General features: G+C 49.7%; 2 protein-coding genes and 1 non-coding gene across 4 annotated transcripts in view; 1 reads left to right on the top strand and 2 right to left on the bottom strand.

Moving 5' to 3' along the window:
• Positions 1 to 6,775: 6,775 nt before the first annotated feature.
• LOC125996696 (U6 spliceosomal RNA) lies at positions 6,776 to 6,882 on the bottom strand. The gene has a single exon (XR_007491377.1). It is a non-coding gene; the product is annotated as a U6 spliceosomal RNA (small nuclear RNA).
• A 2,961-nt stretch (positions 6,883 to 9,843) lies between these two features.
• TAF8 (TATA-box binding protein associated factor 8) lies at positions 9,844 to 32,227 on the bottom strand. Of its 2 annotated transcripts, XM_049764926.1 has the most exons (9): positions 32,183 to 32,227; positions 29,991 to 30,147; positions 23,955 to 24,053; positions 23,312 to 23,374; positions 21,942 to 22,066; positions 19,167 to 19,314; positions 17,483 to 17,625; positions 11,009 to 11,148; positions 9,844 to 10,328 (listed from the first exon to the last, which is right to left on the bottom strand). In XM_049764926.1, exons 1-9 carry the CDS (start codon positions 32,225 to 32,227, stop codon positions 10,316 to 10,318), a joined length of 933 nt encoding a protein of 310 aa, XP_049620883.1. In that variant the 3' UTR covers positions 9,844 to 10,315. The 2 variants fall into 2 exon arrangements, with proteins under 2 accessions (XP_049620883.1, XP_049620884.1); XM_049764927.1 differs by lacking the exon at positions 9,844 to 10,328 and having other exon boundaries at positions 11,005 to 11,148.
• Positions 32,228 to 33,738: 1,511 nt separating this feature from the next.
• The window catches only part of CCND3 (cyclin D3), a 140,309-nt gene continuing 111,221 nt past the window's right edge, over positions 33,739 to 62,826 (top strand). Inside the window, exon 1 of the mRNA XM_049764929.1 lies at positions 33,739 to 33,818. The gene's annotated coding sequence lies outside the window, so the exon portion shown is untranslated. The remainder of the gene's footprint in view (positions 33,819 to 62,826) is intronic.

The raw sequence follows: 62,826 nt of genomic DNA, 5'->3' as shown, positions 1-62,826 counted from the left end.
GCAGGGCTAAGTTGGCCCTCGTTTGAGGGTCAGGCTGTTTGACCTCCTGAATGAATCATGTTTGCCAAAGGCCAGACTACAGAAAACGAAGTAAAGAGAAATAGTCCCTCGGCCTCCTTGCAGCCAGCATGCCAGAGCAGTGGAGATGGCTCGGCCAGGTAGCCCCTGGCTTCTTGAACCCACTTCCTGGGACCAACACCTTATCCACCATGCTGGGCCCTGGTTGGCTGGTCTTCACTGCCTGTGGCTTCCAGAGGATAGAGGGGAGAACCAAGAGTTCTGCTTCCTGCCCTGCGGGAAGGCCTCAGGCTGGATCCCTGTGACCACAGCCTCTGCTCTTGACCAAGGCTCCCCCAGGCGTCTCCTTAGGTTCTGGCACTGGCTTGCTGCACCTCACTTTCTCTCCCCCGGCTGCCAACCCTTTCTCCCCACCCCCATGCCTGGCCCACATCTCTGAAGACAAAGTGTTTCCAGGCCATTCTCAAGGGACCAAGAATCCGTACAGGGGCGAGGCACTTGCCTTGAACCTGGCCAACCAGCTTGATCCCCAGTAGCCCATATGGTCCTTGGAGCTCCACCAGGAGTGGTCCCTGAGCACTAGCCAGGAGTGCTGAGCACCAGCAGGTGTGGTTCCTAAACCCAAAGCACATACGTGTAGCACATACATAGCAAGGCCTTTTTCACATGACCCCCCTTGGTTACACTGTTGTTCTCCCTCCAAGATCCCAATTCATCCCCCTGAAATCGCTGGTTTGCGGGAGCTTCCTCTTCCCTCATCCTTCTATACCTGACTCTCCAAGGCCTCCTCATGCCTGGGCCAATGCCTGTTATCTGCTGAAAGAGCAAAGGAGGAAGGAAGGGAAGGAGGAAAGAGGAAGTGGCGCATTTGCTGGAGAGGGCTTGGAGGCTGGAAGGACAGAAGTTTCTGAGGAGTCACTCCAGCGCTGGCAACTGAGAGGCCTTCGAAGCCCCAGGCGCAAGGAGGCAAGACAAAGAGCAGTAGCCTTGGCACCTGGGATGGTTTCAGTTTGGAACTCTGGATCTTCCCAGTGGAAAGCACTCGCCAGAGGCAAGTGCTATGCCCGTCTTGTTCGCTAGGGTAGTCTCAGAGCTTGGCACAGGGCTTGGCAGACACAGAAGGCAGAGGCCACTGCTACTGATTTTTGGAGCCACATCTGGTGGTACTCAGGGCCTATCCCTGGTTCTGCACTCAGGACTCATTCCTGATAGGGCCGGGGGAGGGGCAGATGGGTCGCTGTGGATTGAGCTGGGCTTGACAGTATGCAAGGCAAGCATGCTACCTGCAGTTCTCTCTCCCTGGCTCCCCAAGGGCTGTAATTACAACCACGAAAGACAGTTTGTCCAAAAGAAACGAGTTGGCAGAGGACCTCAAAGGTTGGATAGAGGGGGGAAAATGTTTATTAAAAAAAAAGGCTCAAGAGTTTGCAGGAAGGATGCAAACTTGCTTGGATCCATCCTTGCTTGGTACCACATGGTCCTGCAACGAAGGAGCAGAGGCAACCTCTGCTGCCTGTCGCCCCAAAACAAAAAGGAGAACAAGCCAGGTGGGGCAGTGTGGGTCTGAGGGGGGAGAGAGGGAGAAGCTGTGGGTCCTGCCATAGAGGAAGATAGTGGCCAACTGACCAATCGACCGGCTGGGTTTTTGGAACAGGGACACTGGCTGGGGAGGGTCAGGAAGATTGACAGCATCTAATAGGCCAGAAAGGAAGAAGCTGCAGAGCTGGTTACTAGGATGCACCTACCCAGACCTTCTAGAAGGCTCAGCTTCCTGTCCAAAGCCACTCTTTGGGCTTTGCTTTTTGTTGTGTTGTGTTGTGTTGTGTTGTGAGCAACACCCAGAGGTCCTCAGGGTTTACTTTCGGCTCTGTGCTCATGAATCACTTCCGGGACTGCAGCAAGCAACCTGCCTGCTGTACTATCTCTCCAGCCCTATTTGGGGGACTTTTTGTTAGAGCAGTGCAATTCAAATCCAGACATACCATACTCTGAAGAGTTCAAGACAAGCGCCTTAATCCATGACTCTCTCTCTCTCTCTCACTCTCTCTCTCTCTCTTTCCCTCTCTCTCTCTCTCTCTCTCTCTCTCTCTCTCTCTCTCTCACATTAGTCTGTATATGTAATTTTATAACACACAGAAAGATCTGGTGGTGGGATAACGTTGTAATTTATAAAGCAGGGGCGGACTCTCATGCCTCTAGATGAGGGAATTCTAATTATCCCATTTTGTAGAAACTGGTTTGGTTGGTGCTGGGAGATGGGCCACAGGGTGAGAGTATATGTGTGGAGTCCCAGCTTCCGTCCCTGCACTATAAGGACACCCGACTCCTGCCTCAAGCACCACATGGTATGGCCCCAAAACCAGAAAGAGAAAGAGATGGTTTGGCTTTCTTTGTTTTTTGTTTTGTTTTGTTGTGTGTTTTGGGTCACACCCTGCAGCGCTCAGGGGTTACTCCTGGCTCTATGCTCAGAAAACGCCCCTGGCAGGCACCGAGGACCATATGGGATGCCAGGATTCGAACCACCGTCCTTCTGCATGAAAGGCAAAGCCTTAACTCCATGCTATCTCTCCGGCCCCAGGTTGGCTTTCTTTTTGTTTGGGGCTGGAGTACTACCTGGCTTAGAAGACTTTGAGATGAATCAAACCTGGGCTCTTGGGCCAGAAGATAGTCCAGTGGGTGGGGAATTTGCCCTGCATTGGCTGACCTTCGTTTAATCCCCAGCATCCCAGATGGTCTCTCTAACACCTCCAGGAGTGATTCCTAAGTGCAGAGTCAGGTGTAACCCCAAACATAACTGAGTATGGTCCAAAAAGAAGGGGGAAAAAAAGCTCCTGGGGACGGAGCAGTGGCGCAAGTGATAAGGCGTCTGCCTTGTGCACGCTAGCCTAGGACGGACCGTGGTTTGATCCCCTGGTGTCCCCCCCACCCCCGGTATAGTCCCCCAAGCCAGGAGTGATTTCTGAGCGCATAGCCAGTAGTAACCCCTGAGCGTCACAGGGTGTGGGCCAAAAAACAAAAAATAAAACAACAAAAAATAAGATCCTGGATTGGAGAGAAAGTTCAGGGGTTAAGGAGCTTGCTTTGCACCTGTCCAATCTAGGTTTGATTCCTGTTAGCATATATGATCTCTGGAGAACTTCCAGGAGAGATCCCTGAGCACATAGCCAGGAGTAAGCTTTGAGCACCACTGGGTATTCCCCCCTAAAATAAAAAGTCCAAAGTGATAGCACAGCAGTAGGACTTTTGCCTTGCACGCTGCCAAGCCAGGACAGATCCGGGTTCGATCTCTGGCATCTCATAAGGTCCTCTGAGCCTGCCAGGAGCAATTTCTGAGTACAGAGCCACCACCAGGTGTGACCCAAAAACCAAAATAATAATAATGATAGGGGCCGAAGAGATAGCATGAAGGTAAGACATTTGCCTTGCATGCAGAAGGATGGTAGTTCGAATCCCGGCACCCCATATGGTCCCTCGAGCTTGCCAGGAGCAATTTCTGAGCGTAGAGCCAGGAGGAACCCCTGAGCACTGCCGGCTGTGACCCAAAAACCAAAGTAATAATAATAATAATAATAATAATAATAATAATAACCCCACTGGGAAAAAAACCTACATTTTGCTAGATCTTGCATACAGAATAGATAGCCCTTTGAACTATCTCCTGGGTCCCTAGAAACTGGTTTGAAAGTTTCATATTGCCCCAGAGATCTCACAGCTGGAAATCTGTGGTTCAGAAGTACTAATGTCACCAATCTGTGATTTAATGCAGAATGTGGCCTCCAAAAGAGTCATTTCAGAATCCAAAAAGACAAAGTTCGGGGTCCAGTGTCTCTAAAGCTGGTCATCACACACACACACCCCTGTAAATCAGGTCACTTTTGTTGTCTTTGTCTGTTTGTTTGGGGGCCACACCCTGATTTACTTAGAGGTCACTCCTGGCTCTGTGTTTAGACATATGGTGCTTAGGGGACCATATGGAATGCTGAGGATCGAACCCCAGAAGCTATGTGCAAGACAAGAGTGCTGCCCACTGTACTATCGTTCTAGCCAATCAGGCCACTTGGTAACAGGTTTTGCAGCTAAATGTACTGATCACCCTTTAACTGTCAGAAAGTCAAGACGGGGTTGTGGATCTTCTCCTCAAGAGCAGGTTGGGGAAGGGCAAGCTCATCAGGACACAGACACCAAAGACCTTTATACTGGGAGGACACGTGAAAAGAGGGCCAAGTGCAGGTCTGATTTTGATCCTTTCCAAATAAGCCAAGTGCTCACAATGAACATTTTTTTTTGGGGGGTTTTGGGGCCACGCCCAGTGGTGTTTAGGAATGACTCCTGGCTCTGCACTCAGAAATCGCTCCTGGCAGGCTCGGGGAACCATATGGGATGCTGAGATTTGAACCATAGACCTTCTGTATGCAAAGCAAACTGCTTACCTCCATGCTATCTCTCCAGCCCCGGGTTTTATTCTTGACTCTGTACTCAACGGTCACTCCTAGTAGGTTTGGGGGACCAGAGAACTAAACCCAGATCAGTTAGTTGCATGCTAGGCAAACACTATCTACTGAATTATCTCTCTGGCTCCAAATGAACACATTTGGAGGGGGGGGGGGTCATACCGGGCAGTGCTCAGGTGTTACTCCTGGCTCTATGCTCAGAAATCGCTCCTGGCAGGCTCGGGGGACCATATGGGATGTGGGATTTGAACCACCGTCCTTCTGCATTCGAGGCAATTGCCCCGCCTCCATGCCCCATGAACACATTTTTTTTTTTTTTTTTTTTTTTTTTTTTTTTTTTTTGTGGTTTTTGGGCCACACCCTGTGACGCTCAGGGGTTACTCCTGGCTATGAGCTCAGAAGTTGCTCCTGGCTTCTTGGGGGACCATATGGGACGCCGGGGGATCGAACCGCGGTCCGTCCTAGGCTAGCGCAGGCAAGGCAGGCACCTTACCTCCAGCGCCACCGCCCGGCCCCATGAACACATTTTTAAGACTAGACAAAGCTAAATATGAAGTGGCATTAGATATTTGTTCACTTGTTTATAATACTATTTTCAGGCTATGTACTAACATATCACATATATGTGATACTGATCATGTGAAAAAAATGTATCACACAAATATGTCCACCAATAAACCTAACTTTTCACAAAGGTATACAATTCAGTGGAGGAAGGGAGGCTTTTTCTACAAAATAGAGCTGAAGTAATTAGACATCCACAAGAAACAAACCTAAACTAGGTCTCTAGCCATAAAACACATTCAAAATAGAATATTTAAAAATGGGGGGCCGGAGAGATAGCATGGAGGTAAGGTGTTTGCCTTTCATGCTGGAGGTCATCGGTTCAAATCCCGGAGCCCCATATGGTCCCCCGTGCCGGCCAGGAGCAATTTCTGAGCCTGGAGCCAGGAATAACCCCTGAGCACTGCCAGGTGTGACCCAAAAACCACAAAAAAAAAAAAAAAAAAGAATATTTAAAAATGTATGTTTGTGTCACACCCAGTTGTGTTCAGGGATTACTTATGGCTCTGTCCTCCCGGATCACTCCTGGCATTGCTCAGGGAGCCAGATAGGGTGCCAGGAATCAAAGAAGGGTTGGTCGTGTGCAAGGCAAGCAAGCACCTTACACCCTGTGCTGTCTGTCTGGCCCCCAAAGTCTGAAATATTTAAAAAATCTACAGCAACGTTACAAAATATATAGCAAAAATCTCCTTTAAGACTTGAAAAAGGGGCTGGGCGGTGGCGCAAGAGGTAAGGTGCCTGCCTTGCCTGCGCTGGCCTTGGACGGACCGCGGTTCGATCCCCCGGCGTCCCATATGGTCCCCCAAGCCAGGAGCAACTTCTGAGCGCATAGCCAGGAGTAACCCCTGAGCGTTACCGGGTGTGGCCCAAAAACCAAAAAAAAAAAAAAAGACTTGAAAAAATTTTCAATGTGAAACTAAAATCACAATCTATAAGAGAAAGCAAAAACAGGAATTACTCTTTTTTGTTTGTCTTGGGAACACACCCAGAGGTTCTCAGGGGTCACCTCTTGGCTCTGTACTTAGGAGAGGCTGGAGAGACCATATGGAATGCCAGGGATCTGACCAGGGTTGGTTGCAAGCAAGGCAAACACCCTACCCACTGTGCTATCATCCCCAACAGGAATACATTTTAGGAAAGAAAAAAAAAAAAAAAAACTTCATCCAAATTCAACCCTTTAGCCTTGCAAAAGATACTGTAAGGAAGATGAAAACAGCATGGGCGAAAGAGTTCCAAATCACACATCTGGGGCTGGAGTGATAGCATAGCGGTAGGGTGTTTGCCTTGTACATAGCTGACCTGGGTTCAATTCCTGGCATCCCATATGGTCCCCCAAGCTTTCCAGGAGCTATTTCTGCACAAAGAGCCAGGAGTAATACCTGAGCGCGGCCTAGTATGGTCCCCAAACGAAGTCAAAACACGCATCCTACAAAGTTCTTTTTTTCGTTTGTTTCTTTTGGGTCACGCCTGGTGGCGCTGAGGATACTCCTGGCTCTGCACTCAGAAATTACGCCTGACAGGCTTGAGGAACCATATAGGATTTTGTATTCCCCCCCTATTTTTTAACCTTATTTATCTGGTTTTTGGGTCACACCCGGCAGTGTCCAGGCATTACTCCTGGCTCTACACTCAGAAATCGCTCCTGGCAGGCTCAGGGACGCAGGGATTCGAACTACTGACTTCTACATGAAGGGCAAATGCCTTACCTCCATATCGCTCCAGCCCCCATTTTTTTTATTTTTTTAAATATGGAATGCTTCACGAATTTGAGTGTCATCCTTGCGCAGGGACCATGCTAATCTTCTCTGTATCACTCCAATTTTAGTATATGTGCTGCCAAAGCGAGCACTAATTTTTTTTTTAATTTAAAAACTGAGGGGAGGACGGGAGCACAGTGGATAGGGCGTTTGCTTTGCACACACTGACCTAGTTTTGATCCGCAGCATGCCATATGGTCCTGAGTCTGCCAGGAGTGATTTCTAAGTGCAGAGCCAGGAGTACCCACTGTGGGCACTGGGTGTGGCCCAAAAACAAAACAAAACAATTTTTTTTTGTTTTTAGACCCACCTGGTAATACTTAGGGGCCAGTCCTAGTAGTGCTCAGGAACCTTATGGGTCACTGGGAATTGAACCCAGGTCAGCCACATTCAAGGCCCACCATTTAAAATTTTTTTTAAATTTTGTCAGTTTCTTCTATTATTTGGGAGTCCTGTTTTTTGAGGAGGTTGGGGTCCACAACTGGCTACGCTCAGAGGTTACTCCTGGCTCTGCACTCAAAAATCACTCCTGGCTCGGGCAACCATATAGGATGCCGGGGATTGAACCCATTAGTCCTGGGTCAGCTGCATGCAAGGCAAACAGCCTACCACTGTGCTACCACTCCAGGCCCAGGAGTTCTATTATTTGGGGCACGCTGAGTAATGCTAGGGGAGGGGCTGTGCAGTGGTAGGGACTGAACCCAGGGCCTCACACAGCAGACCTTGTGTTCTACCTCTGTTGTCTTTTTTCCTGGGGAGGGGGCTATACATGGCTGTGCTTGGAGGTTACTTCTGCTCAGAGGACCCTGTGGTGCCAGGACTGGAACATGGGCCTCCTGTATGCAAAGTGTGTGTTCCATCTAGTCCTTACTTGTCTCATGGGCCACAGCTGGCTCTACTTAAAAGCTATTCCTGGTATTTAGCTTCTGGGTCTTTCCTAGAGGTGCCATACGGTGCCGGGCACGGAAGCCTAACACACAGACAACATGAACACACTAGCCCTTTGAACTATGTCCCTGGCCTTAGTATATTTTCTGTTTTTGTTTTTTTTTTGGCCACACCCAGCGATGCTCGGGGGTTACTCCTGGCTGTCTGCTCAGAAATAGCTCCTGGCAGGCACGGGAACCATATGGGACACCGGGATTCGAACCAACCACCTTTGGTCCTGGATCGGCTGCTTGCAAGGCAAACACCGCTGTGCTATCTCTCCGGGCCCTTTAGTATATTTTCTAAATTCTTACTCTTTTTTTTCTATCTTGATTCTGTAGTTTATTAAAATTTTTGGTTGTTTTGGGCCACCTAGCTCTACATTCAGGAATTATTCCTGATGAGACTGGGGACCATCTGGAAGGTCAGAGATCAAATCCAAATTGGCCACGTGCAAGGCAAATGCTCCCGTTCGATTGCTCAGGATCCCCTACTTGTTCCTTCTAAATTAAACATATGGGTTAGAGCAATAGTACAGTAGGCAGGTCATTCACCTTGCATGAGGCAGACCAGGGTTTGATCTCAGGCATCCCATAAGGTGCCCCAAACATTATCAGGAGTAATTCCTGAGCACATCCATTGTGGCTCAAAAGAAAAAAAATTAAAATGTAAAGTACTTTTAAAAATTAACATGTAGCGAGCGAAGGCAACAGCTTAAAGGGCTGCAGTGCCTGCTGACAAGCACCGGGCCCTTGCTTCGATCCTTTAGAGGCTTTTTGAACATTGCTGGGTATAGGCCTGGTGAACCCCCCAAAACAAAAATATAAACATGAGGCAACTGAATGGACAGGGCCTAGTATCTGCACTCCTGAGCACTTACTGCAGAAAAATGAAAATTTAAAGAACCATTAAAAATTTAAATTTAAGGACAAACAAAAGCAAGTGAAGTGGGAGAACAAGGAAAATGGATTGCAGAGATACTGGTAAGCCCTGGAGCTGGGTGAGGGAGATGGATGGAAGGATGGATACTTCCTCATCGCGTGCTTTGGAAAGGAAAGGGCTGAAACAGGAGGACCAGGCCTCACGTACCTGTCGGCACGCATGACCCCAAAGTGGGAAAACCAGGTCCTCGTGACTGCCAGCGCTAGGATGACAGGGAACTGGGGACTGCGTGGTAGCAGCCTCGGGTGCAGCTGCAGGGGAGTGGGTGTTGTTTATAGGAGGGAGATATGGGGAGGGGGGCACTGGGTAATTGTTTCCCAAAAAGAGGCAGCAGTAATACTGGATCACTCCTGGTCTACAACCTTCTTCTTGGGTTGGTTGTGCCTGGTGAAGACAAATCAGGTCCAAAGATGAAGATTCTGTGTCATTCATGAGGTTTTCATTGAACTTTAATAGAGGACAAAAACACATTCTTAGTCTGCCGCAGTGGACTACTTTCCCCTTCAGGAGTTCCTGCTCTGCTAAGTTCCATAAAAAAATAGAAATTTATAAATATACACGGAGAGACACCTTTACACAACACCTTTACACAACAGTGGGGGAGTGTTACCAGCCCCTCCACCCTGCCCCATCTCTCAGCATCTCACCCAGGACACAATATCAGTGGCCGAGGCAGCTGTACAGCAGACACGAAACACTCGAGAGGCTCGCTCCATGCCCGAGCTCATGCCTGCACTTTGCTGCCTCTTCTCTCAGAGACCAGCCAGACTCCACCGGCGTCCCACCATCCTGGGGGTAGCATGGGATAGACATGACATAGGATGGAGTCTTCTCTCCCCAGGAGGCAAAACAGTGTGGATTCAGACTTGCTTCTGGAAGAACATTCTGGCCTGGCCTGCAGTCCGCTCTCAGCTTGCTTCCGCCACAGAACTGTCCTTCCATCCACACCCACAGCGGACTGGCCAGTTCGCTCGATCTGCACAAGGCCAAGGCCAGCACCCCCGGCCTCACCTGTGACTGAAGAATTGGTTCCCTCATCAAGTTACAACAAAACAGCCACAGGTACGGGCTCCTGGAGGGCAAGGCCCAGCAAACCTTTTGCAGAAGGACAACAAAAGACAAAGCTCCAAGAATGCTGCCTGGCTCTCAGCTGTCATCTCTTTAGCACGGTGATGGAGGGGATAGTCACCTGCCAGGAGCTCCACGGGGAAAGGAGACATAAGCACAAGACTTGAGGATGATAAACTGCAAACTGTGAGGCCATGAAAGGGGTCTAGAGATCTGGGGGTACAAGTTAGACAGTCTCCGGCAAGTGAACAAAACACACAAAGAATTCTTTCATTCCTGCTCCTGCCCTGGTCCCCTGGGTTCCAAGAAAATCAATTCCTGGGCTAAAAGAAACCATTGGCTGCACCTAGCCTGTGGAGTAGGAGGTTGCTGCCCACCAACATAGCATCTAACTCCAAGCCTCCTGCTGCCTGAACATCCAGGGAAGACATGGTCGACGTGAGAGAAGAGTCAGCTATTAAAATCATCCCCAGCCACACCCTGGCCGTCGCTGGACCACAAGAAGGTCTCCATTCTCTTCTTCCCTCCAACAGTCTCAGCCCCCCGAGGGTGGATCCAGGCCCTGGTCCAGGGCAGGTTCTCCATGGCTCACGAGAGGGACCTAGGAAGAAGAGGAATCCATGACTTTGCTCTCCCTCCGGGAGGACAGGCTGAGGTGGCTCCCCTGTGACAGGACACTGCACCTCTAGGGAGAAATGAGCATGGGGATTCTGTTCCTCCCAGCAGACTTGCTATCCCGAGGATCAGAGTAACTGGGGAGTCTCTTGTTTTCTGTGCAGGAGGAGCACAGAGCACCCCGGGGACCCATAACAGCACTCTGCACCCAGCCTCCCAACTCTCTTTAAAAGAATTTTCTCTCGGCACATGTGCTCCCTGGACCCTGTGTCAGTGTTGTGCACATTTACATGCATGTCGCCAGCCATGCACCGGATGCCCGCATGCATGTTATCCACATTTGCCTTCTTGGGATGTGGATGGTTATACTTTCCTGCTTTTCTGCTGGGATGTGTACTGGGGCTCTCTCTGCCTTTGGTGATGGCACTGTTTTCCTGGAGCGTATTTCTCTCTCTTTCTCTCCCTCTCCTTCCTCAGTGTCTCCAAATAAAACTTGTTTCTACTTCAAAATATTTCTCTTTCTTTTTGATTTGGGCATACGTGACAGTGCTCAGTGCTCAGAGATCGCTCCTGGCGGTGCTTGGGCACCCTATGTGGTGCAGGGACTAGAAGGGGCTGACCGCATGCAAGGCAAAAATGCACTACCTCTCCAGCCCTTCAACTCACTTCTTCCTGCGGATCTTGGGCTTCTTCACGGGGCGCAGGTAGGGGTTATCAATGACGTTCTCCTCCCCATTCCGGCTCCCTGTCAGGGAGGGGTTCTGCTGCAGAACTGAGGTATTCTCCTTCTCGGCTCCAGAATCATCCTTTGAACAAAAGCCGAAATAAGGCACAATACAGTGGTACCAGGTAAGACTCCACAACACTCTCAGGACCATAGCTGTATTCCTGGTACAATCAGAAGTCTGCAGACCTGCCAACCCCCTTTCCTAAGGGGCTCGGGAGGAAAGCAGGCCAGGCCAGCAGCTACCAGAGGGAGGCAAAGCGAGTGGACACAGCAGAGTGAAGCCCAGAGCTTCCAAGGAGATAGGAGCCATGAAAAGAGGCCTGGGGGCCAGCATGCAGTAGCCATAGCTGCAGTGAGAGAGAGCAGCAGCAGTTCTGGGTGGCCCATTGGCCCAAACCAACTGTGGGTGCTAGCACCTCCTGGGCCAAAGCAGATGCAAATTGGGACAGATTCTCTAAATCCCCCCTGAAAAAAATAACCCCAAATCCTTAATGAGCTCATTGGTCCTTGAGACATGGTGCCCACAATCATATCAAAGTAGGATAGAAACAGCTTGAGCCCTAAGGGATCCGTCCCCGCAACACAAAGGCTAAGCCCTCAGGACAGGAAGGGGAGCATATTGATGTCTTCTGTGACTGACCACACAGGCCTTTTGCTGTTGGATTTTGTTTTGTTTTGTTTTTGTTTTTGGCTCACACCCAGCAGCGTACAGGGGTTACTCCTGGCTCTATGCCAGGGGTCTCAAACTCACGGGCCGTTTGCGGCCCTCCGTACAACATTTTGTGGCCCTGCCCTAGAGGAATCTTTTTTTGTTTTGTTTTAGTTGTTTGGGTCACACCCCCCAATGTTCCAGGCTTACTACTGACTTTGCACTCAAGGATCACCCCGACTTTGCCTCCTGCGGCTCCCAGGTAAATTGAGTTTGAGACCCCTGCTCTATGCTCAGAAATCGTTCCTGGCAGGCTAGGGGGACCTTATGAGATTCAAACCACCGTCCTTCTGCATGCAAGGCAAATGCCCTACCTCCATGTTGTCTCTCTGGCCCTTTTTTGTTTGTTTTTAAGGAAAGTGGGATTTTATATTCTTACTTTTCTTATGGGTTTTCTCTTTTTTTTATATCTTTTTTGGTTTTGGGCCACATGCGGTGATGCTCAGGGGCTACTCCTGGCTATGCACTCAGAAATCGCTCCTGGCTTGGGGGACCATATGGGATGCCAGGACATCGAACCATGGTCCATCCTAGGTCAGCGTATGCAAAGCAAACAACCTACTATTTGCGCCAGTGCTCCAGCCCCTTTTCTTAAGTTTTTTTGGGCCACCTCAGGCTCTGTACTCAAGGATTACTCCTGGTGACTCTGGAGCAGTGGTCCTCAATCTATAGCCCACTGGCCACATACTGTATTTGTATCTGTTTTGTTTCTTCATTGCAAAATAAGATATATGCAGTGTGCATAAGAATTTATTCATAAGTTTTGTTTTTACTATAGTCAGACCCTCCAATGGTCTGAGGGACAGTGAACTGGCCCCCCCTGCTTAAAAAGTTTGAGGACCACATGGGATAACAGGAATAGAATCCGAGTCAATCCCATGCCAGGCAAGTGCTTTACAGTCACGTGGCCCTGATCCCATTTTTAAGTCACAACTTTGTGTAGACAATAGAAAAGAAGGATATGTTGAACATTAATGCTTTCTACCACACCAGACAGTCCTTGAAGGCTACTCCAGACTCAGTGCTTAGAGAAGCGTATGGTGCAGGGGATGAAACCCACGTCCCATCATGCAAGGCCTGCACACCTGCCCATCTCCTAGGCCACTGTGTTGAAATTCAAAAGCTGGTTCTGAGAATAAGAGTAATTGTTTTTCTTCTCCTTATTTAAATTCATCTCTATTTTCCAAGTTCTGTAAAAGAAGCAGAAGCTGCAGGGGGAAGAGGGGAGAAAAGCAAACTCAAGAACTTGGCTTGGGAGGGGCCGGAGAGATAACACAGCAGCGTTTGCCTTGCAAGCAGCCGACCCAGGACCTAAGATGGTTGGTTCGCATCCGATATGGTCATGATTTCTGAGCAGATAGCCCGAAATAACCCGAGCACCACCCGGTGAGGCCCAAAAACCAAAAAAAGAAAAAGAAAAAAAAAAGAACTTGGCTTGGGCCAGAGTGATAGCACAGCAGTAGAGCGTTTGCCTTGCACGTGGCTAAAATCGGAAGGACCTGGGCTCAATCCCCGGCGTCCCATATGGTCCCCTAAAGCCAGGAGCAATTTCTGAGCGCATAACCCGGAGTATTCCCTGATACATAAATAACCCTAACCCTAACACACACACCACTGGGTGTGGCCTATAAACTGAAAACAAAACAAAACTTGGCTTGGGTTTGGGAATATGAGAGGGAAACAAGGGAAAATGATGGCAAGAAGTGTGCACTGGTGAAGGGATGGGCATTGGAATACTATGACTGAAACTCAGCCATCAACTTTTGTGTGTGTGTGGTTTTTGGGTCACACTCGGCAGCGCTCAAGGGTTACTCCTGGCAGGCTCGGGGGACCATACGGGATGCCGGGATTCGAGCCACTGTCCTTCTGCATGCAAGGCAAACGCCTTATCTCCATGCTATCTCTCTAGCCCCATCAACAACTTTTTAACTCTATCCCAGTTACCTAATTTAAAAATAAAAACAAATAAACAACCTCAGTCTGGAAGCTCACTGTGTGAAGGGTGCAATATACCGCCTGGTGATAGAGCCAAGGGATCTGCACTCACAGCCTGGCTCTGTACCTTGAGGCAAAAGCAGAAAAGGAGCTCAAGTAGAAGATGGTAAGACAGTAGCACATAGGTAGGGGTGTCATGAAGTAACACTGTGGCTGAGAACATTAGTATCGATGCAAGCGTGAATGACGAGAACAGCAGATAGCGAATGCCGCGCTAAGAAGGTAAAGGCACAGAATGCAGAGCGGTTCCAGATGGCTGGGAGTGGAGCCTGACTTCTGCGGTCCCCGCCCTCAGGGTCTGGCACTGCTGGTTCCCTCCAAATGACCCAGCTCCTCCCAGGGCCTTAGCGTTGGGATCACAAGCTGATCCAGAGCTACTGGGAGGACCCCTAACGGATCTCTGAGAGTGAGTGGCCCATAGTCGACCTTATTCGTGCCAGGCCTAAGGCCGTGCACAAGGCTGGACCATGGTAGGCCCTGGTGTGGTTCTCTGGCTCTGCTTTCTAACGTTACGATCCAGTCATTCACTACTACTTCTGCACAGGGTCAATAACTCAGTTTCTGGGAGGTGGTACAAGCCCCAGGACTCAGGCTCCCTCTGTGTGGCTTTCTGCGGCTCACAGAGCAGAAAGTGACTGATAGTCACGACCAACAGGCTTCTTTTCCAACTGGACATGCCACTCAGGTCACAGGACTGGCAGCAAAATTACTAAGTGTAAGAGTTTGGTACAGGGAGCCGGAGAGATAACATGGAGGTAAAGTGTTTGCCTTGCATGCAGAAGGACGGTGGTTCGAATCCCGGCATCCCATATGGTCCCTCGGAGCCTGCCAGGAGCGATTTCTGAGCCTAGAGCCAGGAGTAACCCCTGAGTGCTGCTGGTGTGATCCAAAAAAAAAATAAGAGTTTGGTACAGAAGATGGTAAGTATCAGGACTTCCTCAAACCAGAAAGGGTGGAGGAGAAAGGAGGGAAGGAGCAGAGACACTATCGCCCGCAAGCTCCTCCTTCCACTCGGCTCCATGCCTGTCCTTCAGAAAGGAGCTCTAGTCCTATGTGGCCACAGGAGGAAAAAGACGTGGGGGTTGTAGCTCATGACCAGGCCCACTTATCTGGAAAGCACCTGGTCTGGCTGATCTGGGCCAGGTCTCTCGACTGCTGTGGGCTGGGCCTCTCTCTCTCCAAGAGACTGCAGTCCACTCCTGCTCTTCTCTGGGTCTGGTTCCCTCGCCTGGTTCTCACACTGCCCTGGCAGGGTTACCAGGTGAGACACCTGAGAGCCCTTCAGCTGCTGTGATGTTTACTCAAGTGAACCCCAACTTTAGTCCATGGCTCCCACCATTGTATCTCAAACCTTAAGTAAGACTAAAATGGAAATGGAGAAAGACAAATGCCTCTGCTTTAAAGAAAGCTATGAGCTCCCAGCACTAATTCTGAAAGCAATAATTCAACAATAAAAAAATATAGAGCCAAGCAAGGAAGATCTTCAGCAAACACGGGACAATTCTGCTATTGGCATCTACTAAGGGGAACAGCAGGCAGCCTCAGAGAAACCAGGCAGCCCCTCCCAACACAAAGAAAACCTCAGGGCTGGTGGGCACAGGGCTTCCTCCCAGGCCTGTTGTCACACCTTAGAGGCACCACCCTCGCCCTTTCACTTGCTGAGACTGCCTCTGTGAGCAGGCATGAACGGCCCCGAGTTCCCATAGGCTCATCTCCTCACCCCCTCTGCCTCTGTGTCCCCAATCCTGACACCTCACCAGCTGGCTCCTCTCGGGCACTGAACCCCAACCTTCCCTACCACGTCACTATTCCCAATGCTCCTCTCATCTCTGCCTCAGCCTTGTCTTCTACCAGTCATGCCCATCCACACACAAACCTCCTGCCATGTCATTTCCCTCCTACAAGAGAGGTCTCCCTCCCTTCACCTTCACTCCTTAAGAGGCCCCTTCAGGGACTAAGCACCTCTCTCCTTCCTGCCATAGCAAGATCCCTGGAAACAATTGTTCACAGACGTACTGTCCACGTGACTTTCTGTAATGAAAGGAATGGTCAGAGTTACACTAAGGAACCAGCATGGCTTTTCATTTCTGTTTGTTTCCTAGGGGGACTGAGGGGAAGAGTGTAGAGTCACAGTGGATGGAGTTCAGGGCTAACTCCTAGCTCTGCACTTGGGGATCACCTCTGATGGTGCTCAGAGGACCATATGCAGTGCCAGGGGTCAAACAGCAGTCAGCTATGTGCAAAGCAAGTACTCTACACACTGTACTATCTCCTCGGCTCCCTTCTTTCCTGTCTTTCTTTTGTTGTGGGAGGCAGGGAGCTGGACCACACGGCTGTACTTAGTACTTACTTCTGGCTCTGTGGCTCTGTATTCTAATGTCATTCTAGGTGGTGCTGGGAATCGAAATAATGTCGGCTGTGTGCAAGACAAGTGTCTTAACCCTCTACTACCTGTCTCTCTGGTCCTGCTTCTTACACACCTGCTCTTTCTTTTTCTCTGGGGTGCTGGGGATCAAACTGAGTTCTACCCCCCTTTTTTCCTTTTTGGGTCATACCTAGTGGTGCTCAGTGAATCACATGTACTAGTGCTCAGGGGGTCCTATGGGGCTCCAGGAATCAAACTTGGGTCAGCCACATGCAAGGCATACACCTTACCCATTACTACGCTCCATCTCCTCTTCTCTCATCTACCTTTACACATCATTCCTTGGTTTGGGACTATCTACATGTTTATATCCAAAAAACCTCCCCAGCACCCTGAGAAGCAACTCCCACTTTGATATCCACTTCCCTGAATGATCCCACCACCTGGATGGGGTAACAGTCATAGGTTCACACTAACCTCAGGTTCTGTCCTTGGAACCCTGGTTCTGCCTGGTCCACTGGCTTCTCTGTCTTGTGAACAGCAGCATCCTCTCTCCCGGGTTTGGGCAAGAAGCCTGCCTGGTGCGCCTGAACTCTGGTCCATCTCCTCTCTACCCTACTTGTGATCTGTTCTGACCATGTTTCAGGAGCGCCACTCCCACCACACCCCCAATCCTCCTGGCACCTCCTCTTTCTGCTCTGTGCTGTCTCAGCTACCTGACAAGCCAAGCAGTCACAGATCCCAGGCTCTACTGTCAAGCCCAAGGCTTCCTGCCCTATTGAGGAGACATCCAGAGGGAAGAGGGATGACAGAGTCAGGGAGATCACACTCTCACTCAACTCCAACTCAGCCCTCCTTCCAATGCCTATGCCCTGCTCACAGCACCCTTGCCTCCCTCGTGTCTAAGCTGCTCTTCAGGATCCCAGGTAAGTTCTCCTGGGGGCCCCAGGACCTTTGCACTGTCCCCCCCCCCCATGAAGGCCCTGATCCCAGATATGTGCCAGCCTGGCCCCTCACAGGTCTGTCCTCCAGGGTCACCTTCCCCAAGACCACCTCCATGTCTCCTGCCCACTGAGGACTGGGCACCTCATCCATTCTGTCTCTAACCAATTTCCTTACTCGCTTGCTCTGGCCCTCTGGCAGGCATCTGTTCTATACTGGCCAAATGCATGCGCAATTCCCCGGGACAGGCTCAGCACTCAGGCTGGAGAGGAGATCAGACTTGGCCCCTCTGCAGGCAAGTCCCTCCCCGAGTCAGAGCTGTAGTGGGGACAGGCTGAAAGCAGGCTGAGTAGGTCTGCAGAGCAGGGCAGGGTCAGGCAGAAGCAAGCGGAAGGCACCCACCGTGCTGATGTGAAGAGGAAGATTCTCTGTGTCTGTCTGCTCATCCTGCTCCGAGGAATCCGTCTCTTCCATCTGCTGCATCTCCAGTTCAGATGGAAGCAGGGCCGTCAGGTAGGGGATGGTAAAGGGCCGGGCAGCGATCACTGGGGAATGAGAAGAGAGGCACGATCCAATCCTGCTGCCGTGGAGGTCCTGGCAGCAGGCCCAGAGGTACACAACTCAGGCCCAGATGGACACTAGGGGTTAACACTTGCTGAACACCGGCTGTAGGTGACATCATGCTCACCCACCTTGAAGCCAGAAGCCTGACTCCTCTCCTGTGCTCTGTAAAGTACAATGCCCAAGCCCAGGCACCAGAAAGAAAAGGGAGGCAAAGAGAAGGTGTCTTTTCTCTGGCCACTCAGACAGTGGCAGCACGGGGCTCAGAGCCTACTTTCCCATATCAGTTAAAATCAAAACCCTATCCTGTCCAAGCCCAGGCAATCCCTCTCAAAGTGAAGGGGAAATTTCCAGAGCAGTATTATGGGTCTCCTTTGCCTAAAGGATTCAAGTTGAAATATTGGACTTGTGGAGTCTGAGTAATAATACAGGGGTCAAGAAATAGCACAATGGTAGGGCATTTGCCTTGCACACAGCAACCCAGGATGGACCTGAGTCGATTCCTGGCAACCCACATGGTCCCCAGAGCCTGTCAGAGCGATTTCTGAGACCAGAGCCAGGAGTGACCCCTGAGCGCCATGGGTGTGCCTCCCCCAAACCAAACCAAACAAAAATACAGGGTGATAATATAGCAAGTAAGGTACTTGCCTTGCATGTGACCGACCCTGGTTCAGTCTCTGGCATCTCACACCGTTTCTTGAGCACAGCCAAGGATGACCCCTGAGCTCAGAGCCGGGAGTCACCCTGAGTACCACTGAGTTTGACCCCCCAAAAAGAACCAACAAATATCGGCTTGAGCACTCAGTAACTCCATGTCCACTGAACTTAAAGGCATCACCTATGTAAGGCTTGGAACCTCCTCACACTGCTAAGGGCAATTCCATAGTAGAACTGGGAACAGATCTCAAGCTCTGCTGAATGTGGTCCAAAAAACCCAACCATATATACACTCAAAACTTAAGGGAGCAAGAATGTGGCTTAGTGGGACAGCACATGACCTGCATGTGTGAGGTCCCGAGAAAAGACACCTTCTCTTTGCCTGGCACAACAATAAATAAAAGTTTATGTTGGGGCTGGAGTGGTGACGCAGGTGGTAGGGTGTTTGCCTTGCATGTGCTAACCTAGGACAGGTTCCATCCCCTAGGCTCCATCCCTCCACGTCCCATATGGTCCCTCAAGCACATAGCCAGGAGTAACCCCTGAGAGTCACTGGGTATGGTCCAAAACCAAAGAAAAAAGTCTCTCTGTCTCACTCTAGAATGTGGTGAGACACTTCAACATGCCTTTTTTCCCTTTGCAGGGGTCCACATTTGAACCCAGGACCTCATGCACTCAAGGCGCATGCTCTACCACTGAGCCATACCCCCTGAGACTGGGAGAAGGTGGCAGGACTCTGAAGAACACGCTGAAGCCGGGATAAAAATGGAGCTTCTCCGTTTCTTCCTGTCTCTTGGGGGCAAGTCTCAAAGAAGACTGTGAGACCATCTCAGAAAGTAGAAGGGACTGCCAAGGGGAGGATGCTCACGTGGGAATGTGCTGACATCGTCTTTGAACAGACTCTGGGTCTCGCCCGTCTTGGCCATGAAGCGGGTGAGTGCCCGCTCCACGTCTCGCCGCTGGGACGCAGCCTTCTCCCGCAGGACCTGGTAGTCAGACACAGGCTCTCGGTATGTCTAGAGCAGAGCAAAGACAGTGAGTCACTCAGTCAGCCCTTCAACTCTGCCTACGCCCCTGCCCTGCTAATCCAGGTCTTTCCATACTTGAACGATTCAATTTAGGGGTTAGAGAGATAGTAGTGCGGGTAGGGAACTTGCCTTGCATACGATAGGACTGGGTTTCATCCCTCGCACCGCACAGCCTGCTAGGAGTGATCCTTGAGCAAAAAGCCATGAGTAAGCCCTGAGCATAGTTGGGTGTGCCCAAAAGACAAACAAATAAAAAAAGATTCAAGGGGCAAGAGCAATAGCACAGTAAGTAGGTGTTTGCCTTGCATGTGGCCAACGTAGAACAGACCTGGGTACAATCTCTGGCATCATTAAGGTCCCCTGAGTCTGCCAGGAGCAAATTCTAAGTGCAGAGCCAGGAGTAACCCCTGAGCACCACCAGGTATAGCCCCAAAACAAACAAAACAAAACAAAAGATTCAATATAGGGACTGGAGAATAGTAGAAAAAGATCAGAAGGAACACTGAATATGCTTACTCCTGGCTCTATGTTCAGGGATGACTCCTGGCAGGCTCAGGGAACTATATGCAGTGCTAGAAATCAAATACAGGTTGAATTCTTTAGCATCTTTAGCCCAAAGTATTTATTTATTTATAATTTTATTTATTTTTTTATTATTTATTTATTTATTTTATTTTTGGGCCACACCTGGCAGTGCTCAGGGGTTACTCCTGGCTGTCTGCTCAAAAATAGCTCCTGGCAGGCACGAGGGACCATATGGGACGCTGGGATTCGAACCAACCACCTTAGGTCCTGGATCGGCTGCTTGCAAGGCAAACGCCACTGTGCTATCTCTCCAGACCCCAAAGTATTTTTAATCTTAAAAATTACAGAATCAGGGGGCTGGTGAGATAGCACAGCATTAGGGCATTTGCCTTGCAAGCAGCTGATCCAGTACCAACGATGGTTAGAATCATGGCATCTCATAAGGTCCCCTGAGCCTGCCAGGAGTGATTTCTGAGCACAGAGCCAGGAGTAACCTCTGAGCACCGCCGGGTGTGGCCCAAAAGCCAAAAAAAAAAAAAAAAATTACAGAATCAAGCTGGTGAAATAAGTCCCCCAATCAGTCCCCAAGCAACCCCTAGGTCCAGTAGATATGTTCTCAAAACAAAACTGAAAGTAAAATCAAGGAAGCTGCAAATATTTCAAGACTGACCCTGGACCTTTATTTTGATTCCAGACTGCAGTTCTCAGTCACAGGAGACACATCCTGAAGGAAGAATAGGACTTTCCTCTACCCAACTCCAAAGAGAGAGTGGTTCCATCAGGGCTGTGTGTATGTGGGTGTGTTTGGGGAGGGGGGTAGCATGGAGCGATTATATACTGATTACTTGCATGGAACTCAAGCAGGTATGATTCCCTGGCATCCCATATGGTACGTCAAGCACCTCCAGGAATGATTCGTGAGTGCAGAGCCAGGAGTAATCCCTCAGCACTGCCAAATGTGGCCCCAACCCTCCCTCCCTCTCTCCTACACACACAGAAAAAATAAAGGCAAGTAGCTGCTATGTGGACTACAGTATGAAAACTCTTTTTTTTTTTTTGTGGTTTTTGGGTCTCACCCGGCAGTGCTCAGGGGTTATTTCTGGCTCCAGGCTCAGAAATTGCTCCTGGCAGGCACAGGGGACCATATGGGGCGCCGGGATTTGAACCGATGACCTCCTACATGAAAGGCAAACGCCTTACCTCCATGCTATCTCTCCGGCCCCGAAAACTTTTTTTTTTTTTAAGCTACCCACAAAACAAACATTATTTCAAAAGACTCCTTCAGAGATAAACAGACTAAAGGTGTCAGTGTAAGTACACAGAAAATGGCAGGTCTGACATTCATAATTTGAAATATCAGGGCAATCATTCATGGAGTGAAAAACAACTAAGATTTTTGGGGGGGAGTGGTAGAGGAAGGCATCTAAGGTGTGGAGAAGCAGCACCCCAACAGCCACATGTTGGCCCATTTCCAAACTGTATGTGTACACATATTTGTTAGAGATGGAGTAGGCACATGCATATGTGATTGCCTGTGTGGCAGGGGTAGGCCTGTCCCACTTCACTGTATGCCCATGCATGTGTGATGGAGATGGGTTTGTGTGTATGTGTATGTGTGTGTGTGTGTGTGTGTGTGTGTGTGTGTGAGATGAGGATTTACATGTGTGTGTTGAGATATGCCTGCCCCCATGGAGATGGGTGTGTGTGTGTGTGTGTGTGTGTGTGTGTGTGTGTGTGTGTGTGTGTGTGTGTGATGAGGATTTGCATGTGTGTGTTGGGATATGCCTGCCCCCACTTCACTGTGTGTGGATGGGTGGGTAGGTAGGTAGAAGTCAGTAATGGCCAATTTCCTAATTTCAACAAGAATTTTTCTATTACAGTTGGGAATCCCAGCAAAGCACACACTGAGTGACGAGATGTCACAAGGATCTCACTGAGAAGACATGGGATATGCTGATGTGAACTCGCTTGCCTTCTAGGGCTTCTGGAGGTCGCTGGGTCCTTTGTGTTTGGGGGGACAGATGCCTGAGATCCCCACCCACTTCTGACTCAGTACCATGGGGGCGCTACTCACAGTCATAGTCACTCACCGGTGTTTTGATGTAGGTGTGGGGGTCGGGGAACTCAGGGAAGTGGCTGGGGATGTGCGGTGGATGGGGTCGGTTCTGCCCCGCAGTGAGGGCCTTTGGAGTCACCGGCTGGTTGGTCACTGGAGCTGTAACAGTCACAACACATTTCTATCAATGAAAAGCTGTAAGTGGCATAAATGAGACAGTGACCTCCACCATGTCCATCCAGCCCAGCAAGATGACCTGAGGTGATGTTTCCAACTTCATCAGTGAGTGGGGTATGAGGACAGAGGTTATTTCTCTTTCATAGATGCCAGATGACAGGCACTAACAAAGCACCAGGGTAAATGTGGGCTTATGATCTAAGAGAACTGAAAAAAGCATTTTCCAGTGCTACTCTGAGAGGGAAGTTCTTAAAAGGATACCAGCATGATAAAAGTAATGGAAAAACAAAACAAAACGAAACCCTGGTGAATTCTCCCCAGGTCCTACAAACACGGACTGATCAATCTTTCTCTTTTTACCTATCAACAGACCTTTGGTATAATGGGAAAGGTAGTTCTGGAAGATACGCAATCTTGCCACCATGACACGGCTGTACCACTGTAGCCAGAAAGCCACTCTGGGTCCTGAGTGAATGTGACTACATTTACTTCTCTATAAAATTCTTTTTTTTTGGTTTTTTTGGGCCACACCCAGTTGAAGCTCAGGAGTTACTCTTGGCTACACATTCAGAAAGCGCTCCGGCTGGTGGACCATATGGGACGCCGGGGATTGAACCGAGGTCCATCCTGGGTCAGCCGCATGCGAGGCAAACGCCATACTGCTGTGCTATTTTTCTATAGGGGCTAGACAGGGCTAGATAGGTTCTTCTACAGGCGATAGAAGAGAGGGTAGGGTGCTTGCCTTGCAAGCAACAGACCACGCTTGAGCCCAAGCAACACATAAGGTTCCCTGAGCCCTGAAAGGAATGATCTCTGAGCACAGAGCACAGAACACAGCTGGATGTGGCCTCAAAGCAAAATAAAGAAAGGGTCCTAAAAATGTTCACTCATATACACAAAGAGGTGGTGGCGGGGCACAGTGGCCAACAGAACAGAGCTGACCAACTCTCAGCTGAACGAAGGAGGAGAACATTCACCATATCCAACAACGTTGCCTGTCTGGGGAGGCTGAATAAGCACCTCAATCAACAACCTCTGGGTCTTGTACATCTCTGGTCACTGAACGTCACTTCCCAAACATAGGAGCTCAATGATGGGGATATTGGAGTAGCCCAAACAATGGGAGACGGACCCTGCGGTGATTAGAGCAAGGTGCAAGCCACCCTGCTGACCCCTATACCACCGGAAGAAAGAGTCGTCATGGATGTCTCTATCCCAGTCACTTACGGGCGGTGATCACCATCCGCTGAGACCGTTTGGCATAAGCAGGGAGAGTTTCCACATTGAAACCTAAGAGACAGAAGCACGAAAGTCACATCCAGAATGCTGGGGGATGAGCATGGGAGAAGATAACTGGGAGAACAGTACAAAGTCAAGATGGGAGCACTTGGCGCCCATTAGTTCTGGCTGGAACTTCCCCACCCCCACAAAAGCTAGGAAGCTTCTGAAATATGCTCAGAAGAGTCTTCTCTTCTCTTTTCTTCCTTTATTTTTTTTTTTTTTTTGGAGAAGAGGTCTCTCAAGCAGTGTTCAAGGGGGCCCATGGACCAATCAAATGACTCTGAGCCAAGCAGTCCACGAGGACAGCCTGGTAGGGGCCTGAGATCTCCAGAGTTACTCCAAATGCCCAGGGATGCGGGGTTGGGCTGGAGGGAGGGTGTCTCTGATGTACCAGGGAATAAACTCAGGGCCACACGTAGGCATGGCATGTGCTCCAGCCACCTGAGATCTCTCCAGCCCAGAAACTCCCCCTTAAACTAGAAAGCATCTGTGTCAACCGCAAGGGGATTTAGAACCCGCCTCCCAAGGCCACATCTTGAATAACTTCCACAGGCTTGAGGAACAGAGCTGGACACGGAGCCACACTCACCCATCTCAACCAGGGTGACCACGATATCCGACAGCGTGGGCTGGGTGCGGGCTGTATGCTCACAGTACGACTTGGCGCTCCTCCCAATTTCGGAGATGTCTAGGAAAGGGGGGGAAGGCACAAACTCTCAGTCTTCATTCCCAGGAGGTGACCACAGAGGGACCAGAAGATTCAACAGATCTCTCTGAGGTACAGGCTGAACCGTGTAGAAAGCAGGGCCTCAGAGACATTCAGAGCTGCAGTTCAGAGCAGCAGGACAGCAAGAAAACACCGGTGTCCAACAAGGGATGCAGAGATACGAAGGGATACACAGTGACAGATGTCTGTACTGTGGTATATTCACTCAACAAGGAACGAACGCCAAAATGCCAGCATATGCTGTAACAAGGATGAAGCTTGAAACCATTACATCACACCGGATGCTGGGAGCTCTGTAGCTCAGAGCCCAGTTGGGTGCTGAGCTTGGTCCTAACAGCTGCTCTGACCACACTGCACCGTGTGAGCCTCACACCAAGCCACAGGCACCAAAGGGAAGGCTCCCTGGCCAGCAGCTGTGCAAGCTCCACCCCTAAAGGAGGGAGACTCTAGAAGGCAACCTCAGTGAGTACCAGGGTCAATGTGAAAGGACAGCACCCCAGTATGTGACACTCCCCAACCCCCATCCCTATCCCGAACAACAGAGCCAGGAGTGTGGCTCTCATTGTAAAAACTGAGGAACAGGAGCTGGAGTGATAGTACAGAAGGTAGGGCACTTGCTTTGCATGAAGCCATCCTGGGTCTAATCCCCGGCATCCCATATGATCACAAGCACCACCAGGAGTGACTCCTAAACTGTGGACCAGAATTAAAAAAAAATTTTCAAAAGGTTTAGGAAACTACTTCTTTTTTTTTTTTTTTTGGTTTTTGGGTCACACCCGGCAGCACTCCTGGGAGTGAGCCAGAGTTAGTTCTGGCTGTGTGCTCAGACGTTGTTCCTGGCAGGCATGGGGGACCATATGGGATGCGGGATTCGAACCACTGTCTGTCCTGGATCAGCTGCATGCAAGGCAAATGCCCTACAGCTGTGCTATCTCTCCAGCCCCAGATTCCACTTTTTTCTCAGTATTTTATTAACTGTTTAAAAATATAACAAACTAGGGACCGGAGCGATAGCACAGTGGTTAAGGCATTTGCCTTGAACGCAGCCAACACAGGACGGACCCCAGTTCGAATCCCAGCATCCCATGGTTCCCCGAGCCTGCCAGGAGCGACTTCTGAGCGCAGAGCCAGGAGTAACCCGAGCGCCACTGGGTGTGACCCAAAAACCAAAAAAAATAAAAAATAAAAAATAAAAACATAACAAACTTATTTTGGGGGCTGGGCAACACCTGGCAGTACTCAGGGCTTACTCCTGGCTCTGTGCTAAGAGACTGCTTCTTGCAGGACTCAGGGGACCATATGGAGTGCCAGAAATAGAATTGGGGGTGGGGGTCATGCGCAATACAAGTGCCTGACCCCTATGTTATCTCTTAAGACCCTCCACTATTATTGTTCTGGGGGCCCCCACATGGTTCAAGCTAGAAAGTTCTGAGCATAAAATTAAGACATTTGGGGCCAGAGAGATAACACAGCGGTAAGTGTTTGCCTTGCATGCAGAAGGACAGTGGGTCGAATCCGGCATCCCATAGGGTCCCCCGAGCCTGCCAGGAGCGATTTCTGAGCATAGAGCCAGGAGTAGCCCCTGAGCACTGCCGGGTGTGACCCCTCCAAAAAAAAGACATTTGACTTTTCACTGTCATCTTCCCGAAGGGAGGCCAGATATGAAGTTCATGGTTTAGATGGGTAATGTGCTGTGCATTCCTCTTTGGGGGTGGTGGTGTTGGATGGTGATGAGCGTGCTGGGCCACAACCAGCTCCCAGCTGTGTTCAAGGCTTACTTAGGCTTTGAGCTCAGGTTGCTCCAGGTGCTTCTTGGGCACCTATGTGATGCTGGGGGATTAAATCGGAGCTGGCCAAATGCAAGGCAACCTAACCTGTATTTTGTTTCAGGACCACTGATGTGTACTCTTGGGGCAGGGGCGAGAAGTGGACCTGGCAGTGCTCAGGGCTTATTCCCAGCTCTGTGATCAGGGTCACTCCTAATAGGCTTGGGAGACCTTTTGGGGTGCTATGGATCCAACCTGCATTGGACAGAGCAAACACCCTACCCACTCTACTATTACTCTGGCTCTGGCCTGCTATGGATTTTTGTTTGTTTATGCCACACCTGGCTCTGGAGTTACCCCTAGCTCTAAATCAGGGTTCTCAAACTCAATTTATCTGGGGGCCACAGGAGGCAAAGTCGGGGTGATCCTTGAGTGCAAAGTCAGTAGTAAGCCTTGAACATTGGGGGGTGTGACCCAAACAACTAAAACAAAATAAAACAAAAAAGATTCCTCTAGGACAGGGCCACAAAATGTTGTACGGAAGGCTGTTTGCGGCCCATGGGCCGCGAGTTTGAGACCCCTGCTCTAAATCATGAGTGACTTCTGGCAGTGCTTGGGGGACCATATGGGATGCCAGAGATTGAATACGAGTGGGCAATGTACAAGGCAAACACCCTACCTGTTAAATACTATTGCTCCAGTGCCCCACTGTGCTTTTTTTTTTTTTTTTTTTTTGTGTGTGTGTGTGTGTGTGTGTGTGTGGTTTTTGGGTCCACCCGGCAGTGCTCAGGGGTTATTCCTGGCTCTATGCTCAGAAATTGCTCCTGGCAGGCACAGGGGACCATATGAGACACCAGGATTCAAACCGATGACCTTTTGCATGAAAGGCAAATGCCTTACCTCCATGCTATCTCTCTGGCCCCCCCACTGTGCATTTTTAATGATTTACTATTTCCCCAGTTCTACATTCTAACCCATTAAAAAGCCCATGTAGTCAAAACTTGAAAATTTTTTTTTTGGTTTTAGGGTCACACCTGGCAGCGCTCAGGGGTTACTCCTGGCTCTATGCTCAAAAATCACTCCTGGCAGGCTAGGGGACCATATGGGATGCCGGGATTCAAACCACTGACCTTCTGCATGAAAGGCAAATGCCTTACCTCCATGCTATCTCTCCGGCTCCAACTTGAAATTCTTGTCTGTTGTTTGGGTGACACCCAGTGGTATTTAGGAGCTGCTCAAGAGTCATTTCCTTTTTTGTTTGTTTGTTTGTTTAGTTTTGTTTTATTTTGGGGGGCCATTCCTGGAAGCACTCAGGGGTTACTCCTGGCTCTGTACTCAGAAATCGCTCCTGGCGGGGCCAGAGCAAATAGCATAGCTGCATGGCGAGCTGCTTAACCCCTGTACTATCTCTACAGCCCAGATATTTATTTATTTATTTATTTATTTATTTATTTATTTATTTTTGGACAACAACTGGTGATGTTCAGGGGTTATTCCTGGTTCTGACTCAGGAATTGACCTTGGTAGTGCTTGGGGAGCCATATGGGATACCAGGGGTCAAACCTGAATCACCCCTGTACGAGGCAAGTGTCCTACTATCACCCTGCCCCCCCCCCTTTTTTTTTTTGCCATACTTCATGTGCTCAGGGGTTACTCTTGGCTCTGCACTCAGAAATCACTCCTGGTGAAGGCTCAGAAGACCATATGGTATGGCTGAGATTGGACCAAGGTCAACCACGTGCAAGGCAAGTGCCCTACCCACTGTCCTATTGCTCTAGCCTCACAGCGCAGGTGTGGATCTACTTCAGAGAGCTAACTCACCCTAAATAAAGTCCTTCCTGGGAAAGCCACTTTAGGTGGCCAATGTACAAGTACAAAGGCAGAGCCTGTCAGTTTGACAGGTGATCCTCTAGAGGGCAGTAACTATTCCAGAGCCCCATTGAGTTGGCAAATATTTTTCCCCTATTTTTTTTTTTTGGGGGGGGTGTTGGGGCCACATTCTGTGGTGCTCAAGGTTTACTCCTGGCTCTGCACTAAGGAACTGCTCCTGACAGGCTCGGGGGACCATATGGGATGCCAGGGACCCAAACCCTGGTCCTGGCTCAGTCACGTGCAAGGCAAACATCCTATGTCTGTACTATTTCTCTGGCCCCCGCAAATCCTTTATTAGCTTGGATTAGTTTAACTTCTCCCTGAACATATATCTTTCAATTTCATTCATAGGTATAGATCCTGTCCTGTCCCCATACATTAAATCCCACTATTCCTCATCCCTTCCTACTAAAACCACCAAGAAGTCCTAATTCTACCAGACAAATACATTATATGTATAGAAAGGGTTAAGTGAGACCATTCTAGACTCCTTCCTAAACCTCAAGGCATTTTTGTTTTCTGTCGTTTAGTTTTTGTTTTGGGACCACGAGCAGCAGTGCTCAGGGGTTACTCCTGGTTTTGCGTTCAGCAATTACTCCTGGAAGGCTCAGGAGACCATATAGGATGCCAAAGACTGAACCCAGGTCAGCAAACACCCTAACCCCTGTGTTATTGCTAAGCACCCCCCAAGACATTTTCTTCTATTATTTTCTCCCTTCCCTTTGGTTTTGTTTTGATGACTTAGGAGAGGGACTTTCTGCCCGCACTTGGCTGCAGGGCCTTCCAGGAGACACACACTTTGTGTAGAGTAGAAGGATTGCTGCTCAGACCTTCACTAAGAAGGTGAAGTGGTTACACAGATCTTCGTACATGCCAGGAAGGCACTCTATCACTGAGCTAGCTTCTGGCCCCAGGACATTCCACTTCTTTTGTGAGGGGACCTTTGGGTATTACCCTGTGGTTTTCAGGGGACAATATGAGGTGTCAGGGATGGACAGGTTATTGATGGGATCTAAAGCAAATGCTTTCATTCCTGTTCTTGAGGGCTCTCTGGCCTACAAGACACATCTCTCTCTCTCTCTCTCTTTTTTTTTTTTTTTTGGGACCACAGCCCAAGGCACTCAGGGGTTACTCCTGGCTCTGCACTCAGAAATCGCTCCTGGCAGGCTTGAGGGGATCATAAGGGATGTCGGGATTCGAACCACTGTCCATACTGAATCGGCTGTGTGCAAGGCAATTGCCCTACTGCTGTGCTATCTCTCCAGCCCCAAGACACATTTCTTTTTTTAAAAAAAATGGTTTTATGGGATTTTGTGGGGAGGGTTTCTTTTTTGGGCTACACCTGGGCTGTGGCAAAGGTTTACCCCTAAAGTGATGAAGGGAGCATGCAGAATGCCAGGAATCAGGGGCCGGTGAGGAGGCACTAGAGGTAAGGTGTCTGCCTTGCAAATGCTAGCCAAGGAAGGACCTCGGTTCTATCCCCCGGCGTCCCATATGGGACCTCCAAGCCTGGGGCAATTTCTGAGCGCTTAGCCAGGAGTAACCCCTGAGCATCAAATGAGTGTGGCCGAAAAAACAAAACAAAAAAACAAAAACGAAAAAAAGAATGCCAGGTCTGACACATGAAAGGCACAACCCACCAAACCATCCACTTGGCTGCTAAAATTTTTTCTTTGTTTTTAGGCCACACCCTGATGTTCCTGGCTCTATTGATTATTCCTGAAAGTGCTCAGGGGACCAACCATACAGGGTGCCAATAATTGAACCTAGGTCAGCCACATACATAAAAATGCCGTACCAACTGTACTATTAACAGGGCCTGCAAGATTGTTGAGTTTAATTCTCTAAATTGTATTCACTCTCGCTTTATTATATAACACAGCGTCTGATTATATAAAGTGGTAGCATCTGTTTGTGACTCACCATCAAAAACTGCTAGTTCTTTGGTTATGGGGAAGAAACAGCAACAGTATCCTCCTGTCATCAAGAGTTTGTTCAGCCTTCCTGGCACAGAATGATGGAGGCAGCTATCACACCATGAGGTGCAATTTCACAAACCAGGGCATTGAGGTTCGGGTGACTTGGCCAATTAAAAGGCAGTGATGACTTACAGGTAATCTGTAAAACCTATAAGTCACTTCCTTATAACTCCTCTTTCCCCCCCCACCCCCCCGAGTCCTCTCTAGTTATACCATGACATAAGTCACAGAATGGGGGTCCTGCACGACTCAGAGGAAACCAAATGTTTCCCAGTACTCACAGCTCTGGAGCATCTCCGTCAAGGTTTCCACGGATGCTTTCTCGGCGCTCTCAAAGCCTGCCTCTGTCAGCAAGGAGCTCACCACCACTTGCAGAGTTCGCCGCCGAGCCAGATGGTAATTATCAGCCGGGTTAGTGGACTGCTTACTTCCTGATCTCTGAAATACAATCAGCAGCCCAGAATGAGTTTCAGCCACAGGACAAGAAAGCAGTCGCATTTGGCAAGCAGAGGTTCCTCTGCCACATTACTTAGCAGTCTTCAATAAGTTATCACAGCCCCTACTATTCAGATGTGGTATGGCAGGGGCCGACGACGTGGCGTTAGAGGTAAGGTGCCTGCCTTGCAAGCGCTAGCCAAGGAAGGACCGCAGGATCGCGGTTCGATCCCCTGGCGTCCCATATGGTCCCCCAAGCCAGGGGCGATTTCTGAGCACTTAGCCAGGAGTAACCCCTGAGAATCAAACGGGTGTGGCCCGAAAAATAAAAATAAAAATAAAAACAGATGTGGTATGGCTACTATGTTCTATTTGAGTAACAAATGACTCCCACCCTTCCACAGAGCTTTATAATTTTTATATTTTTATTTTTCAGTGACACCAACACCGCTCAGGGGCCACTTATGGCAGTTTAGGGGCTGTGTGGTGCCTGAGATATAAACAGGGTCAGGTGAGCACAAGGCAAGCACTTTACCCACTGTACTATCTCTCAACCTCTAAAATGAGGATTTTTTGTGGGTGTGGGTTTTTGGATCACACCTGGTAGCGCTCAGGGATTACTCCTCCTGGCTTTGTGCTCAGAAACAGCTCCTGGCAGATTTGGGGGACCCTAGGGGATGCTGGGATTCGTACCACCACCCTCTGTCCTGGATTGGCTGTGTGCAAGGCAAATGCCCTACCGCTATGCTATCTCTGAGGTCCTAAAATAAGGATTTTTGTTTGTTTGCTTTTGGGCGCACCCAGCGGCGTTCAGGGGTCACTCCTTGCTCTGTGCTTAGATACTGTTCCTGGCAGGCTCGGGGGAACCACATGGGATGCCGGGGACCAAACCTGGGTCGGCTGTGTGCAAGGCAAATGCCCTACCCTCTGTGCTATATATTGCTCCAACTCCAAAATGAGGATATTTTTTATAAAAAGAATGTATGGCTGAAGAAACCAGCACGCTAAAACTGAATTCTTGACTGTCTAGCTATCTGCCTCCGATCTCCACAGCATTTCACTAACAAGGAAAATTAAAAATATACTAGAGGGTTGAGGGGCCAGAGAGGTAGCACGGAGGTAGGGCGTTCGTCTTGCATGCAGAAGGACAGTGGTTTGAATCCTGGCATCCCATAGGGTCCTCTGAGCCTGCCAGGAGCGATTTCTCAGTGTAGAACCAAGAGGAACCGCTGAGCGCTGCTAGGTGTGACCCAAAAACCAAACAAAAACAAAAACAAAAAAATAAGAAGTTGAGAGGAGGGCAAAGGGAAAACAGCAGGGAAGAAGGAAATGTAAACAAACATATATATATATATATATATATATATATATATATATATATATATTGGTTTTGGGGTCACACCCGGCAGCGCTCAGGGATTCCTCCTGACTCTACGCTCAGAATTTTTAGGAGACCACCTGGGGTGCAGGAGATTAAACCCAGGTTGGCCATGTGCAAGGCAAACACTCTGCGTGCCGTACTATTCCAACAAATTTAACATTTTTGTTTTGGTTTTTTGGGGGTCACACCAGGCAGCGCTCAGAAACCGCTCCTGGCAATTAGGCTCAAGCGGGGGGACCCTATGGGGTGCCATATGGGATTCGAATCCCCGTCCTTCTGCATCCTGCAAGGCAAACGCCGTCCCTCCGCGCTATCTCTCCAGCCCCAGAAAATGTCAATATTTTGACCTGGGAACCCTTCCCATCTCGGGCTGGCCAATCAAAACGCAGCAGCGGGTCCCCGGGCCAATCAGGAGGCGATCCGGCCCCAAGCCCCGCCCAGAGCGAGCGAGCCAATCAGCGGGCAGGCGGCGGCCAACTCCGGAGGCCGCTTCAAGTCCTGGGAGGGGGTCCCGGAAGGCCTGAGGGGCGCTGCTCCGCCCGGGGCCTGCGACGGGGCTGGACCCCGCAGGACGACCGGGCGCCGTCACCTAGACCGGGAGAGAGCCGCGGCCTACCCCGACTCTCTCGGCTCGGGCCCCGCGCGCCCCGCGCTTACCGTCCCGGAGCCGCCGGCCCCGGCAGTAGCCGCTGCGTCGGCCATCTTGCTCGGCGTGACTTACGTGCGCGGGCGCAAAGCAGCATGGGATTTGTAGTTTCGGGGCGGGGCGACGAGGGGCGTGGTCTGAGCGTTTTGTGGGCGTGGCCTCCCGTTCCCCTGTGGCCTTTTCAAAGCCCTGCTGCATGCTGGTAGGTGGGGTGCATTTTGAGCCCCAACTCCCTGGGTTCTCTGAAGGCTAGGATGGGGTCTTTAGGACCTCCCGCCCGCGATCTTCCTCCCTGGACAAGAAACCATGTTTCACCCCTATTTCAAGATGATATTGGGGGGCCGAAGGGATAGCATGGAAGTAGGGCTTTTGCCTTGCATGCAGAAGGACGGGGGTTCGAATCCCATATGGCATCCCATAGGGTCCCCCACCTTGAGCCTGCTTGCCAGGAGCGATTTCTGAGCGTAGAGCCAGGAGGAACCCCTGAGTGCTGCCAGGTGGGACCCAAAAACCAAAAACAACAACAACAAATATATATATATATATATATATATATATATATATATATATATATATATATACACACATATACATATACATACATATATATAGGCTTAGTTCTTGAACATTTAAAGAATAACCTGAAATGTGGGGAGAGTGGGAAAGACGGATTCATACATAATTCTAACATTTCTAATATGTATTATTTCTAATATATATTATTGTAAGTTAAAAATAGTAAAAATAGAGGCTGGAGAGATAGCATGGAGGTAGGGTAGGGCGTTCGCCTTGCATGCAGAAGGACGGTGGTTCGAATCCAGGCATTCCATAGGGTCCCCCGAGCCTGCCAGAGGCGATTTCTGAGTGCAGAGCCAGGAATGACGCCTCTGAGTGTGTTCTAGAAATCAATGAATTAATAAGTAAATAAAATTTAAAAAATAAAAAAGGTAACATTGTGTGTATGAAACTCCCCTGGCATGATCCAGCTTTGCACATGTCCGCTGCCCCTGGTGGACTCGGACCCGTTACTCGCTTTTTGGGGGCAGAGGCCTTGGGGATCTACACTGGAAGGAAGCTTCCCAGGTGAATCTTCCACTGGCCCATTTGGAACTAGCCAGAGCCTGTCCTTGGTTGCCCCAGTGCAGAGCTGCACCGCAGGCAGCTGCGGGTTCGACCCCCCAGAGGGGGGAGGGTTTAGGGGTTCCTGGGTTTTTCCTCTTCTGTGAAACTGGGCTGGGGACGTGGTCTGGTCCCCTCCAATGCGCTCTGGGGGAAGAAATGAACTGGAAGAAAATGGGGGAGCCGGCCCCTCAAGTTATAAGTGTACTGCCTTGGCACGTGGCAGGGCCACAAAGCGCCCCAAGATCAGACATCGGGGTACCCGTGTTGTCCCAGGCTGAGCTGCACCCCCAGCCCCTCTGCCTGCCTCCCCCACCCCCAGCGCCCCATTTCCTGCATGCTCTCAGCTGGGATCCGACTTTGTAAACATGGGGCGTCCGCAGAGGTGGGTGGAGACTTTCTCTGTGGTGAGCGCAGGCCAAGGGTGCACGCCCCTAGCCAGGACCTCTCCTGGCCCCACCACCCACCCCCAAATCCTGGAGTGTCTCTGCCACGATCCGGACTTCGGGGGGCTCACCTGTCCAGGAGGTAAGCTTGAACCGCGGTAGATGGAGCCTTAAGACCACCCAACCCTGCCCTGTGGATGGGGAGAGGGGTGTCCTCCCAGTGTTAAAGTTTGAGTCTGCATGCCCTGATCATGACCCTCTGGCTCCCCAAAGTTGGAAGTTGGGCTCCTTTTTTCCTCTGAGCCAGATGTTGTGCAGTTGGACTGGAAAGCACCCCCAAACCAAAAACTGGCCTTTTTTTAGTAGCCCACTCAAAGTAGTGGATTCTTTCTTGTTTGTTGCTGGCATCTCAGAGCAGGGTGCAGAGTGAGCTGGGGGCTCAGAGGTCAGGACTGGAAATAAGGGTCCCTCTGTGTTCTCAGCTGCTTCTGGCTTTTCTTAAGTGATAACCCGAGGGTGGAAGTGAGAAACCCTGTGTGATACCCAAGTTGGATCCCCACAGGGTTCAGAACCACAGGTTCCCCGAGCCCTTGCCAGGAGAGATGGCTGAGCACTGTTGGCAGGTGTTGCCCCAAAATAATAGAAGCAAAAGGATAGCAAGAGGAATGGCCCAAGCCGTGGAGTGGGTGTGAAGAAGCTCTAAGAGACTGGTTGCAGAGTTTGATGGAGCCCAGCTAATGTCTGCAGCTGTTTGTGAGCTGAGTGCTCACAGCCCTCAGGGGCCAAGAGTGCTGGGAAGGTTTCTGAGGGAAGGAACATTTGAGCTGTGTTCTGGGTTTGCCTCGCAGGGGCATGGAGGGAGGGAGGTCGTGGGGTGGGGAGGACTCTCAGGACACTCGCTGTGGGTCAGATCCGCTGAACCCCGACTGGAGATTGGAATACATGGTCACCAGGAATCCATCCCTGCCCTTCACCCACTGGCCCAGCATGAACAAGAGGGAGAAGTAGGAAGGGTGAACCCGAGAAAATCAAACTTTTGGATTGGTCCCTAAGAACTCATTCCCAGTGTGGTACAGGGTCTATCTGGGGGGAGGGGTGACAGCGCATACAGATTTGGGACTCTCACTCCCCACCCTGCCTTCTAGACTGTTGGCTCTAAGCAGTCCATGTACATATACCCCACCTGTTCTTGGGACCAGATTCGTGAGGGACACCTACTCTCATGGCCTCTCTGTTTATTCTTCCATTTCCTCAAAAGAGGACAGACACGATGGTGTGGGGGTTCAGTCATCACCTTTGATTGTGGGGGATACTCTGTCTCCATAGGCTGGATGTTGGGAATATGATGGTAAGCAAGCTAGAGTTTCTGTAATGCAGGTTTACATGCACACACAGATGTGCACACCTTGAGGCCAGAGCGGTGGCGTGGGCGGTCAGGCGTTTGCCTTGCAAGCGCTAACGGTTCGATCCCCCGGTGTCCCGTATAGTCCCCCAAGCTGGGGGCGATTTCTGAGCGCATAGCCAGGAGTAATCCCTGAGTGTCACCAGGTGTGACCCAAAAACCAAAATAAAATAAAGTAGGGGCCGGAGAGATAGCATGGAGGTAGTTCATTTGCCTTGCAAGCAGAAGGACAGTGATTCGAATCCCAGCATCCCATATGGTCCCCTCAGCCTGCCAGGAGTGACTTCTGAGCGTTGAGCCAGGAGGAACCCCTGAGCGTTGCCGAGTATGACCCAAAAACCAAAATAAAATAAAATAAAATAAAGATGTGCACACCTCATTTAGACCTGGGAGCATATCTCAAATTTCTGCAGGATCCAGCACACCCAGTTCTTGAGACCCTGGCCTCCAGGGTTCCAAGGCGCCTGCTCTTTTCTGTGCTCTTCCCTCAGGAGTTCCAGGTCTCAGGACTGGAGTGATAGCACAGTGGTAGGGTGTTTGCATTGCATGCTGCTGACTCAGGACGGACCTGGGTTTGATCCCTGGCATCCCGGATGGTCCCCTGAGCCTGCCAAGAGTGACTTCTGAGCGCAGAGCCAGAGTAACTACTGAGCACCACTGGTTGTGGCCCAAAAACTAAAAATAAAATAAAAACGAAGAGTTCCAGTTCTCCACTCAGTTCTGTAAGTTCCCTTCTAGATGGCTTACATTGTGACACCCGGGTTTACCTCGGTCCTCATAGGCTGTGAGAAAGCAGGAGGGTTCTCTAAGGTAGAAAGTCTGTTCTCTTCCTCAGGGATAGCAGAGGAAAGGGGCAGAGCAGGGATGTTACCCCTTCTCTTGCTTTGGGCAGGTTGGGGGTCTCTTCTCTTTTCCTGTTGAGTTGGTGACCAAAGGCTGCCCACCTGGCAGGGTCCCCACATGGGGAGACCTCATTCTTCACCATCAGGTGCCAGCCACAGAGAATGTTCATTAGACAGGGGGTTTTGCAACCCCAACCAAAGAGGGGCCCAGGGGATGGTCTCAGCCAGAATGGGAGTGTGAGCTGAGTTAGGTGCTGGCACTGTTCATAGGGTGCCCCAGCAAGTCTGGGTTAGGAGAACTGGCACCTGGGGAATGTTGGAGTCCTTTCCTAGAGAGTTCAAGTGTGTGTTCCTGAGCAATAAACCAAAGTTTGATGCAATATAATCCCTTACTAGGGGTGAAAGGAACCAATATATCCCTTTTTGGTTATTTGGGGTTTGGTTTTTGGGCCACACCTGATGTTGCTAGGGGGTTCCCTCTGGCTCAATACTCAGGAATTACTCCTGGAGGCTTCCGGATGCCTGGGATCAAACTCAGGTCAACTGCATGCAAGGCAAGTGCACTCATTGGTTGTACTCTAGCCCAAGACACTTCTTTTGTTAGGAATCTTTTTTGTGTGTGTGTGTGTGTGTGTGGGTGTTGTTTGGGTCACACCTGATGGTGGTTGGGGTTACTCCCTGCCCTCTACCCTGAGAACCATGTGGTGCTGGGGATCAAACTGGGGTCAGCAGGCCACATGCAAGGTGAATGTCTCCCAGCCCCCTCTATTAGGGATCTGTAAGGCTGTAGAGACCGTCACATTCCAGACCCCAAGTCCAACAGTTCTTTTGGGGGCTCAGTAAGGAAGATGATCGAGGACTCACTGCACACTTCACTGGCTCATCTCTCCCCCTATGGTTCCTGCACCCCAAAGTTGGCTCTGTGTGTGTGATCCAGCCCTCCTGGGGAGATGAGGATAAGGCTAGGAGCGGAAGTGTTCCCTGAATTCAGCTGTCTCCCAGGGGAGGCCTAAGGCAAGCAGCCTCTCGCCTTCAGCCTGCAGCTCTGGGCTGTCTTCACCAGCAAGGTCTGCTCTGGCTGAGGGTGGCTGTGGAGGCGGGGGCAGGGCTCCCCACCTCAAGACCGCAGGTGAGCAGGATGTAAACAAACCTCTGAGCTGCTCCCTCGGACTCCTACCACCTAGGGTGGGGTGCTGTGTAGCCCTTGATATGTCCCAGCCCCCTGCCCCTGCATTTTTTGGAAGGGGGGGCATGTGAGAACAGGTTGTACTCTTGAGAAACCACAAGAGGAAGTTTAGGGAGGGCTGGGTCTGGGGAAAGCTCTGGGGCCCCTGCCAAGTTTCCCTTTCACTGCCCAGCAGTAGGTGTGTTTCTTGTGCCTTCAAAGGCATTTAAATTTCCTTTTGCTGGGAAATAGGGGTTGGGTCCCACCCAGCAGTGCTCAAGGGTTATTACCCTTGGCTGGGCTCTAGGACCCTATGAGGAGCTGGGGATCGAACCTGCAAGAGCCTTACTCCACTGTACTATTGCTCTGGCGTTTAAACTTGAAACCCTAAGAATGCCAAATAGTTGCAAGGCCTGCCCCTAGCCTAGTCACCTCTAGTCCACACAGGGACCTGAGAAACACCTGAAGGTGGGACTGGGACAGACTAACTGCTGACTTTCCCCAGAGCTGGTTGGGACAGTCTCTAGGAGCACACAGTCTCCTTTTCTCCTCTCTGCCCTCTTGCCCTCTCTTGACCCACTACTCTCCCTACAATCAGAAATGCAGGAATGCCATTAGAAGTTAGGAGTCAAATGACATCAGACCAGTTCAGAAATATTTGACCTTCCCCAGCTAAAACAGTCATCACTGCTTCAGGTAGTAATGAACTCTACCCCCACCACCATCAAGGAAACTGAAGCTCAAGCTAAGATGATTGCCTGAGTCCACAACTTATCCCAAGGCCTAACCTGGATTGGAACTGTCATCTCTGATTTCAGAATCCAGGCTTTTGGGCTGGGAAGTGTGAGTTTGATCCCCTACACCATGTGTCTGCACACCCCCTAACACAGCCTGATGCAGCCTCCACAACAATGAAAAAACTTAAAGAATTTGGGGGGGGTCACACCCAGCAGCGCTCAGGGGTCATTCGTACCTCTACACTCAGAAATCGCCCCTGGTAGACAAGGCGGACAATATGGGATGCCGGGATTCGAACCACCGTCCTTCTATCTAGACGCAAGGCAAATGCCTTACCTCCATGCTATCTCTCTGGCCCCAAGAATTTTTTTTAAAACATGATTAAATTGGGGGCCGGAGAGATAGCATGGAGGTAAGGCGTTTGCCTTGCAGGCAGAGGACGGTGGTTCGAATCCCGACATCCCCATATGGTTCCCCCAAGCCGCCAGGGACGATTTCTGAGCTTAGAGCCAGGAGTAACTGAGTGTGACCCCCCCAGAAAAACAAACAAACAAAAAACAAACAAAAAAACTTGATTGATTTTGGGCCACACCCAGCGGTGCTCAGGGGGTCACTCCTGGTTCTGCACTCAGATATCACCCCTAGCAGGCTGAGGGACCATATGGGATGCACCTTTCCCCCAATTTGGGAGCCTCAAATTCCTAACATGTCAAACCCAGAGGAGGTTGAAACTCAAAATTGATTTTAAAATGATGGGAAAAATGTGTTTTTTTTTTTTGTTTTTGTTTTTTTTTTTTGGTTTTTGGGCCACACCCAGTAACGCTCAGGGGTTACTCCTGGCTATGTGCTCAGAAGTTGCTCCTGGCTTGGGGGACCATATGGGACACCGGGGGATCGAACCACGGTCCGTCCAAGGTTAGCGCAGGCAAGGCAGGCACCTTACCTTTAGCGCCACCGCCCGGCCCCCGAAAAATGTGTTTTTAAGGCTGAAGACATAATGCAGTGTTACAAGTCAGTCCCTGAAGAGGTTGACTGATGGAGGGATGGAGGATGAGGTCTTTCCCCTTCAGCTCGAAGCACGCGTCTGCCACCCTGTCTAGCCGACGGTTCTGAGGTGAAACAGCGGGTAAACAGCTTGCAGACAGTCAGGCTTGTGGAAATATTAGCTTTATTCGGTGGACAAGACTAAAGTCCAAAGCCTCAGCATCAGTTCCTGCTAAAAGCCCCTCGTCTTCCACAGACCCTTGTTTTTATCCCCCAGAATCAGGTACCACCCAATGGTGGGATCAGATACCACCCAATGGTGGAAGCAGAATCAGGTACTACCCTAGGGTGGGGGCAGAATGCCAGGTCACACCCTAGGGTAGGGCACAATCACCGATCAGGTTAGGGTCAGTAACATAATAATCCCCTAAAATATTTACATACACAACAATGCAGCATGTAGGGTACTTGCTTGCCTTACATATGCTAGCCCACTTTTATCCCTGGCACCCAGACGGGACCCAATCTACCAGGAATGACGACGGAGTACCACAGGGTATGGCGAAAAACAAAATGATTGAGGATTGGGAGCAGAAAAGTGAAAGCAGGGCCATAGAGATAGCACAGTGGTAGGGCGTTTGTCTTGCAAGTGGCCCACCTGTAATGGAGGTTTGAATCCCTGTATCCCATATGGTCCCCTGTGCCTGCCAGGAGAGATTTATGAGTACAGAGCCAGGAGTAACCCCTGAGCGCCGGCCTTTTGTGATCCAAAAGCAAAACAAAAGAAAAGAAAGGAGCCGGAGTGGTGGCGCAAGGGATAAGGCATCTGCCTTGCCTGCACTAGCCTAGGATGGACCGTGGTTTGATCTCTCGGCTTCCATTTATGGTCCCCCCAAGCCAGGAGCGATTTCTGAGCCATAGCCAGGAGTAACCCTTGAGCGTCACTGGGTGTGGCCCAGAAACCAAAAAAAAAAAAAAAGAAAAAGAAAAAAGAAAAGTCAAAGCACTTAAGCTCATGCTTTGCTTGTGTAAACATAGGTTCCATCCGTGTCGCTGCATGCTCCCCAACATGGGAGCAATAGAAGGAACCTTCAGTACCCTGAGCACCTGTGTGTGGCTTCGGGAGGGGCTTGATGTCAAAGCCTGGGAGGTTGAAACGCAAGGAGGAGGTGGTTTAGGAGTGATTCTTATTGCTATATTTGTACATTTTTGTTTGGTTTTGTGGTGGTGATGGGGCTGAGCCACACCTGACAGTGCTCAAGGGCTACACGAGGGATTAAACTCAAATAGTTTATCTACCATGTAGAAGGTAAGCACCTTAATTTTGTTTTCCTTTGGTTTTTCGGGCCACACCCATTTGATGCTCAGGGGTTACTCCTGGCTAAGAGCTCAGAAATTGCCCCTGGCTTGGGGGGACCATATGGGATGCGGGGGGATCGAACCGAGGTCCCTCGGTCCTTCCTTGGCTAGCGCTTGCAAGGCAGACACCTTACCTCTAGTGCCTCCTCGCCAGCCCCAAGCACCTTCATTCTATAACTATCTTACTGGCCTCAGATTTCTGCAAAAGTCTTTCTTTGGAGGCCTCTATGTAGGGGCTGAGAAAACTGCTAGAGCTATTTCCAAAATCCTAAGGAATTTCTTTTTCTTTTTTTTTTTTTTTTTTTTTTTTTTTTTTGTGTTGTTGTTGTTGTTGGGTTGTTGGGTCATACCCAACGGCCCTCAGGCTGGCTCTGCACTCAGAAGTCTCTCCTGGCAGGCTCGGAGGTCCATATGGTATGCCAGGATTCAAACCAGGGTCCTTCCTGTGTTGGCCATGTGCAAGGCAAATGCCTTACCTCTGTGCAACCATTCCAACCCCTTAAGGAATTTTTCTTTTTCTTTTTTTTTTTTTTTTGGTTTTTGGGCCACACCCTGTGACGCTCAGGGGTTACTCCTGGCTATGCGCTCAGAAGTTGCTCCTGGCTTCTTGGGGGGACCATATGGGATGCCGGGGATCGAACCGCGGTCCGTCCTAGGCTAGCGCAGGCAAGGCAGGCACCTTACCTCCAGCGCCACCGCCCGGCCCCGGAATTTTTTTTTTTTTTATAAATTTTTTATATATATTATTTAAACACCTTGATTACATACATGATTGTGCTTGGGTTTCAGTCATGTAAAGAACACCACCCATCACCAGTGCAACATTCCCATCACCAATGTCCCAAATCTCCCTCCTCCCCACCCCCCTTAAGGAATTTCTATTTGGGGGAGCACACCCAGCAGTGCTTAGGGGTTACTCCTGTGTGTATCGAACCCGATCCGTCCAGGGTTGGCAGCGTGCAAGGCAAACACACTATGCTATCACTTCAGCTCCCCTCCTTAAGGAATTTCTAACAAATAGTTTTCTAATACAATTGGGACTAATACAATTGAGAGGTAGTATAGCAGGTAGGGCAATTGCCTTGAACGTGGCCAACCCAAGTTCCATCCTCGGCATCCCTTTTAGTCTCCTGTAGGATGTAAGGATGTAGGTCTTCTGTAGGTCTCCTATAGCAATGTAGGATGTGGCCCAACCCCCTAAAAAATTCTAACTTAATGCAACTTATCAGTGATGAAGGGTAGTTATCTAGGAAATTCTGGAGCCTGTTTTCAGAGGAGATCCTGCCCAGGATAAACCCTCAAAGCTTACCTGTAATGGTCCAGTTGGTTTTCGAAGCTTTCCGTACACGTCAGCCCCTGTATTCCACCACCACCACCCCCAACATACACACTTTGGTGTTCATGCGTTTGTACACAAGGTGGCACGGTTGCCCAGCATGTCACTCCAGATGTTGGATTGGGTCAAGATCGCCACCTTCAGGCACCAGCTGGTTTCTTGGGGCCTTTGCCTGGTTCGATTCCAGCTCTGCACACCCCAGGACTCAGAGCTTTGGCAGACAGAACCCCCTCCCTGTACAGTCTCAACAGCCTATACAACTTGCTAGCCCCCCCAAAGGTCCCAAAGTTCTCTTTCCCATCTTGGACCTTTTTTCTGCCCAAGATCCCTATCCGGGAGCAAGGTCCAAGGAAGGCGGGCAACTTTTGTGGGTGCGGCTGGCCAGCAACTGTAGCATTGCATAGCCTTCACCCCCTTTAAAGGCCGGGTCTCCTGCAAAGTCACACCTAAGGAAACTATTCGCCCTGTCTCCCAGCCTGGCTGAAATTCCTCCAGGACAGTCACTCCTTAGAAGAGAGAGCATAGAAATAGGCATTGTCTCTAGAAAAGCAGGGGAGAGGGTTTTCTGGATGCTTTGTTTGTGGGGCTCAGTCAGCTCACTGCCCCCTCACACCCACTAGAAGAAGGACATATAGTCCTGGCAAGGCCAAGTAAATTCACATCAGGGCGCAGTTACAAGCCCTGTGGCCAGAAGGCGCTGTGGAGGACAAGCGCAGAGAAAGGCAGAGCTGGCATTCCAAGTCCTGAGTTAACACCTTCCCCCAACACCCCTGGGAGACTGGATGCCCCTTTTCAAATGAGCAAGCCCAGGCCCCACCCCTGGGCACAGCAGCTCCCCTCCACTCTCACAGCGGAGGGAGTGTTCTCTCCCTGAGTCCTAGAGCAAAGCAAGCTGAAAAGCTGGCCTGGGTTTCATCCTCCGCCTGCGAAATGGCGTTCCCTGCTTGTAATCAGCGGGCAGCTCTCCCTCGCAGCCCTCCCGTGAGAGCTGATAAGGGAGGGCCCTGGCCTGCAGGAAGGCCTGCCAGATGCCAAACATGTCTGTGTTCTTACAAGAGTAGCTTCTCTGGGCCTTACAGACAGGGAAACTGAGGCACAGAGCAATGGACTGAGGTTTCCAGGTCCACTCTTTGGCTCATAGACCCAGAGCTCTGCCACACGGGGAGCAGGCCAGCACTTTGTGAGTGACGTTCTGTGTCCTCATGGGATCATAATGAGTTCCTTGGGGTGGGCTTGGGGGCTCTCCCCACCCCCCCAAACCAAAGAAACCCAAAACTGGTTTCTCTCCTTCCCCCCATTCCACCTATGATTTCATTTCACCCTAACCCCCCCCCCCCTTCTTTTGCTTTCTAAAATAAAAATCAGCCCATGGATTCTGGCCTGTGGTCCGTCATTTGGACGGAATACTGAAGTTGGGACTGGACCAGAAACTCCCAGTTCCGGCCCCAGCTCTGTGTACTGCAGCTCACCCTCCCTCCCGTTTCTCCCTTCGCTTCCCTCCAGGCGGTCCTTGCTGCACCCCCCATACCCCCTGGGAGGGGGGCCCTGAGTTCTGGGAAAGGAAGCAAAGCCAGAGCAGGGCTTAAGACAGATGCTGCAATCCTGGGGCTCAACGTGGGCCCCAGCTGGAGGCTTTGGTGACAGTGGAAGGAGGAGAGAACTGGGGGGGGGGGGGGAGAGTAGAGGCCCACCCACCCGTCTCCCCAAAGGCATCTGTCTGGTTTTCAGACTTTTTCCCAAGCTCTGTTTTTTGAAGCTCAGTCTGCTGAATGCAGCTAAGACCCGGGAAGGCTCATTCCTCTCCAGCCTCCTGATGGCCCAGCTGTCCTTGGATTACTGGGGAGCTCTTTCCTCCTAACCCCAGCCCCTGCTCCTCCATCCCCACAACCAGGCTGCACTTTCCTTGCAGCCCCATGCTCGGTCTCTAAAAAGTAGCTTCGGGCCCAGAAATAGTACAAAGGGAGACCACCTACCTAATACGTGCACTGCCCTGACATTATCTCCACAGGCCTGGCTGCCTGTGCACCACCGGGTCTGGCTTGAGTAGCCCCTGAGCTTGGTGATCGATTCAAAGGGGCCAAGTCTAGGAGTGATCTCTGGCCCTGAGCACCACTGCGTAGCCACTGTAAAGAAAATAACAGAAGGACCAGAGAGATAGTACGAAGTGTAGGGCACTTACCTTTCATGCATGACCCATATATGACCGTATATGGTTCCCTTAGCACCTTTGCAAGTGAGAAAGGAAAAAATAATTATAACAGAGGTACTGAAGACAGCACATCAAGCAGAGTGCTTACTTGGTGGTCGATGCAGGTTTGATCTCCAGGACCCATATGGTCCGCTGAGCACTGCCAGGAGTAAGCTTTGAGCACAGGTGGGTCTGAGCCAAAAACAAAAGCAAAAGATTAATGATAATGGAAAAGAGAAGTGTATAGTACTGAATAAAGACCCGTAAGATTGTTCGGATATAGAACACATCATTTTTTTTTCTTGGTAGTTGGACTGTATTTGGAGATGCTGGGGGACCATGAAGTAAGGGGGAATCAAAATGGGGTCAGCCACATGCAAGGCAAGTGCTTTATCCCTTGTACTCTCTTTTGGACCTTAGAGCCTATTTTCATCACAGTGTAGGGGGGATTTTAGGTTACAAAATCTGAAGTGGAAGCTGGAGACTTAGTACAGGTAGAGCACTTTTTCGCATGCAACTGAACAGAGTTCAATTCCTGGCATTCTGAGTGTAAATGAATCCTGCCGGGGTGATTCCTGAGTGCAGTATCAGGACTCAGCCCTGAGCATCACCAGATGTGGCCCCAGAACAAAACTACAGGAGCCCAAAAAACTAAAACCTCAGATGTGCTGGGTGGCTAAGCAGAGCCTCGGAATTGGTCCATTTTCCTAAGCCTTTTATTTCCTTCATCACTTGTTACCTGCTATGGTAGTTGCCTCCAGCTTTTCTTGAAATTGTCTCACATATAGAGCGAGGCTGTTCTCCAGGAAAAGGAGCCATTTTACTCCTTGCCTTTTGGATTCTAACTCAAACTTTTTTTGGTTTTTCTGTCCTGCACTTGGTTGTGCCCAGGGGCTCATCCTGGTTCTATGTTCTGAGCTCACTCTGATAACCATGAGGTGCCAGGGAGAGAACCCAGGCCTCTGGCCTACAGTACTTACTTCCTGGTCTTTGGAGCTTTCTCTGGCCCAACTTTGAAACTCTGCAATAATCAGATTTGAGCTTGGTCCCTTCTGGGTGGGCCTCTGAATCTTGTTTCTTTCTCCCATGCATTTCCTCTTAAGTTGCTTCTGGGAGTTGTTTTGCTCATTCCTTTTGGAAGAGGATCATGTCAATGTTCTCAGAACCTACATTTCTTCCCAGGAAGCAAAGATGTTGGGAACAATAATAGTGTATCTTTGCACAGTACAGTTTACCTCTAAACAGTATTCAGAGTCTGTCAGGAGGCATAGTGCAAGGTTTGGGGAGATAGTACAATAGGTAAGGTGGTTGCTTGCCCTTCACATGGCTGACATGGATTCCATGCCCAGCACCAACAGAAATTGGCCCTGAGCACAGAGCCAAAGAGAAAGCATTGAGCACAGCCAGTTGTGACCCAGCCTTCCCCCACAAAAAACATCCAAAATTTATTTAGCTTAATTATAAAAATAAATGTATATATAATATATTAATATATAAATAAGGGCCCGGAGAGATAGTACAGCGGCGTTTGCCTTGCAAGCAGCCGATCCAGGACCAAAGGTGGTTGGTTCCAATCCCAGTGTCCCATATGGTCCCCCGTGCCTGCCAGGAGCTATTTCTGAGCAGACAGCCAGGAGTAACCCCTGAGCAACGCCTGGTGTGGCCCCCCCCCAAAAAATATATATATATATAAATAATACATATATTATTATATAATCTTTAGGGTTATATATAAAATACAGAAATTTCTCCAACTCTTTACTGGTCAGGTTTCCAGCCAACCATTCATATAGTAGTTAAGTTGGGGGGGTGTTAAATAAATACACGGATGTTTTTAATAGGGGCTCAAACTAGGGGTAATTGTGGGGGATCTGGTCTGGTGCTTGGAGATCACTCCCAGCATGACTAAGGGATCTTGCAATACTGATGATCAACTCCTAACCTCCCAATATGCAAAGAGTACACTTCCTGAGCTCTGCCCCTAGTCCATATGTTTTTGTTTGTTTGTTTGTTTTTAGGTCACACCTGATGGTGCTCAGGGATTACTCCTGGCTCTGTGCTCAGAGATCATTCCTGGCAGGCACCGGGGACCATAAGGAATGCCGGGATTTGAACCACCATCTGTCCTGAATCGGCAGTATGCAAGGCAAACGCCCTACCATTGTATAGGCTCTCTATTGTAGGGCTCTCTCCAGCCCTAACATACATGGATTTTTGACTATCTAGGGATACAATGACCTTAACCCATATTCCGTATGGGTAAATTGTTTATAAACCAAAAATCTGTAATTTAACCTTTCTAAACGTTAAAGAGAAAGAGTTTAAAGGGTTAGTACACATGCTTTGCATGCTGGAAGCCTAGGTTCAATTCCGGACATCACATGGTTCCCAGAACGTCGCCAGGAAAGACATGGAAGAACCAATCTGAGAGTAACCCAAATTGGGTGTGGACTAAAATTTACAAATATATGTATCTTTCCTGGTAATATAGTACTATATAGTGATGTAACTTGTAAGGACATATACCATTTGTAAAGTTTATATAAAAGTTATTAATAAAACTATATAGTTGGGGCTGGAGAGATAGTATGGAAGTAAGGTGTTTGCCTTGCATGCAGAAGGACGGTGGTTCGAGTCCCGGCATCCCATATGGTCCCCTGAGCCAGGAGCAATTTCTGAGCATAGAGTCAGGAGTGAACCCTTTTTCTTTTTTTTTTGTTTTTTGTTTTTTGTTTTTTGGGTCACACATGGCAGTGCTCAGGGGTTACTCCTGGCTCTATGCTCAGAAATCAGAAATCGTCCTGGCAGGCACAGGGGACCATAAGGGATGCCGGGATTCAAACCACTGTCCTGTATGAAAGGCAAACGCCTTACCTCCATGCTATCTCTCTGGCCCTAGGAGTGAATCCTGAGAGCTGCCAGGTGTGACGCAAAAACAAAAAACCCACTATATAGTTATGTTTTACATAGCTCTTATAAGCTATTTAATTTACATATTATATTGTCTATATGGTTATTAACTCCAATTATTTTTGGTAGAGATGCCAGACTAACTCACTTCTTACTTAATTCTCACAAGAAGCCAGGAAGGTACCAGAGAGACAATAAGAGGATCAGACTATTAGTACCTAACACATGACTGACCTGGGTTTGATCCCTGGCACCCTTAGGGACCCCTGAGCACAGAATTGGAAGTAGCCTCTGAGCATTTCTGGATGTGGCCCTCTCTCTCCTCAAAAAAATAAAAAAGGGGGCTGGAGCAATAGCACAGTGGTAGGGTGTTTGCCTTGTATGCAGCTGACCCAGGAAGGATCTGGATTTGATCCCTGGGTCCCATATGGTCCCCCGAGCCAGGAACAATTTCTGAGTGCAGAACCAGGAGTAACCCCTGAGTGTCACTGGGTGTGGGCCAAAAAAACAAAATAAAATAATAATAATAATAATAATAAACGGAATCCAGGAAGATTTTCTTAATTTGCAGGTGAAGAAACTGAGGCACAGATGTTCAATAATATGTCTTAAAGTCATAGTCGACGGTGAGCCTGGTGTAGAACTCTCGCCCTGAGCTGGCTTTTGCTAGCACTGTGTGTTTGTGGGTGTGTGATAAGGTGTGTGCACGAGGGAGAGTATGATATATGCAGGCTTGTGTGTGTGCATAAGTGTGTGAATGTGTGTGCATAAACATAGGAGTGTATATGTGCTTGCAGGGATGGTGTCTGCCCACTCTCCAGGGGAATGTTAGATAACCACACTCCCTGCCGAGACATGGTTCTGCACACAGCCTCGGGATGGGTGGAGCAGGCTGGTAGGCCCCTGAGCTGCTTTGTGTCTGAGAGTGGGTTAGTGTATAGCCAGTCAGCATGGGCTGGTGTGGGCACAAGCCCTGCAGCACCAGCCAGCCTGGTGGGCTAACCAGGCCAGGTGGAAGGGAAGGAGCCTGGATGGCCCGGCCCAGCCCCAGTAGGCAGCTCAAGTACTGCCCAGGAAGCAGGAGATGTGGTGGCTATGTGCACTTGGCTAGGTGGGGCAAGGACCTTGAGCTATCTGGGGAGCCCTAAACAAATCAGCTTGACCATAGCTGCTCTGGTGTTTGTGTTGGTGCAAGCACACTTTCCTGCTCCTCTTCCTCGAGCCCATTTCCCTTTCTCTCCCCCAGATTCAGGTTTGGGCAGGGCTGAGAGTACACGTGTCTTTTGGGCGAAGCTGGCCCTAGTACTCATACCTGCAGTGGGAAAAGAGCAGCAGCCCTGGCCCAGATGGTACAGGACAAGACTGCAGAGTGTGGGTTCCCTGGCACTCCTTCTCTCTTCCTGTAGCCAAATCCCTATGTTCCAGGCTCCTTACTCCTCTTCATTTACCTGGAGCCACATTTAAAGCTAGCTTAAAACCTAGCATAAAAACATGATATCTGATATCACAGCACAGCAGCAGGGCACTTGCCCTGCACGGCTGACCTGGGTTCTATCCCTGGCACCCCATAAGGCCTTCCACACCTGCCAGGAGTGATTTCTGAGCACAGAGCCAGGAGTCATAACCCTGATCGATGCCAGGTGTGACCTTAAAACAAAAACAAAAACAATAAATGACAAACAAAACCAGACCACCTGGGGCAGGAGCAATAGCACAGGGGATAGGGTAAATTTGCCTTGCACAAGGCCAACCTGGGTTCAATCCCAGCACCCCTATGGTCCCAAGCCAGCCAGGAGTGATCCCTGAGTGCAGTGCCAGATGTAAGCTCTTAGCACTGCTGGGTGTGGCCCCCCCAAAATAAACAAAATAACACCTATCATTAACACGTGGATGCCGACGTGTACCACCAGTGGCTCACACTTGGATATGGTTTAACACACATTGCTGCACCAGTGTCAACGTGTTAAATAACAAAATGATCATTATATTCTATTGAGCCATCTCTATAGGTTTGCAACCTCCCCCGCTAGTCCAGCCCATTTCCTTTGGGAGAGGTGGCTGCGCCTGGGTTGAGTTTTGTGCCGAGCTGGGCCAAGGGGCCACACTGTGTAAACAGTTGGTGGTTTTTCTGGTCAGTGATTGCCTCCCACGGTCCACGGCATTGACTGTGGGACCATTAAAAGCACACTTGTAGGAATTGAGGGCACGTTTGCTAATGGGTGTCCTGAGCTGCAGGAAAGCTTTGAGTGATGGGGCTGCGGGAAAGTAGAGGAAGAGCAGTTGCTTTTGGGCGGCTTAACCAAGAATTTCTTCCCAGAGATGACATTTGAGAAAAATGAAAAAGGAGGGGATTCACTGAGAAATGATTCCAATGGAACTTTAAATGGTGGTTCCCTTTATGTCTTTTTCCTTTTCTGAATATTTCAGTGTTTTACTGAAAACCTATTTTAGAAATATTCCTTTTCGGGGCCGGGCGGTGGCGCTAAAGGTAAGGTGCTTGCCTTACCTGCGCTAGCCTAGGACGGACCGAGGTTCGATCCCCCGGCGTCCCATATGGTCCCCCAAGCCAGGAGCGACTTCTGAGTGCATAGCCAGGAGTAACCCCTGAGCGTCACCGGGTGTGGCCCAAAAAAAAAAAAAAAAAAAAAAAAAGAAATATTCCTTTTCTTTTTCCTATTTTTTATTCCATGGCAGTTTGGGGGCCACTGCTGCCTTTTCAATAAGACCACTGATTCTTTCTAAAATAGTGAGTAACTGTTTCTGTAATCACTGCTATTTTCTGTAACAATAGTTATGCTTGGTTTTGTTTAATGGTTCTAAGACTCCAGCAATGAGCTGGGGCAGGGACTTTATAAAACTCGATAATGCAGGAGACACCAGAGCTGCTTTGCTGATCTGCCAGGTTCAAGGTGCCAGGTATCAATTTTTTAGGGGGGTCACACTGGGTGTGCCCCAAAAATAAAAAGAAAGAGACGAAAGAAAGAAAGAAAGAAAGAAAGAAAGAAAGAAAGAAAGAAAGAAAGAAAGAAAGAAAGAAAGAAAGAAAGAAAGAAAGAAAGAAAGAAAGAAAGAAAGAGACGAAAGAAAGAAAGGAAGAAGGAAAGAGACGAAAGAAAGAAAGGAAGAAGGAAGAAAGGGAAAGGAAGGAAGGAAGGAAGGAAGGAAGGAAGGAAGGAAGGAAGGAAGGAAGGAAGGAAGGAAGGAAGGAAAAGACAAAAGAAAAAGAAAAAAGAGAGAAAGAAAAAAGAAAGAAGAAAAAAGAAAAGACAGAAGGAAGGGAGGGAGGGAGGGAAAGAAAAAGAAACTGGGTTGAAGAGATGAGGTGCTTTTCCAGAATATACAACAGGAGCAAGAAAGCATGAAAGGAATATTAGAGATGTGGAGGATAAAATCAGAGGCCAGCCACTTTGACAGACATTTCTGTTTCAAATGCTGTCTGACCTATTGTTTCAACAAAGCAGAAGACAAATAATGGCCTGTATGGATTAATAAAGGGCATGAGAGATCACAGCAATAGCACAGTTCATAGGGTATTTGCCTAGCACATGGCCAACCCAGATTCAATCCCCGGTATACCATGTGGTCCCTTGAGCCAGCCAGAAGTGATTCCTGAGTATATAGCCAGGAATAACCCCTGAGCGCCTCTGAGTGTGCCCCCCCACAAATAAAATAAAATAAAGGACATTATATCTAACATTAATTGTTAAGTTTTGGTCCATTGATTGAAGAGTGATTTTATTTATTTATTTATTTATTTATTTATTTATTTATTTATTTATTTATTTATTTATTTATTTATTTATTTATTTTGGTTTTTGGGCCACACCAGGTGAAGCTCAGGGGTTACTCCTGGCTATGAGCTCAGAAGTCGCTCCTGGCTTGGGGGACCATATGGGATGCCGGGGGATCGAATCGCGGTCCGTCCAAGGCTAGTGCAGGTAAGGCAGGCACCTTACCTCTAGCGCCACCGCCCGGCCCCTGAAGAGTGATTTTAAAATATAAAAATAAAAACTGTAGGGACCAGAGAGATAGCACAGTGTTAGGGCATTTGCCTTGCATGCAGCTGACCCAGGACGGACTCAGGTTTGATTCCCAGCATCCCATATGGTCCACCAAGCCTGCCAAAAACGATTTCTGAGCACAGAGCCAGGAGTAACCCCTGAGTGGTGCTGCATGTGGCCCCCCCCCCAAAAAAAAACCCCTTAAAATTATTTTTGGGGGCTGGAGCGATGGTGCAAGCAATAGGGCATTTGCCTTGCACACACTAACCTAGGACTGACCGAAGTTCTATCTCCTGGTGTCCCATATGGTGCCCCAAGCCAGGAGCGATTTCTGAGCGCATAGCCAGGAGTAATCCCTGAGCATCACCGGTTATGGCCCAAAAACAACAAAAATTATTTTTGGTTTTAGGCCACACCCAGCAATGCTCTAGGTTATTCATGGTGGTGCTCTGCAACTAGGCAGTGTCAAGGATCAAACTCAGGGCTTTTGGAGATAGAGTTTTGTAGTGTACATTGTGTGTGTGTGTGTGTGTGTGTGTGTGTGTGTGTGTGTGTGTGTGTTGGGGTGAGGGCAATTGGTTAAATACCTGGTAAAACTCAGGGATCTCTTCTGGCAAGGCTTAGGGGCCTGTGAAATGCCCACCTTACTATCTCTTCAGCCCCTGCTAGAGTCATTCCTATTTGTCTCTTCTTCCCAATGTCAAGACCTAGAAACAGGTAGGTATATAGGGGGCCCCATGCATGGTGGCCAGGGTCCACACTAGCCAAGTCATTATGCTTATCTGCCCCAATCTGCAGAACGAGTTCAAGTTCCCTGACCACCAGGAGATCCACACCTCCAAGAAGTAGTTTTAACAAGTTTTTTGCAGTTGATTTGGAGACATGGTAGTTGAAAGGCGGCTCATCCAGTGCCTCTTGGGGCAAATAAAACCTGAACCATAGGTCTCTGTACAAATGTTGAGAGCCTTGGAGTTACACCCCCACTTTGGTCCCTGCTCTCTAATCAAGCTCTCAGCACTCCATCCTAACCTTTCACAATAAATCCCAATTCTTAATTACCCACAAACAAACACAGGACTCCCACAATTAAAGCATGAGCTCTAACACTTTTAAGTTATCAGCCCTGTCCTGGCAATACCTTTCTGGGGTGGAGAAGGCTGTTTGACCACACCCTAAAGCACTCAGTGTCTAGTCCTGACTATTCGCTCAGGAGTAATCCCGGCAATGCTTAGGAGACTGTATGTGCTGGGATTTGAACCAGGGCTTGTGTGTGGAATGCAGGAAAAGCAGTTGTCCTTCTTAGTACCCTGTACTGATTTTGTTTTGTTTTGGTGCCACACCCAGCATTACTAAGGCTTAACTCTGGCTCTGCACTCAGGGAACATTTCTGGCAGGGACCAAATGGGTGCTGGGGAAAGAATCCAGCTTGGGCATGAGCAAGGTAACACTCTACCCCCCTGTACTATCTCTCCAATTCCCACCTATATGGCAATATCATTTATTTTTGTTGTTGTTGTTGTTTGTTTTGGTTTGGGGTCACACCTGGCGGCACTCAGGGTTACTCCTGGCTCTGCACTCAGAAATCATTCCTGGCGGCATGGGAGACCATATCGGATACTGGGATTTGAACCACCGCCAGTCCTGAATCAGCTGTGTGCGAGGCAAACACCTTACTGCTGTGCTATCTCTCCAGCCCTACACCATTTACTTTTTAATTCTACGTTTGTTTCTGTTTGGGGCTATACCCAGCAGGGCTCCTTGCTCTGTGCAGAAGAATCATTCCTATGTTCCCTGAGGAAACTTAAGGGAGGCTGGAGATCGAATCTGGGTTGACTACGTGTAAACTAAACACCCTACCAGCTGTACCATTTCTTTATTCTCCCATTCTATTTAATTTTTAAAGTTTGCACCCCACTTTATTTTCTCTCCCCTTAGTTGTGGAAATGATGCAGGGTCACACTTGGTTATCGTACTCACTGGGGATTGCACGTCATGACGTGGTGGGGATACTAATGACCAAAATGGTGGTTTGTTTGGGATCCCCGTTGGCCAGATGTCTCACCCCTACAGGCAGACACTCTCCACGGAACTGCATCCCTGGTTCTTTTCAGTGCTGGTTATGGTTGGTGTCATCGTTTCATGACCCAGTAAGGTGTTCTGACTTGAAATTTGAAAAACATCAACTTGTGGCTGGAGAAATAATACAGCAGGTAAAGTGCTTACCTCGTGTGTAGCTGACCAAGGTTTAATCTCCAGCACCCCATATGGTCTCCTGAACACCACCAGGAATAACCGCTGAATGTGGAGCCAGAAGTAAGATGTGACCACCACCAGGTGTGCCCCCCAAATACAAACAAACCAAAAAAACCTAACTTAAGAAGAACACTTAAGGGGCCAGAACAATAGTAGTTTGAGTAAGGCATGGACAATGTGGGTTTGATCTCTAGCATCCCATAGGGTCCCCTGAGCACTGCCAGGAGTAATTCTCGAGCATTGCTAGGTATAACCCAAAACCAAAAATATAAAAGAAAACATAAACCTGGAGAAAAGTTTGGAAATGAATAGATCTGACAAAGCACGGAACTGAGAGGGATCTGAGAGCAGCTGACCCAGGCACCCAGTTTCCCTGGTACAGGTCAGGAAGATTGGTCCTGGATTTATACCAGGGGAGATGGGAGCCCCCAGAAGGAAGTAGCCATGCTGCTGGAAAGTGGACTTGATATTCAACAGCTAAGAAAGATAAAAGTCTGCAAAAGGGAGCCTGCTGGAGACAGGCAACATGGCTCCATTGCACAACAGGCTCCGAACGCGCCGCTTCTTGGCCTGCCCCGACTGGCGCCCAGTGACTCCTGCAGAGAGCAGTTTGTCTTTATCTCTGCTAGCTGATGTCTCCAAAATATTCTGGCCAGCTGCTCTGATGATTCAACTGTCCAGGCCCTGTTCTTACTGTGTAATTGTAAATAGGGGAAAGTCCAGCCCTTGCATTGTCGAGATAGCACAGTGCCTTGCATCTGGCTGATCCTGGTTTGATTCCCAGCACCATGTATGAACTCTGAGCACCACCAGGAGTGATCTCTGAGCACTTAGCCAGGAATAAGCTGTGAGCGTTGCTGAAGGGTCTGGCTTAAAACTGACAATGTTCAGGGGCTTTTGCCTTGCTTGCTGCTGATCCAGGACGGATCGCAGTTCGATCCCCCAGAGTCCCATATGGTCCCCCAAGTCAGGAGCGATTTCTGAACGCATAGGCAGGAATGATCCCTGAGCATCACCGGATGTGCCCCCCCCAAAAAAAAAAAAAAAAAACAACTAACAATGTTCTTGATGACTTTTTCCCCAAATGTTGTAAATACTGACAAAAATTTGGCATGGGTTGGAGCAGTAGTAAAGTGGATAAAGCACTTGCCTTCCATGCAGCAGACCCAGCTTTGATGCCTAGCATCCCATATATTCCCCTACTACCGCCAAGAGTAATTCCTGAGGGCAGAGTCAGGAGTAAGCCCTAATCATCAAAACATGGCCCTAAACAAGCAAAAATAAAGACATCAAAACTTGGAACTGGTAAAATGCCTCACATAGAGCATGACCATTAGTTATTTCAAAAGCCACTTTGTAAAAATATGTGATAGCACACAAATTACCACAATGGTGATGTTTTGAGGGGAAAACACCCCAAAATTGATATGTACAATATATTTTAAACTATGCATTTTAGAGGCTGGAGAGATAGCATGGAGGCAGGGCATTTGCCTTGCATGCAGAAGGACGGTGATTCGAATCCCGGCATCCTATATGGTCCTCCGAGCCTGCCAGGAGCGATTTCTGAGCGTAAAGCCAGGAGGAACCCCTGAGCACTGCCGGGTGTGACCCAAAAACAAAAAAAAAACCTACGCATTTACACACACATTCATAGACATATTCATAGTAGGAAAGAAACTGGATGAAAACATGCCAAAATATGAGTTAACATTGGTTTTATTTGGGAGACTGTAGACTATGAGTGTTTTTTTTCCCCCTCAACTTTCCTTCCTTTTCAAAATATTCCAGTTCTGTAATAACATGAAAAATAAAAAAAGAAAGAAAGAAAAGACAAAGGGGGCCTGAGTGACAGCACAGCATCTAGGGCATTTGCCTTGCATGTAGCCAACTTGGATTCGATGCTCAGCATCTCATATGGTCCCCCGAGCTTGCCAGGAGTGATTTCTGAACTCAGAGCCACGAGTAACCCCTGAGTGCCTAGGGGTATGGCTCAAAAACCAATAAAGAACAAGAAAAATGCAAATCAAGTCAATTACTTATGTTTTCATGTGGGGTGGTGGTGTTAGGGAACAGAACATAAGGCCTCATACATGCAAGGCAAATAAATGCTCAACTGCTGAGCATACTCTCCAGTGCTAGTCTGTTCTTTGTTTTTGTGCCACATTCAGGGCTTCCTCCTTTTGGCTCTGCACTTGGGTCACTGCTGGTGGAACTTGGGGGACCATATGGGTTGCTGGGGATTGAACCCAGCTCCGCTGCATGCAAAGCAAGCGCTCTTTCTGCTGTCCTGTCTCTCTGGTTCCTCTAGTCTATTCTTTCTGCAATCTCTCATTGAGAAATAGAGAGTGAAGTTGTCATGAAGTGTGGTGTCTGGGAGGTCGCAGCTGCCTCTGTCCCAAGCCCCCAGTCACACCAGTCCTATCTGTGGGCCCTTTGCATCCTGTGACTGCAATAAGACAGATACCCAGGCAACTCTTGAGCAACCAGCTCTGCAGGCAGGCATTTCTTTTTGAGGTGTCCTCTGTGTCTTTTAATAGCTGGGAGTGTCAGGAACCCGGGAGGTGAGAGCAAGGAACCCGACTGGATCCTACAGTATCTGCCTTGTCCAGCTTAGCAACAGAGGAGGGGCCGGCGTCAGGATTGGGCCCTCAGATAAGCACGGGGCTGCAGCTAACAGAGGAGATCAGAATAAACAGCTGTGCCCCCAGGAGAGGGGAACAGCACATTCCATTCCCCATCCCACCCCCGATTCCCATTTCTCCCAAGTGCCTTTCCCCCACTCCCAGACTTACACTCGCAGCACCTCCATCCGCTAGAAGGGGCCTCGCCGGGCCTTGGCTGGAGTTTCTGAAACCTCCCCACAGCTGCCCCCCCTCCGCCCTTAAGCAGGGACTGGGGGCCCCTCTCCAGCTGTGTGAAGGGGAGTGAGTGCTCAGGACAGGTGGCCGGAGGCGGATGGAGAGGGGCCTCTTCCCAGCCGCTGCTCCTGGCAGTTTGGGCCACCCTCGTCGTCTCCCAGGAGCTGCCGGGAAGGCTATTCTAGGGAAACTGAGGCAGGGCTCTGGTAGTCGGTGGTGAGGGAGTGGTGTAGGTCCTCTGAGGGCAGAGCCTGGCCGTCTGGTCATCCCTCATTGTGAATGGAGCCACGCCCAATGCAAAGTCATGGGGAGGCCCACGGCAGGCATCAGACCTGTCTTCTGAGCTGGCACTAGCAGCTCCCAACATTGTTTCTTTCTGGTGTGTGCAGGGTACTTCAGCTCCAGCAGCCCCAGAAGTCTCCATATCTCCTAGGGACTCAGGGTACTATCCCAAATGCCCCAGATTATGCTTTTTAAAAGATTTTTGCATCCCACCCAGTGATGCTCAGGGCTTACTGTCTAGCCCCACCCACCCACTCCTTCGATAATGTTCTAGACCCATTTGATCTGGTACTTCAGATTCAAGGAGAGGGGGTCAGAGTGACAGTACAGTGGGTAGGATGCTTTGCTTTGCTTGCGGTTGGCCCAACTTCAATCTCTGGCCTCCCATATGGTTCCCTGAGCCCCGCCAGCAAAGCTTCCTGAACACAGAAAGGAGTAGGCCCTGAGCATCGCTGGGCACAGCCAAATAGAAATCATGATGAGAAGGAACAGGGTCACTGAGAGTAGTAGTTAGCATGGGCGGAGACCCATGTGTGTGTGTGGCGGGGGAGAGTGAGAGAGAGTGGGGATCAAAGCCAGGACCTCACATGTGAGGCCTGTGTCCTGCTGCTGGGAGTCAGTGCTCTTCTTTCCTATCAACCCTAATAAGTTGCCTCTTGAACTGTTAGACTCATGTGGACCAGACAGGCTTTTAGTTTGTTTTGTTTTGTTTTGGAGAATATACCCAACAGTGCTCAGGAATCTATTCTGGTGGGACTCAGGGCTTTATATGTGGTGCAGGACTCACACCCTGGTTAGGCACATGCAAGACAAGTACTTGACCCACTCTACTATCTCTCAGGTCCCAGGCCAGATATGCCACGCTTGCTTTTCAAAGGAGTTTTTTTTTCTTTTTCTTTCTTTCTTTCTTTTCTTTTTGGTTTTCAAGTCACACCCGGTGGCGCTTACGGGTTATTCCTGGCACTCAAAAGTCGCTCCTGGGGCCGGAGAGATAACATGGAGGTAGCGCATTTGCCTTGCATGCAGAAGGACGGTGGTTCAAATCCCAGCATCCCATATAGTCCCCTGTGCCTGCCGGGAGCAATTTCTGAGCGTAGAGTCAGGAGTAACCCCTGAGCACTGCTAGTGTGACCCAAAATCCCCCCCCCCCAAAAAAAACAAAAGTCACTCCTGGCAGGGTCGGGGGACCATATAGGATGCCAGGATTCGAACCAGTCTGTCCTGTGCTGGCCACGTGCAAGGCAAACACCTTACTGCTGTGCTATTGCTCCGGCCCCTCAAAGTAGGTTTTCAAAGTAGGTTTTTGTTGGTTTTTCTTTTGTTTGTTTTGTTTTATTTTGTTTGGGTTTCTGGGCCACACCCAGTGACGCTCAGGAGTTACTCCTGGCTATGAGCTCAGAAATCGCTCCTGGCTTGGGGGACCATCTGGGACGCCGTGGGATGGAACCGTAGTTCGTCCTAGGCTAGTGCGGGCAAGGCAGACGCCTTACAGTTTGCGCCACCGCTCCGGCCCAGGTTTTTGTTTTGTTGTGGGCCAGCTTTCTGCTTTCCCAGCTCTGCTTGGTGGTCACTCCTGGCAATGCTTAGGCACCATATGTATAGCAGGGAATGAAACCTGCCTTCCCCCCAGGTAAAGCCTGAGCTTTAGCTTTGTTGAGACATCACTGCAGACTGCTGCAAAGCAGGTTCTAGTTAATTATTTGGTCTTGGGAGTCAAACCCAGGGCCTCACACCTCCCAGTGTGACCTACTGCTGAATACTGGGCTGAGAGTCTCAGAGCTGCAGAGTGGCTGGAATGAGTTGCTTCCTGAACACACACACCCTTTGCCCGGGTGGGGAATGGTTAAAAGAGGCAAGGACGGTTGTGCTGTCTGAGGGGATCCCTGGCTGCTCCAGGGATCAATGAGTGTGTGGGGGGCCTCAGCACATTCAGAGCCAACCTGCTGGCAGCCTAGCAGGGTCCCCCATCCTAAGATTACCTAAGTGATTGCCCCAGACTTAAATGCCTCAACTCATCTTCCTTTCTGAGCTGCCTGCGGCCGCTAGGTCAAGGCCCAACAACAGAATGTGCTGGGCCCCTGCTCAAAAAAAAAAAAAAAAAAAAAAAATTTACCAAGTATTTCGAAACGATGACCACATTGCACGAACCCAAGCATCCCTGGGTGTGGGGCCATGGAGCGCACAGGGGCACCTGCCCGCCTGTCCCGTCCACGCTGATTGGCAGCTCTCTGGGTGCGGGACAGCATGCCACGGCTCTTGCCATGCGTGACCCCATTCCTTCCGCTCAGCGCTATTATCCTGGGGGTGCCAGATGAGGAAACTGAAGGATCAGATCAGCCACATCACCCTGCTGAGGTCACCGGGGCTCTTGAGCGGGAGTGGGGCACAGATACCCAGGCTATGCGTCCCTCCCACACCCGAACAGACCCCACTCGGGGCGGCGGCTGGCTCCAGCCTGCAGAGCCAGAAGGTTGCTGGGCAAGGCAGCTGCTTCCTAGCGCCTGCTTCTGCCCTATCAGGGCCAGGAAGGAAGATGAGGCAAGCGCCAGGGCAGCTGGCAGTGTAGCAACAGCGGCTGTGGGGGGCTGGCAGAGGTGCTGGGTAGGATTGGGCAGAGCTGGGCACAGGAACTGGATGAGCTGGCAGCAGCTGATACATCCCACAGCTGTGCCCTGCGCCCTCCCGCCCGTGTGGGCACCCTCTCCTCCCCATAGCCCTGCTGCCAGCCCCCATCGCTATGTGTGACCACAGTCTCGGCTCCTCAGCCATTCGCCTCTACCACTTGGCCATGCCACACACACACACACACACACACACACACACACACACACACACACCACACACACCCTTGGAGGTTCCCTCAGGGCTTCCCTCCAGCTGTGCCCTCACTTATCACCACAGCCCTCTACCCTTAGCAATCCAGGTTGAGAGACAGAGAGAGCCAGGGCACTGGCCTTGTCTACATTCTTCCCCACCCCTCACCCCCACCCGATTCCCTGAGTGCAGAGCCAGGAGTAAGTTCTGAACACCATGGGGTGTAGTCAGAAAATATGCATGGTTTACTGAGCACCTACTGCATGCCAGACACGCTGCTGCAAGCGACTCTACAAATATATAACCTCAAATTCTTTCCTCAGACCTCCCAACCATGATCATTATCTTGATTTTATCTTTTTGTATTTTTGCCTCTCCTGAAAAAAGGAGAAGGCCACCGGTTCTGGTGGTGCTCAGGAGGACTTGTGATGCCTGTGATAGAACCCAGAACCTCACACATGCCAAGCACATTGTTCAGTCTTTGGAGCCGCCTCTGTCGCTCCTGTGGTCTCCATTTTACTTAGGAAGAAAAAGCCTTAGAGAGGGTACAAGGCTTGTCTGGGTTACACAGCTATTCAGTGGCAAAGAGGAGACTCAGCCTCAGTTTTGTTATTACTATATTTTTTGTTTCGTTTTGGGGCCACACCCGTTGACGCTCAGGGGTTACTCCTGGCTATGCACTCAGAAATCACTTCTGGCTTCGGGGGACCAATGGAACACTGGGGAATCAAACCATGGTCCTTCCTCTAGCGCCACTGCTCTGGCCCCTTGTTATTACTATTTTATTTTTGGTTTTGGGGCCATACCTGGAGGAGAGGTTTACTCCTGGCATGTTTGGGAAACCGTACAGAATGCTGGGGATTGAACTCAGGTCTGTTGCGTGCAAGGCAAGTGCCCTATATGCTGGATTATCACTCTGGCCCCTTGGGCTCAGTTCTGAAGCTGCACATTTTCCTTCCTCCTCCCATAGGACTCTGTACCTCAGACATGGTGCCCAAGAGCATGGGAAACCTTTTTTTTTTTTTTGGTTTTGGTTTTTGGGCCACACCCGTTTGACACTCAGAAGTTACTCCTGGCTATGCGCTCAGAATTTGCCCCTGGCTTGGGGGGGACCATATGGGATGCCGGGGGATCGAATCACTGTCCATCCTACGCTAGCACTTGCCAGGCAGACACCTTACCTCTAGCGCCACCTTCCCGGCCCCATGGGAGACCCTTTTCTTGTAAGTGGATGGATAGTTTGAGAAATGTTACAACATGGGAGCAATCATATTACAAGGAAGGGAGACATTCAGCCCTTAGTTTTGCACAGCCAGAGTGTAGGACAGTGGTTTCCCATCCCCCTGAAGAGCCCTCACAGACACTAGAGAAAGCAGGTCTGCTGGATCAGACAGTCAGGAGTGGCGAGCTGAGGGCAGATGTGGGGGTAGCCTTCTCTTCCTATCTATGTCCCTGCACCATGGAAAGGGCTGGAATTGACAGAGCTGGGCATAGGGAGCGGTCAGGCCGCTGGAACAGACCAGAAGTAGGGTCTGGAAGAAAAGAAGGCACACTTGGGGGCCGGGTAGGTGGCGCTGGAGGTAAGGTGTCTGCCTTGCAAGCGCTAGCCAAGGAAGGACCGCGCTTCGATCCCCCGGCGTCCCATATGGTCCCCCCAAGCCAGGGGCGATTTCTGAGCACATAGCCAGGAGTAACCCCTGAGCGTCAAACGGGTGTGGCCCAAAAAAAAAAAAAAAAAAAAAAAAAAAGAAGGCACACTTGGCCTTCAGCAGACCTGGTTGGTCCTGAGCACTATGTGATGTCCCAGAACACTGCCAGGTGTGACCCAGATAGAAACAACAACAAAACCCTCAAGGGCTCAAAAACATAGGCACAGCATTTTCTCACACATAAGTCAGGGTGGGTGCGCTGAGGACTCAGCCCTTCCCTTGAGGATAGGAGGCCCACACGTTTCCTAGAGGCCAGTCCCAGCCAGCCGGGAGGAAGTGCCCTGCCCTTCCTGCTCAAGACATAACCTAAAAATGACCAGATTTCAGGCCAGAGAGACAGTACAGGGATTAAGGCACTTGCCTTACATGTGGCCGACCCTGTTTTGATTCCTAGCACCACATATGATCCCTGAGCAATATCAGGAGTGATCCCCAAGCACAGATCCAGGAGCAAACCCTCAGCACTGTTGGACGTTTGACCCCAAGAGCCAAAAAAAAAAAAAAAAGAAAGAAAAGTAAAGAACATGATCTTTTTGCCCGTACTTGCATTGGCCAGGGTCCTTTGCTATTGGGAAGCTTGGGACTTCTAGTAGAGAAATAATCAGGACCAGTAAAGGGTTCTAGGGGTGTTTAGCAGCTTGCCTTGGGATCTGAGTAGGAATCTGGTCAGGATGGAAATCCCAGGTAGAACCTTCAAGAAAGATGTCCTCTCTGGGGAGGCCCAGTGTAGAAGGGCCAACACATCCATCGCTGATGTCTTTCCCCATTAGACAGTATGGGGTCTCTAGACATCCTTAACCTCATGTCTGGTCAGAGGTAGAGAGTTTGATTCTCCTGACCAGAAGCATTGTGAAGGCTCTTATTTTAGGAGGGAACTGGGGGTGGTGGTGGTGCTGGAGATCTTTCAAGAGGTGCTCAAGAGTCCCCAGGGCACCTCAACCATCTGGGCTTGGTTCAGAGTGAGAACCCAGAAAGTACTGCCCCCTCCTTAAGCCATGTGCTCTTGGATTCCCTGGGTCACACCCAACAGAACTCAGGGGACAATGTAGTTTCAGAGATGGAACCAGGGTTAACCATGCCTGTACTGTCTCTTTGCTCACGCCCTCCCCCCTTTATTTTATTTTATTTTGTTTTATTTTATTCTTTGGATTTTGGGTCACACCCGCAGTGCTCAGGGAATACTGGCTCTTTGCTCAGAAATCACTCCTGACAGGCACGGGGTACCATATAAGATGCTGGAATTCAAACCACCGTCCATACTGGGTCAGCTGTGCTATTTCTCTGGTCCCTTCCCCTTTTAAAATTGGGACTTTTTAAAAAGATGGGGCTTGGTAGGTGCTGGGGTAGGGGAAGAACATGGTATTAGGGTTTAGTCAGACCAAAGGCCTTACCCATGCGAGGCCTTGAACTCCATCTCCAGCCACCTTGGAGGTCCTTATGGCACCCCATCCCAGTAGAACTTTATAGAGTGGGCCTCCCTGAAAGGCACTGTGGGTCACCCACCCCCTCTTGGAAGTCTTCTCTCAGCTGGGCCAACAGAACTCACAGCCCAAGCCCTCAGCAGGGTCATTGAGTGAGTCAAGCCCTCTGGATTCCGTACCCTGGAGATGGACACACCGAGTGGGTGCAAAGCAGATGGAATCTTCTGGAGCTCCTGAAAGGCATGAACAGATTGAGTCAGGAGGTAGAGCTTTCTGAAAGATATGGGGAAAGGGTTTTCCTTCTGGAAATGTAAGTCTGCAGTCCTCACTTATGCACCCACTGTGCTTGGTGCCAGGCCCCATGCCCAGTGTGAGGGATATAAAAGAACAAGGTGGCCGCCATCTTCCAGAGGAAGTGTCTGCACCTGGGCAGGAGCCATACAGAGGGGAAGGTACTTGCCTTACTTTCAGCCAACCTGGGTTCAATCCCGGCCTCCCATATGGTCCCCTGACTACTGCCAGGAGTGATTCCTGAGTGCGGAGCCAGGAGTAACCCCAGAGCAGCACCGGTGTGGCCCTCCACAAAAGAAAAGTGTCTGCACCTGAGCTTTTACACTTTTAACAGAAACATAATGCCTACCACCACTTCTTCAGAAACAGAAGCACTCAGTGCTTCCCCCCCCCCCCAAAAAAAAAAAAAAAAAAAAAAAAAAACTTTGTTCACAGGCAAATAGAAAATGTTTCCTAAGTTTTAGTGGAGGCTACAGCTGCTTTCCTGAATGGTCGCAGCACCCTGTGGGGGCAAGATTTGGCCACTTGGGAACACAGTTTCCCTGTTCCCCACCCTGCCTCCTTATGAAGGACCGAGCAGCCAGCAGAGCTCCA

The sequence above is a fragment of the Suncus etruscus genome, chromosome 18 (genome assembly GCF_024139225.1).
Source record: "Suncus etruscus isolate mSunEtr1 chromosome 18, mSunEtr1.pri.cur, whole genome shotgun sequence".
NCBI classification, from domain to species: Eukaryota; Metazoa; Chordata; class Mammalia; order Eulipotyphla; family Soricidae; genus Suncus; species Suncus etruscus.
The sequence above is the reverse complement of the archived record's forward strand: the minus strand, read 5'-3'. Positions and strand labels throughout refer to the sequence as shown.

Bases quoted from the DNA above. Each gene is read 5' to 3' on its own strand.
- TAF8 (XM_049764926.1), bottom strand. From the start codon at position 32,227: ATGGCCGACGCAGCGGCTACTGCCGGGGCCGGCGGCTCCGGGACG. The intron at 30,148-32,182 runs GTAAGCGCGGGG...ATTGTATTTCAG, and splicing joins GGGCCGGCGGCTCCGGGACG to AGATCAGGAAGTAAGCAGTC. The intron at 19,315-21,941 runs GTGAGTGACTAT...GCTCTGCTCTAG, and splicing joins ACACCTACATCAAAACACCG to ACATACCGAGAGCCTGTGTC.